Below are 70,828 nucleotides of genomic sequence, written 5' to 3'. Positions count from 1 at the left end.
TGCAGCATGAAATTTTCGTGAGTTGCGTCTTATTCAATGCATAGTGTAGACAAGAACTTTCGCATGAATTTTTAATTTCGCGAATTTTGACTCATGTGAAATTCACGAAATTAAACTGCACATGAACATTCCTCGTTTTACAGTATATGCTTTTGCAATACTTTTATTATCTGCCTATAAACATTAGAAAGGGTGTTCTACATAATTAAGCGCTGATAGCAGTAGATTTAGACTAGAGCTCTAGAGAGGCCTAGAAAATCTACCTGCATATTAAACACAGGACTCTCAATAATTTCCTTCCATACACAGTCTGCTTTACAAATGTCACGATGATGATCATGGTGATGATGATGATGATGATGATACAGTTTTGCGTCTAGATGTTGTGATTAGTTGTAGTGAAGTAGGCACCCTAGACTAGGTATAAGGTACACAATTGTAGTTGAGTGAAGCCAGTGCCTTAACCCTGAATAGGAGGGGGGGGGGAACCCCCTCTACGTTTCACGCTTCATAATTCTGTAACGCAAGAAAACCTTGTCATGGGGCTTCTTTACTTTCTTTGTTCAAGTCTTCCACATCTTTTGAGATCAAATTTGCAATGTCTGTGCATACTTTTATGAAGCCATACCTATTACATATCTGCATATCACCCCAATTTTGTGATTTTGTGTACATTTCTAATGGAAAACAGTGTTCTGTCATGAAACTCATAGAGCCCTGATTGTTTTTAATATTGATCACTTTGATTGATTAATTTTGTGCTAATTCTCATATGGTTGAAAAGTGGTCAGGGACAATTTCCAATAAAAAACAAAACAAAACAAAAGTCAAAAAGCAAGGAAGTACATAAGAAATTCCAAAAACAGTAAAATACATCAGAATTTAAATTGCTTTTGGAAGTTTTTATGATTTACAATAAATTATTATTGAATATGTTAAAACAGATGTATATAAACCAAAAAAGTAGACTCTGATTAGGGTTGATTTGAGCTTCGACGCCAAAAGTCAGATTAACGAAGAGATACCGATTACAATTATTGATCCCAACATTGGATGTTGGCATCAAACCACCACGAAGTCCACGGGAATTGCGCAACAAAACAAAAGTGATGGCACATACAACATTGTATGTATAGTTAAAGGTCAAATATTAAAAGATGTAGTCATGACTGTTTAAGTGTACATTTTATAATTGCAGTGTTTGCATCAGCTGGCCTGTAGTATTACATAACAAGTCTCAGTTATACTGATGTAACAGTATTGGTAGTCTTTTTATTTACACATACAGGTACATGATTTTACATGAATCTGCCATTCATTATTTAAAAAAAAACAACCTGTGAGTGTAGAGAAAATTTGCTTACTTAAGGAAATATGTTTAGAGTATTCATGTACATAAAGTGCTTCCTGTTTGATTCATCCAGGTAAGAGAATGGACCACAGCTCTTCGGAAAGAGGGTCGACAATTAGACAGGCAAATACGTTGTAAGTATGAAAACTACAAATAGTCATCAATATGCAAGTATTGCATTTGAAAATATGTATTTATTAAAGAAAATACCACATGCCAAGCATGGAAGAGTATAGGCATATGATATGATTTTTTTTGTCAATTATCATAATCATCAGTGTTTTTTGTGTGTGTGTGTGTGTGTGTGTGTAAAAAAGAAAAAAAAAATCTTAAAGATGAAGCGCACCAGGCATGCACCCCCTTTGATTTTTTTTTCTTTATTTGATAAAAGCATAAAATTTGCATGATAACAGGGGACATTGTACCTAATGCTTTTTTGGTGTGTCTTTTCTTTTCTTTCTTTCTTTTTTTGCCTGTCAGGTGATGAAACCCAGAAGTGGCGTGAAAGAATGTGAAAATTTGGCACTTAAGCTCTTTATTTATTTATTTTTTGTTTTTGTTTGTCAGCTACAAATAACCCTGGAAGTGGTACAAGAAAATTCCTATTAAAGGACAAGTTCACCTTTATAAACATAAGGATTGAGAGAATGTAGCAATATTAGTAGAACACATCATTGAAAGTTTGAGGAAAATCAGACAATCCATTCAAAAGTTATGAATTTTTAAAATTTTTGTGCAGCAACCGCTGGATGAGAAGACTACTGCAGTGTATGAATAACTTGCGTACAACAATATAAGGAAAATATAAAGAAAATTTCACAAAATTCCAACTTTTGAAAAAAGTACATGTACACATTCCCCTGACTCGTTACCGACAAATGTTATGGGCAATATTATTCCCCCTGCCTTTAGAAAGAGGCAAGTCAAGAGCTCTTTTATTATGCGAAAAAAGTGAAAATATGTTTAATTTTCTTTATACTGTTGTACGCATATGACTCACAAGCTGTAGTAGTCTCCTCATCCAGCGGTTCCAACACAAAAATTTTAAAAATTCATAACTTTTGCATCGATTGTCCAATTTTTCTCAAACTTTCACTGATCTGTTCTACTAATATTGTTGCATTCTCTCAATCCTTATGTTTATGAAGGTGAACTTGTCCTTTAAGGCCCCCCCTTTTTTTTTTTTTTGCTTGTCAGCTGATGAAACCCGGAAGTCACTCCCTTGTTTGTTTTGCGCCCCCCTTTTTAGAATTCCTGGATCCGCCCCTGATAGTGTGAATCTACCGAAATGTGTGTGTAATGTGTTGTTCATTGCATCATTCAATATTCGTGGCCTGTCAGTCTGTGGTCGGAAAAAGGCATGTTAACAGTTGTAAACGACATGTTTCTCTCCTGCTGTGTGTGACAAATATTGTGCAAACCTTTCTCCCTCATTTACTTCACCGTGCAAACCCTCAAACAACGAATATTATGCTTTTTGTCCTGCAGCTATTGAGACGGCTGAAATGAAAGTCAAGAGGTCGATCAAAGATGCAGCCAAAAAGAATCAAATGGATGTTTGCAAGATCCTGGCAAAGGAGCTCATTCAGTCCAAGAAGGCCAAGAACCGTATTTACAGCTCCAAAGCTCAGCTGAACTCAGTCGGCATGCAGATGAAGAACCAGTTGTGTAAGTCATGCATACAGTTGTAGACAACCAAGTCAGCTGAAATTTTCGCGCATTATGCGCAACCAGAAACTAGCACAAAAATAAAAGCATGCATATATTTTTGCTTGCCATATGTTCCATTAGATAATGTCTTGATTCCGCAGAATTAAAAGTGCGCGAAACTCTTCTCACCCCGCTGAGCACGAAAACTTAGTCCCATGAAAATATCCACTTTTACAGTAATCTGAACATATTTTAATCAGCCAACTTCCACCTCAAAGGCCACACTTCAAACCGCTACAACAGTGTATTGGGGTTTTAACTCACTGGCTGCAGAGGTGGACTATCTGAAGAGATGTTTGTATCTGCTGTTGCAATGTCTATGTACATGAAACATTGCACAGAAGCTAGCTAGCAGTGCTATGAGTATCAAACTGCATGTAGCTTCCAACTAATTTCCAACTAAAGTTGATAAATATTGTCTCCCAAACTAGCAATCCAAGTCTCGTGTGACAGTATTCTGTTATGTTCCAGACAATGAGATCAGTTTTCTGATTTCTTTTTTTTTTTTCTATTTGTATGTCACTTTGTTGTGTTAGTTTTTCTTTCTTTTTTAATTCATATTTTCATTTCCAGTTTCAAGGTTTATACTGGGCTGATTGAGTAGATTTTGACACAAGATTGTACCCATGCTATGCCTGAAAATATGCTCGCTCTCATTATCAAAATGTGTCATATGATATTTGATATATGATCATTCCGCAATCACATTACCCTCGGTCACACTGCGTGAAACTGTGCATAGTTTGCTTCCAGATATCTTCCAGAAGTTTTAGCATGCGGTCACATTACAGACAAAATTTTGCTAAACTGATGATTGCTCTGGTTCTATTATCACTTTTATTGAACTTTGAATCAAGGAACATGGCTAAATTTATATATTTCTGCCTACCACTCTCGAAGTGCATAATTCAAACTCTCAAATTTGTTTCTTTCCAGAATGCATAGCAGATGGATATTTAGAAGTCTTTGGTGGTCATGGGTTCATGGACAGGCACTATACTGAAAGAAAAATTTGGTGAAATTTTGATGATGATGATGATGATATGAAAAATTAATATAGTGCCTTTGAGAATACTGTTTTGATGCACTTTGCAGCTCAAGATATATGTTGATGAATGAAAACCCGAAGAACATTAAAGATCAACAAGAAAAATAAACATTAGTGAATGACCAGGTGAAGTCATCCATGACTTGTATTCATCAAAACTGTTCTTCAAATGGTTGTGTCTTGATTTTCTTTTTGAAAGTGGTGAATTTTGTGGTGGTTTCTTGTTTCAGCCTTACTGAGAGTGAGTGGGGCACTTGAGCGGAGTACGGTGGTAATGAAGGCAATGCAGGCACTAGTCAAGGTTCCAGAGATTCAGTCCACAATGATGGAGTTATCGAAAGAAATGACAAAGGTGAGATGTGGACAGTAACTCACATTGGTAATTGAAACCAAATCTGTCAAAGAATATTGATTCATTATATTTGCAAATACATAATACATGTATATATTGGACCAAAGAACCCAACATTGTGTTTAAGGATATGTATGGTGTGGTGTCCTGTCTATGTTTCAAGTTAGTGTCACAAAGAATATGTACATCTTTATGAGAAATTGTGAAATTATCATCATCGCACATGCAAATAATAAAAGGAATATAAAGTCAAAAATTCCTCTTACACTGGATTATTCAAAGTTGCTCAGAACACCATGCTGGCACATGACTAAACAGCGTATTGAAGTGGTGGTAAAGTCCAAATTATTTGTCCTATTTTGCTCAAATGTCGATAATCTATCATGTAAGTTTCATTGGCACCATGTAAGATAGATTTCATGTCGAGTTACAGGGAAACCTTGAAATGTCCTCATTGTATCAGGTATCTTGTTATATCAGGGATAAAATCAAAAGAATATTAGTCAAAATAGGAAATTTGAATTATATTTTTTTTATTATGTATTTTACATGTGCTGCAATCGGTAATGCTTTCTCGTACTATTAACACGTATATTTGTAGTCTCGTTCTATACCTCGTTTTGTTTTGTTTGTTTTGCTTCATGTGGTGTTATTTGTTTTGTCCTCTGTCTTAGAATGTTTTATTCTCTCCATGTTCCCTTGATGTTATCGGTAATTTTTGTAAATTTTAATTTTGTGCTTGTTTTAATATGTTTTATTCTCTCTGAGCTCCTTTTATCATTTGGTATTTCAATGTTTAAATTGCAACATGTGTATGATATGTTTTCAAGGGTACATTCTTTTTTAACAAGCCTCTGGCTTTCTCAGAATTGTACCTGCTTCATTTTGTAAACATTTTATATCCAAACGATTTTTATTACTGAATAAATGTATGAATTGAATTGAATTGAATATTAAAGGAACGGGACCTGCAGAATTATCTTATATAATGTCAGATATCTCACTATATCAGACCTTGTTTTAACAAGGTTCCACTGTACAATACAGTAGGACCTTGATTATCTGGCCATCGATTATCTGGATTCAATGTTATCCGGACATCTACTAGCTGACATGTGTTCATGTATTTTCAGTGTCAAATCTTACTCAAAACAAACACGTTCAACCATTATTGTCTGAATGCATGACAGGACATATTTCAATCGTCGCAGTGAATCGTAACTTTTCAGTCAGTTTGTCAGACGATATGTCGATGATTGGTGCCGCGCTTGTCACTGTCACTGAATGCACAGCAGTGGCCACAGTACATTACAGTGGCAGTATTCGACGAGTGGCGATATCGATCTCATTTTCAATGTCAATCAGACAAACAATACATGAATGGACATGAAGGGATGGTTTACTTATATTTTGTTTTATTTCCACATCATTATCATATGAAGTATGAAACATTACCATGCCATGCAGATAATCATGATATTGGTAATAACATGTGTATACCCCTAGCATGATAGGCTGGAAAGTGCTGTATGTGAGCATATCACTCTTATCCGGCCAAATTGATTATCCGGAGGCCCGCCGGTCCCAACGTGGCCGGATAATCGAGGTCCTACTGCATATTAATGTCATGTTCCCATCTCTTCAGGCTGGTATCATTGAGGAGATGATGGAGGATACATTCGAGTCGCTGGATGATGTGGAGGAAGAGGCTACCCAGGAGGAAATTGACAAGATTTTGTTTGAGGTGACTGCAGGTGAGTGAATCAATACAAAAAGGGGCTCTTCCCAAATGAGAAGCTAGTTTTCAGTTGTGTAACTATCATCAAACAGTTTGTTTGGTAGATTGGTATAACAATCAGTGTGTATTCATGTCTTTGGAGATTATAGTGAAGTGGTGTAGATTTGAGTTTTCAGCCTGAGTTTGAATGTATTCAACTTTGCTAGAGATGATATTTTATCTGTCGAGGGTGTTCTTTTTAGATCACTCTAGCTTACCTGTAGATAACATTCGCAGTGAATGAAGTAGCTTGTGTTGTGATTCAATCTTACAAAAAGGGGGGGGGGAGGGGTTTACATACTCCTTACAAGAACAAATGTGACCCGCCACAACAAAAGGATCCAAAAGTCGCTGATGGCTGAGCTGAGAAAATCAAGTTTGAAGTCAGATCATCAAAATCGGTCAAAACCATCAAATTTCTGTTGTTGGCATAATTTTGTAGTCTAATGTTTTGTCTATCATCTGCCAAAGTTTTGAAGTTAAATGATCAAAGGAAAGGCAAGAAAACAGCATTTTCCTGGGCCATGATTTTCTGACTTTCAACGGAACAGTAACGTGTCCGAAGAGATTTAGCGCCGCAGGTAGACTCCGCCCCTAGCAACGAGGGACTGATCTTATTGGTCAGTGCGTGGCATCCTGGTTACTGATTGGTTGTGCGTAGACCGCTGGTGCTAAGCTTGAATGAATATCATGGAGGTTGCTATGAGTGGACCTTCTATTGTTAAGAGGTGTGAAAACTGGAATACCTCCCATTGATCACGATTGCGTCGCAAGAAAACTTTGAAGGCGGTTTTCTCAAAACGCTGATTTCCTAGACCACTCAACATGGGCTCATAAAATCATCAATACGTGTATCTCTGTAACCAAATACTTCTATGAGTTGTGTTATGTATGAAATTGAGGCGGAAGAGTGAGGGAATAATGTCGTGTCATTTTCAGAAAATTGACCTCCCTCGACTTTCGGATCCTTTTGTTGTAGTGGGTCACAAATCTGAACATGATGTGCTGTAGGTAGTATTGTGTATATGTATGACAGGTTGCATGAAGTATGTTTCTAGCTTTTGTCCACAAGTGCACTCAAATCACAACGAAGATCGAAGGGGGATAGAATCTATTTTTTCTTGAAGTTACTGGAATGAATGAATTGGTGAAGATCAATGAGGGTGCCTCAAGGCAGATGCCCAAATGCATTATGTCAATAAGAGCAATAAAATCTGGTTTCCGCCAACAGAATGCAAAGAGAAAGAGGTGGCACACTGTTTTGATCATGTGAACAAGAAAAGATGAAGCAAACATGGTGTGAATGTAAACACATGAAGTTTCTTACAGAAAAGAGAAATTCAAGGTGTGATTATTATATGGGTTATGTAATGGAGGTGTGTTCAAGCAAGGAGGTTGAAGAGATGGAGTAACAACAGAGTTATTCCCTTTGATCTATGTTCGATGCTGCCGCTCAAAAATATTTGAAGCATGTGCCAAACAGGATCTGCCGCGCCGATACGAAGACAATTGACTCGTGTCTCATTGCATAATCACCAGCCACTTTCAAAGGAAGATATGACTTTGTGATGGTAATTACTTTTCGTTATCCCTTCTTATGAAAGCTAGGTGGTACAGACACGAGGATGCGCGAACAGAAATTGAGGAAAAAATGCTGAAATGAAAATGAAAATTACTCGACTGGGCATACGTGGGCACTAATCTGATATATCTATCAATAAAGAATTATACGTGAAGATTAGTACTTGTTAGTTTCATTTGGGGAAATTAAGTCAAAAAGTGATAACACCAGCTTTCCAGGATGGTACAGTTTTAAAAATTTTCATATAATACAGCTCTGATTTACACTTTTGCGCAAATTTCTGAACAGAATTGACTTTTGTTTTACATGCTTTCTTAAGTGAAATTTCATTTCATTTAATAGATAGATAAGCAAAATATGGCCAACATTATGATAACGTTCAAAATGAATCTTCAGATTGCTCAGCAAGACGGCGGCTTGGAACATCGATCATCGAAGGCACAAGTGCACCTGTGGAATTCTTTTGTACATCAATAGAAATCTGACAACTGTTTCAATAAATTACAGCCAGTTGGAACTCCATGTATAAAACCTCCTTGGTTCAAGTAGATAAGATGCTGCGTGTGAGAGTGTGTTCTTTTGTGGAGCGAGGACAGTAGAAGTTTATCTTCAAGATTCAAAGACCAGCTCTACGGCAGTGAGTCAGCCAACTTCAAGTTGCACATTGATGCCATGATAGTGACTTCAGTGACAAGTAATCACGAGACATGTCTTTCATTTTTCTCACCATAGGGAAACTCTCTGCAGCGCCCTCTGTCAGCGATGAGGTGCCAGGCGGAGCAGAAGCAGCAGCGGCTGGCCCCGAGAGTGAGGAGGAAGAGGAGGCGGAGGGAGACCTCCAGGAGATGCAGGCCAGACTGGAGGCTCTCAGGAGCTAGTGATAAGGAAGTCATCAAGCCTGGGTCAAAGACTAGCTTACAAAGCGCTTCTTTCTATCACAAGCCAGGGATGTACATCTGTGTCAGCTTGGGATGGAAGACTATCAGACAAAGAATTTAAACGAAAAAAAAGACCATGATGTTGATCTTAGTGTGCCTGGAGAAAAGACTAGCTACAAGTAGTAAAAACGAAAGAAACGGAAAAACCTCAAGAGCCATTGATGTCGATCTCCTTGAACCTAGGTGAGGACGAGCAGACAGAGATCCTTCAGAATATATGACATGTAAGTCTGGTTGTTGACTGAGTGTATCAGTCACTGGTCCTAACAACCTGGCATTTCATAGACACACACACACACACACACACACACACACACACACACACACACACACACACACACACACACACACAGAAATGCATCTCACCTGGTATTGAAAAAAAAAAAATGAGGATAAGATTATAGAGGTGCAAATATGTATTCTAAAACGAATGTCCTACACCTCAAGCATGGCATCTTGATGCAGTCGCTGTGCGATGCTATGATGTACATGCGTCATATGTAGGATGTTGCTTGACCCTCCTGATGCAATCTGTATGAAGGGAGAACAGATCATCAGGTATGTCGTAGAATGTCAATGAATTCTTTACATACTGCATCTCAATGTAATTGCTCTATTTTGTTACAGATGACTTGTGTTTCTTGATTCCAATGCATGACGAGACTTGAACTATAGTGTTCTTATGACATCATGCTCCTTAATTTTGAGAACATATTTCAGGTTCAAGACTGAGAAATGTAAGAATATGTGATATTGTACTCCATTATCCTCATGTAATTTAAACACAAAAGCTCTGTCAATATTATTTATGGATAAATAGATTTGATAGTAAGATTTTGATTTAGGCATCTCTATCATGCTGTATGTGGTCTGTGGCCATTCAAGCCAATTGCAAATGCCACCCTATTCTCATGCCTCAAATTTGAGCAGTGCAAAGGACATCTCAAGATCTGTACTCGGTTAACTGGGCAGTCCCATTTGCCATGGCAACACCAGTTGTAGAACATGTGCTGAAGCAAAGCCTACCACTAGACCAACTATCCTCTGGTAATGAGTCTAAAGGAGTGCCCCAGCAGTTTAGTTCCCAGCCCACATTTGTCTTTCATGCTTGATTTAGAGTGCTCTTGCAAATGCCACTTCACCATAGATCATCCGTTTCTTTTAGATGTGAATAGGTTGAAGACCCAGATTGTTCCTAGCTCAATTGTTGATAACAGTATAACAATGATTTGTATAACTTTATCATGTCCTTGCTATGATTGTTTCCTCAACTATCTTTCCCAATCCCCCCCCCCCCCAAAAAAAAAACACCACAAAACAAAACAAAACCAGGAAAACCTTTGAGTGGCATAAAGCCTCTGGTGATGTTAAAATAGGCTGTCATTGTACAGTACAGAATGAGGGTCTCGGTAGCTGTGAATGAAATATTGGGCTTCTAACACCAGCTTGTGAAGCAGGGACACAACCAGTGCAATGTATGTCATGTGAGTCCAGTGTTACATGTACTGATTCTTTGCGTCTTTTTTTTTTTTTTCAAATGGAGGGCATTCGTATAGAGATGAGATGGTAGTTGTAGTAATATACTCTAGACGTATGCAAAGTCAATGATTTTGACCGAAATTTTTAAGTCGTAGTAATGAATTACATCCTTTAAGAATCTTAAGATCATGACATGTGAAGGAAAAAGCATGTTTAGTGCTGGTTAAGCAAAAAAAAAAAAAAAAAATATATGGCAAAATTTTGCATGAGCTTTTCAGGTTGTGAATAGGCTATTGCTATATAGTTTGTAGATTTAAATTTTATTCAAGTGCCCATGAATTTTAATGATATGTTTCATTTAGAAAGTCACATTATCTTACTACGTGTATATTGTGGATAGGAGTTTGGAAGCCAATGGGCCTAAAAATGCATAAAACTAGCAATTGCTTATAAGCAATTGCTTCAAGCACAAGCACAAGCTCATCTAGTAAAAAGTCTAGCTCAAGCAATTGCTTAAATCCATATACATAACCTTTTGCTTGTGCTTACACCTTTTGCTTGTCCCGCACAAGCAATTGCTTGCGTTTTCAACAAAAGGGACATCACGCCTGTGTGAACACAAGAACAAAGGCGGGTTTGACAGCTTGTATTTGAAAGGGCGTGTGTACAAAATTGTATGCGAAAACATTTCCTGACTTAGCAAAAGAGCTATGAAATGACACTTATAATAATACACACACACGGACGCACACACATCTTTACACACACATGTACTGGCTGATTCCCATCACTGCTTATAGTAGCCCGGATCTGCCAGATCGCACGTGGAGAGAGGTCTCCCTGCTCTCCACAGATGTCAGACATCCTACCTGTTTTTCATCACATTTTGCGTGCTAACCACTGGACATTCCTGTTGTTGAAATGAAATAGTTTGTAACACTACTTAGGAGGACTTTCTTGTAGATTTCTACCACTCCTGCACAAGCAATTGCTAGTTTTTATGCATCTGCTCCAATGTTGTAACCCAAGTTTTAGGCCAATGTTAAATGATTAGTAAGACCAGGAATTTACTGAACATGCTTACTTCATGATTCAATACTCTGAGCTACAATGTACAATGGTTCAGTTTCGGTCAAGCTCAGTTCCCTCTTCCCCCCCCCCCCTAATTCCTTTCTGACCAATAAGAGCTACCCGCTACAGATGTCAGCCCTTGTATAGTACCAATAACCAGGGTGGGTGGCAGAAAATGAAATTAGCATATTATACCGCTTAATGTGGCCCCTTAGTAGATAAGTATAACGTTTGACTTACTGTCCCATTGTGATATACAGATAGTGGAAAAGGTACAGTTCAGATGCCTAGAAAATGTCAGACCACATTCAAAGAAAACAAAAGTAATTTAACAAATGCCCCTTCTCTACCAAGTCATTAGTTACTGGTTTTGCATGGAGACAAAATCTTAAGGGGAAAAAAGTCAGGGATTTTGTGAAACAAGGTTTCAATTTTTAATTGAGTATACATGTCCTGTTGCTAGAACAACTCCTTGCACATGGTGCACTAGGTGCAGGGTACCCTTGGCCATTGTTTCTGTGTGTGTGTGTGTGTGTGTGTGTGTGTGTGTGTGTGTGTGTGTGTGTGTGTGTGTGTGTGTGTGTGTGTGTGTGTGTGTGTGTGTGTGTGTGTGTGTGTGTGTGTGTGTGTGTGTTCTTTGTTGAGTTTGCTCTTGACCAAACACAAGCCCACAAAGTAACAGCAGATGTTAAAATTCTGTTCTTGATAAACCTTCACAACTTCTAGTAAGCTTTTAAAACTTTAAGAAAGCCCCATCAAATTTCGTGCAAAGTGTGTAAAAATTGGTCACCTCTGATATTAGAAGAGTCAGTAAATTTATTTTACAAAGCAATAGTTCTACCCATAAAGAGCAATGCAATGTCTGTCTTAAAGAACAATAGAATGCAGTCCTGTGATTACGATTTCGATTCTATTATATGTTATCATTGTTATGACTATTGTTTATCATTATTTCAAATATTATTGTTATTTCGTTTATCATTGTTTATTATCATCATTATTATTATTATTATTATTATTATTATTATTATTATTATTATCATCATCATCATCATCATCATCACTGGTTTTAATCATTGAAGTTTCTTGCTATGTAGACTAGCAGGGAAGGAGAACAAATGTGAAAGCTCACAGTTAAACCACTTGATTCCTTTAGGGATACCCTCCAATGTTGCATGTACATGTAGTTTGTTTTAGTGTATGAAATAAATTGCTATTTATAGTATACATTACTAGTATTGTAAAAGGTTCCATGCTGCGAAATGATACATGTCAGATTATGCTCCTTGTTTTAATCTGTAAGTCAGAATTGGGATATGTACATAAAAGCAACATGAGGCAAGGTAGAGCTACTGAATGATTTGACGTTGTTCCAGGATATTATTCTTTGAAAGAGCTTGTCATATCACTGCAGTGAATACTAACAGCTAGAGTTATTCCTAGATGATTATAGACTGTATGTTGATGTGACTCGGGAGAAATTGTCATTATGCCAGAATGCATGCTGAGAAATGACTTCTGTTAATGTATTGTTGTCCACTCCAAGAAATGGATGGAACTATGTGGGAACCATGAAGAAATTTAATTCGCTCTCATGAAAATACATGTAAAGTATATTTGTTTATCATAAAGACTTCTACATAATATTGATCAGGTACACATACCTTGCCACAAGTAGCTTTTACTGTGCAGTGGCCTGTACGAAACTGCAAACACAATTAGGAGCAGAGGATTCTTGCATCATGGAAGACACTTGTACTTATTTTCAGTGAAAATGAATAAGATTGGGGTATATTAAGGTTTAAGTTATAAGGCATACCATTTGGCTGTTTATGTGTAATCTCGGTAAGATATGAGCATGCACAAAACAGTGAGCAGCTCTATATGAAATATTAATTTTGTACATATACAGAGTTCTAGATGTGTATTGAATACAATGTATCTTGTAAATACTTCTTATCTTTCTATGTCGGAAAAGTAAACTTTGCAATTAAAATGTAAAAGAATTTCATAAGACAAATACTTGTGAGTCTTCTTGTGCTTTGTTAAAACTACTGAATGATGTCCAATGTCCACCACAGATTTCAGACCGAGTGTAGATGGCATTAAAATGTTCTTCACTACTTTGTAGCATGGGTGCCAAAGTCAGATATGGGCCTAACCATGTTTTGTCGGCCACCTGCTGTTTTTGAATGGTTTTAACCTACTTTGAGGGTCCTGAACCCCAATCTGGATGATGCAACTCCTGTGTTCTTTAGGATTTTAGGATGTACCCAAGATTGCTGCCAAATTCTGAAATTCCTATGTGTTTTCTTATAAATAATAACACATTTGAAAAAAAAAAAAGTTTTTTACACATGCATGTGACGCCAGACCATGATTCTCTTAGAAATTTTAAGTCATTGGGGGTCAAAGGTGAGGTTAAAATGCTAAAATTACACTATGTAGTTACTTTTTAAATTACTTGTACAAATGTACCTATATTCTCCATTTCTTGGAAATGACTAATTCTATTGTCGAGCCCACCGGAGGTGAGGGGAGACTAAGGGATCGCCTGCGGCTTCCGTCCGTCCGTCCGTCCGTCTGTCATCTGTCCGTATCGCTATAAAAACTTGAAATACTCTGTACTCTGGGCTTCAATTTGAATCAAACTTGGAGGGAAGAATGGTCATACAAAGTTTTACCTTTTACTAAGTATGAAGGTCACCTCAAGGTTAAAGGTCACTGGCAGGGGTCAATGAACTTTCGGGGCCCAATGTTAAGTTTTTAGGGTGCGTTTCGAATATGGGTCATAACTTTTGATCCATAAGTCCGTTTGTGACTAAACTTGGGTGGTAGATGTACCTTGGGGAGTTGATGGTCACCACAAGGTCAAAGGTCACAGGCAGGGGTCAATGAACTTTTAGGGCCCAATGTTAAGTTTTTAGGGTGCGTTTCGATTATGGGTCATAACTTTTGATCCATAAGTCCGTTTGTGACTAAACTTGGATTGTAGATGTCCCTTGGGGACTTGATGGTCACCACAAGGTCAAAGGTCACAGGCAGGGGTCAATGAACTTTTAGGGCCCAATGTTATGTTTTTAGGGCACGTTTTGATTATGGACCATAACTTTTGATCCGTAAGTCTATTTGTGACCAAACTTGGATGGTAGATGTCCCTTGGGGAGTTAATGGTCACCACAAGGTCAACGGTCACAGACAGGGGTCAATGAACTTTTAGGGTCCAATGTTAAGTTTTTAGGGCATGTTTTGATTATGGGTCATAACTTTTGATCCATATGTCCGTTTGTGACTAAACTTGGGTGGTAGATGTCCCTCGCGGAGATGATGGCCACCACAAGCTCAAAGGTCACGGGCAGGGGTCGATGAACTTTTAGGGCCCAATGTTAAGTTTTTAGGGCGCGTTTTGATTATGGGTCATAACTTTTTATCCGTAAGTCTGTTTGTGACCAAACTTGGATGGTAGATGTACCTTGGGGAGTTGATGGTCACCACAAAGTCAAAGGTCACAGGCAGGGGTCAATGAACTTTAAGGGCCCAATGTACTGTGCATTTAATTATGACTCCTAACTTTTGATCTATAGGTCCATTTGTGAACAAAAAAAAAAGGTGTTGTACGTTTGTGGGCGAGACATATTACAGCACTTGCCTTGTATTTCTAATCAAAGGTCAGAGATCAAAATGTCCAATCATGTAAAACTCCTTGTCACACATTGTCACCATGTTCTGTAAGCTACATTGGGAGAATGATATGATATAGCGGAGGCATGCCAGTCGCCGGACGACATTTTTTTCCTCTCTCTCTGTCTCTCGCTCTATCTCTCTCTATATATAAATTCGGTAAAACAGTTCTGAAGCAGCGGTTTGAATTCGTCCGCCGTCTGTACTGTATTGTTTAAAAAAAAAAAAGAAGAAGAAGAAGACAGTTGCATGTACAATGTACTTTCATTGGTGGTGGGTATACATGGAACAATATGAGTTTGGTTTGGTTTTTTTTTTCGGAAAACGTAGCAACTTTAGTTTGCAAAGAAGACTGGTATGAAGCTGATACCCGGAGCTGATAGTTGAGATTTTCATCTCAGAATTCTTCCAACCAGTACACAGGGCAGGGCAAACTGAGTGTAGAGATCGTCGCGTGGGCAGTACAGTAGTTTTGTCTTGATTCTCATCGTCGGAAGTCGGCATGAAGACTGAAACCACCATATCACGATGACATTTCACATCGACAGCGATGGGACACAAAAAAAAAAGTTCGTCATCACTTATCAGCCTACGAAATGAGAACGGAGATGAGAAGATATTTCTCACCGCTAATATTTCATATGACTGTGTAGCACGCGTGCATCTTTCTCCAAGTAGGAGTACGTGTCGTATTTTCTGTGAAATCCCATTGACCCGAATCCCACAAACTACGATTTGTCTTCAGTACGTTCTCTGTCTTCGTTGGCTACAGCATGACTGAAACGTACTACATTCCTCTGTAAAGCAGATCATGTGACTGTCTTTTGTTCTTATTTGTTCTAGTAAAGGAAGGGGAATGGCTCTTAAATGTCAAGATTCTGATAGTTATCGTGGTTTATGTCGATTTGGCGATTAGAAAACACGCATCCTCTTTCTCATGATCGTTGGTTGATAAACATCGCTTTCTAACTCCACATCTCTTTCTTTGTTTTTACTCGAAGAGCCGTCAGGAAATTTTTTATCAAAAATGATTGAATTGTGCCAACAACAACAATAAAAAAACCCAAACAAACACAAAACCGGAAATTTTATTCGTCACTTCTAAATTCTGAACAATGTAATTCCCCACCCCAACCCCCCCCCCAAAAAAAAAAAATAAATAAATAAATAAATACATAGACCTATATAAATACTACGCAGCTATTTCAAAGATTTTGGGGTGGTTTTTTTTTCCGTCATCTCACCTTTAAAGGAATGATTCATGGCGTGTTAGTTACACAAGTACCCAGTGTTCTTGGGATCAAAATATCGTTTGTCAAGATGACTAGAGCTATAAGACGTCGTTTTGAGTTCTGCGGAAGTTGACATATCAAACTGAAGCAACAACAACAACAACTCTTATATGCATTGTGCCGTCTCTTTCTTGTCGAGAAGAACTTGGTAACCAGGACGTCCGACCTCGGTCGAAGATGATGGTTTGGAGAAGGCGGAGGAGGAGGAGGAGGAGGAGGAGGAGGAGGAGGAGGAGGAGAGGAGGTTGATGGATGATGATGAGGAAGATGAGCATCCGAAATCCTGCTTGTGTCATCCGGGTGGCAAAGCTTTTTCGATAGCGCCTTCTCTGATGACACGTCTACCACGGTGTTGAGTTTAGCCGACCTGTATGTGCCTTGACTCTTTCCGATGATATCAACTCTGATTTTCTCTCCCTCTCTCTCTCTCTCTCTCTCTCTCTCTCTCTCTCTCTCTTACTCTCTCAGATGTCGAGTTTGATAATGCTAACGATGTCGCCATTGACGCACATGAAGTTCGTACTGGAGGTACATAAAACAACTGTAATGCCTCTGTATAATACACGTGTAGTAGCTGACATTTTCAGGTTGCTGATCGAAGAAGTTGTTTTGACGTTGGTACATGTATAGTTTGCTTGAAGAAGAATGCAACGAGTAAATTTGTGGGCAAGAATTATAAAATTCGTTTGGGTGTAGTTACGTTGATTTAAATTGATTAAATTGAATTGGAGAAAGTTTGAAATTGACCGGGAAGTCCCGTAATGACCTATTCCTCAGAAGACGAAACACTATCCACGTGATCGACATCTATTTCACTTCGAAGTAAAAATGGATGACATTCCGCTTAACGATCTGTGGCTTGCTGAAATATATTGTAAACCGGTTGTAAGAAGAGGTGGGTCGCGTTGACGTGAACACAACGATTTGTCCAATGCCCTCCCCTAACTTTTGCCGAAATGGTGTGTTGGGAGCCTGTCGGCTTTCAAATACTTTTTCTTGGTAGTATTGATAACAACAATATAACAATGCTTAATAACTGAACTTCTACGAGAAGAGGAGAAGATGAACGAGAAGAAAAGAAATAAAAAATGGTGAAGATGAGGAAGAAGAAAAAGAAAGAAAAGAAGAATGAAAAAGACGATGAACTTGAAGATAAAGGAGATGATAGAAAAGAAGAAATTTGCTTTCGTCGTAAATACTATTATTTATTATTTGAGAGTTACCTGAGGCTGCTCTAACTGTTTTTATTATTGAACATAAGGAATTTCTGTTTACTCTTAATTGTAAATTTCACACAAATTTACTACTGGCTATATAAATGAAGCGTGCAGAAAGTACAGGGATGTGGACACATACGCACACAGGCCAAAGAGGTAAGAAAGGAGCACATACACAAACATGCACACACACACACACACACACACACACACACACACACACACACACACAAGGTAACCACTCCTTTTTCTTTACTAACAATTTTCCATTTGCTCTAAATTAGCAACAATACGAGGTTAAAATTGAGATAACATCACAATGAGAGAGGTGTAATCGATCAAATCAGAGTTTTTTATTTATCTATTTACATGTATTTATTTATTTAAGAAACCTGTTTGTGTATGTGTATGAGCGTCTATCTACATCCTTATTATGTCAGTTTTATATTGAGCTCAGATACCTTAACCTGACTATGTATATTCCAAAACATCCTATGCAGGCCTAATTGCCACTAGAATAATTAATTACCCATCTGCCCTTATTTGATTATGGTTGTCGTAATTAAATCTTCCCCCTTCTCAATCATGGCCAAGGCCGATGAAAAATTAATGCATCAAGCAGTGTGTCAATCAGGATAAGCGCTGAAACCTCTTCCTTAAAACGGAGAAAGCAATGAATAAATGAATTTATACAAAATAAATAGAGGCATGCATTAATTCATTCACCGAGTTGACACGAATTGCAGATTTTACTGGACAACGCACAAATCATAATATGAAATCCAACACAGGAAATACTGCTCGCTAATGACTACCGGTACTTTCACACATGCAGACAGACACACGAGCGCACAAGCATAATTAAAGGGTGTGTACAGTTCTGGTCAAGGTGAGGATTTAGCTTTTACAATTTTGCGAGATATTCAGAAACACCTTCTATGAGATGTCAACGAGCATGCAGTTCTAAGGGGTATCAAAAGTTTATTTGATGAAATCAGTTTTGAAATGGCTGAGATATCCAAAAACAAGGTGAAACAAAGAGATCCTAATAAAAGGCGTGGCCTGTAGTCTTGTATTATTATCACTTTTTTGGATATCTCAGCCATTCGAAAACCAATTTTCATCAAAGAAACGTTGAATCCTTCTTAAAATTACATGCTCTTTCATATTTCTTAAGAAGTTTCTCATCATCTCACTTAGGAATGTAAAAAACATGAATCCCCACCTCAACCAGTACTGTACAGCCCCTTTAAGATACACACACGCGCGCGCGCGCACACACACACACACACACACACACACACACACATGCACCGATATATATGATGTCATTTTTCATTCTGCAGTATCGCTGAAATCCTTTTGAAATTCTGTTTGGTAATCGGCGATAACTTCTTGAAAAAAGAGGAGAAAAAAGAAGAATTGAGAAGTGTGTAGATTGCATCAGTTTTGCTTACAACATAATGTATAATATCAAAGATATCAAAAGTTAATCGAAGCCACAAATGGAAATGATCACATTTCAACGTTTGTTTGTTTTGGGGTTTTTTTTCAGGTAAACGGGATGAGGTTGTCAGTTTTGTTTGGGTAAAATATGACGTAATATAAAAGTGACGTTTCATGACTACCATATAGGTTTATCATGAATTCCTAACAGAAAGTACATTATACTGCCAGCACGTCATCACTTTGTACTTTTTTTGAGTCCATAGCGTGCGATTTTAAATAGAAATATATGTTTTTGATAGGTAGGGCATCGAAGCGAAGTGCAGAAGGAGGAAGACACTTGCTTTAACGCAAACGTGATAATTATTAAGTAGAAATGTCGCTATGGCGACTGGTATGACTCCGCCATATCGCATGGTTCTCCCAGTACTATAGGTCGACAGTACGTCTTGACAATGTGAGACGACAGTTTCACATAATTAGCAAAAACAAACAAACAAACAAACAAACAAACAAACAAACACGAAATGTTTGTCAGAAATGTGTTGATTGCTTATACTTTCCTTAAACTATATAGGTTTAATTTGGGTGGATGGCTGAATCGTTTAAGAGAGCAAGTATTCGGGAATTTGAGCATTTTCACCTGACCGTTGACCCTTGCCCTTTGACCCATGGCCCACGATTCTTCAAATAATCACTAGTAACTTCCAGATTCATGACAATACTTTGAGCTATTTCAAAATATGGGGAAAATTTGACATTGTAACATTTTCACGTAACCTTTGACCCCAATAGAATCATTGTGCAGTACAATTGCATGTATATATCTAGTTCGATTAAGTTTATGCATTGATTACTTGTAATCTCCAAGGTACGGAGAAAAAGTGTAATTTCAGCATCAGATAGTAGAATTATGGCATTTTTACCTGACGTTTGACCCCAATGACCCCGAATACTCAAAAGAATCATTGTCAGGCATACATACTAAGTTTAGCATTTTCATTTTCATTAGCATTTTCTCTATACATTTTACCTTTGACCCTCATATGGCCAAAAACTAGAGAATCTTTATCTGGTAAAGTATGCATACATTAAGTTTCAAGAAGGTACCTCTAGGCATTGCATAGATATGAGGGAAATAGGGAAATTTTAACAATTTGACCTTGACTTTTGATATTTTACCTTGAGCGTGTGCACCCAAATAAATGATAAGAGCAACTTCATCCTCTTATACATACATTGCGCCAGCTTTCATTAGATATACATTGTACTCCTGACATTTTTTTTTACGTTACGCTGTCCAAAAGAAAAAAGAAAGATAAAATTAAATTGAATTAGAATTTAAAAAAAAAAATTATTACGGGCGGAAAGAAGGACGGACGGACAGACCACCCAGAAAAAAAAATATTACTCCGGCGACAGCTCGTGGCGGATGCATAATTAAACATGTGAGATTCACCTAGCCTAGCATGGCTGTTGTGTCTCATTCTGTGATCGGCCTATTCGGTTGGTATTAACAAACTGACAAAAATGAACAAGATAATGACTCACCTCTTCGACATCATCATTATAATGATTTCTGTTATCTTCATAGGGTTATAGATTATCACTGCAAGAATTTTTTCACCAACAATAAAAAAAGAATTTATTATATTCACCCTAATTATGATCATGACTGTTGCAATCATAATGATGATAATAATAGTAGAGTTAACTATAATATTTTCCGTAGTAGTAAGATCAATGGCACTTCAGTCATAATAATCAATGGCGTGATCGAGGAGATATCTTCTGTCGTTAATAAACAAAATCCGCTTTAATGACGCCACTGTCACTTCGAGGACACAATGATATCTTAGAAAACAGCAGTGGTAGCTTTATTACGTAATCCATACAAACAATCATAATTATGTACAATTTCCACATTACAGTGATTCATGCCAGAGAGATCATGACGTCACCTACAATGCTGTTATTTTTACAGCTAAAAAAACAATAACAAAACTGTCGTCAAAAATCCAACTTACTAATGGACATTGCGTTCTTTAAAGGGATGGTACAGTAATGGTGGACATGAGAATTGGGCTGTTAACTTTTTGCGAGATACCAAGAAAACACTTATGAAATAGTACAGAGCATACCATTTTAAGAGGAATTCAAAGTTTATTTGATAAAAAATCGGGTTTGGAATGACTGAAACATCCAAAAACAAAGTAAAACAAAGCGATCGTAATAAAGTGTGGGTCCCACACTTATTAGAATTGCTCTGTTTTGGATATCTCAGCCATTTCAAAACAAATTTTCATCAAATAAACGTTGATATTGTTATTCTTCATGAAATTACATGCTCTTTCATATTTCATAAGAGGTTTCTCATTATCTTACCAAAAACGTTAGAAACCTGAAATTAGGTCTCAACCAAAACTATACAATCCCTTTAAAATTTGTCTTTAACGATGTCGCTTTTTGATGTCAAAGTAAATGAATGACATTCACTTAATTTGATTGATGATATACGTTCAGAATTTTATACCTTTCTTACCTCTCATTTTGTGTGACAGACAGCTATCGGCGTCTAACCACATATTTTACCAATAATACACGAGTATGAATATTACACATCCTTCGGACATGCAGCCGTCAGAAATGAGATTGTAATGGCTTGCTTCGATTCTGCGACATGTACGACCCGTCTGAATATCGGGGGACGAAAAGGCGGTCGCTCCACGATAACTGCAACGGGGACGAGTTTTTCTTTCAATTTCCTCTCAATTATTGAAATCAATTTTCCCTGTTCGCCTGGTACCTCGGCATTCATATCTTCATAAGTTCATACCTTCCGGTATACAATCAATGTGATTATGATACGCATATTGTATGAGAGTAGTATATTTAGGGCCTCGATTGCCTTAAAAGCGACTGCGCAAATCACAAATTAGAGTGGTTTCTAAATCCGTCTGGCAACAGGTCATGATACCGTACAAGGATGTCGCGTCCATTACTGCACGGGCATTGTTGCCTTTCATATCAATCACTGGCAAGACAAATTGAGTTCAGTGCCCCGTATAGCATTCGTCGAAAGGTAGCGTTCAATTTCTCGGCAAAGAAAGGTAAAAGTGAAAAAGTATGGCTAACAGCGTCGTGTGCAAATATCTTTCCTGAAGGTTTTCTCGTATTCATCTTTTACTCTGGCATAACTCTACACCGGGCATAGTCATATCCTTCGTGACATTATTAAGATCATGGAGCCGTCTTTATTACACTCGTAAAGAAAGCAATTTTATATTCATAGAACTAGCCAGAATCTTCAGACAGCCACTCTCCTAAACATACTCCTATCCTTCACCATTTTGCCACAAACACTGAACGTACTCTATACCCTCTAACCAAGCTTAGTTTGCACTCTTGTATGCTATTTTTTCTTTGTCAGCTTCTCTACGTTCACATTGTAGCGTGGCAGACACTAAGCCAACACAATTTTTGTGGGCTTCTGACTACCGCGTAGAATATACCGAAAAATGCTTGACAAGCGTATTGTGATGTGAGTAAAATGCCCTTTATAATTCTTCTGCTTCAAGATTATTTGTGACCTCCGTAAGAATGAACGGGATCGTTGCGTCACAGGCCAAATTATCCTACTTTCACGAAGCGCTCAAACTTTTGGCAGAAATCATCCGTAGATTTGTTACCTCTTTCTGATCCCAGTGCATTCCAAGAATTATTTCTTTACATTACTGAAATGTATTAAATACCTTACATATTTACATCTTTGTGCATTAGAAGTAAGGCAAGACTTTGGACACTGTCGTAGCCAACAGTTGGGGTTACAAAACGTGATAAGTTAATGTTTATAGGCTGTGTCTGGGTAATCAGATCGCAATCCGTTCCTGTCGCTTCGACAACGTCTTGATAGGAAATGCATCGGCAAAACCATTGTCGAGAAACTAAAGATGCGCGGGCACCAGCGCAAAAGTAATGAAATATTTCTCATGACAAAAACACAACAATTTTTGAAGATGGCGCAATGCAAATATGAGTTCTTTCATATGATGTGCGAATGCACGCCTCAGTGCAAGTTCTCTCATCATAATGACAATTGGTAAGGCAACTTGTCGTCCTTAATGGTATCATTTCATATTTTTCCGCAGAAGAGTATTTTCCGAAAAGCGTTCCTGAACTCGCGGTTAAAAGTGGTGTAGATGATAGGATTCAGTATTGAGTTACACCAGCCTAACCACGTGACCACTTGGAAGGCAACGGGTGACACGTAACACGTTGGACACACGCCCAGGAGGACGTTAATGATGAAGAAAGGCAACCAGCAACAGATGAAGACCCCGACTACGATGGCGAGGACGAAGGCAGCCCGACGTTCGCGCGATACGGAAATATGTCGACGTCGAATGAGTATCTGTTGGTGGTCACGAGTAACCGGAATTATTGGCGCTAGTGTAACTCGTTTCTTTGCTTTCGGGGTGTCACTCTGCATAGTGCTGCTGCCACTGCCGCTTGAGTCTATCTGATTGTGTCCGTTGCCATTCTCCTTTTCGTGCTGGTCGACCTGGTGTTTGCAGTCCACATTGGAGTCCAGATTGATGGTGCTGCCTTGCCCGTCGCTATGGCTCGTGCTCGCATTGTTATTCGCGTTGCTCAGTCCCCGTGAAGACGGGGTGCTGTTGCTACTGCTTGCGTTGTTGCCGCTGGGAGTCGGTGGCTTCTCGGTGGCTCCCTGGACCGTGGACACACTTACGATAGCCGGTCGGACTCTCCGCCGACTGTGATGTCGAGCGGCCACGAAAATGCGCTGGTATACGATCAAAACGACCACGCAGGGAATGTAGAATGACACCATGGACGATATGATGGCAAAGACTGGGCTGATGTTGAGGACGCATTCGTGGGCTGTGGTCTCGTCGTAGCCGCCGACGAAGAGGAGAGCGGGGATGCTGACGAGCACGGACAGGACCCAGGCCGACGTGATCGCCACTGCTGCCATGAGCGGGGTGCGACGGAGAGCGTACCACACCGGTCTGGTGATGGCCATGTATCTATCCAGAGCGATGACGCAAAGATTCCATATGGACGCCGTACTCATGAGGACATCCAGACACACCCATAGGTCGCACAGTATCACACCAAGACGCCAGTCACCCAACAGCTCCTGTCAATATCAAGATAACGAAAACATAATCATCTTATTTATTGCCTCAGTGTCGTCACTGCTTTATACCAGAAGGCCCTGCCATTGCTGTTACGCCAGCATTGTCAGATACTCATTTATGCACCTGTTTCAAAATGACAAAGCATCACAGTTAAAGGATGAATGCACCACATGCATGTGATTCGAACTCGAGACCTGCACAAAGTGCTGAGTCTTCTCCACAATATCACGGTTATTCATATTCATCCGAACTGTTTAAATGTTGGATGTAAAAAGTGCTCGATTTAATGATTTTACAGGTTTATCTTAATAGTTTACTCAGCGAGTTGAAATTCGTAACCTTCACCAAATGCATATCTGGCAGTAGCTCTATTCTTTTCACAGAATAACAGACACAGATTGTAAGATATGAAGAGGAGAAAGTATTTCACCTGCAATGCCTACGTCTATATTTGAATTTCAGTGTGCTTTGCTTAAGGGCAACCCGGCAATTACAAAATAATAAGCTGCTGGAAATGAATAATGGACGAATGCGATGCAATGCGAAGAAGGGGTTATTTGGGAGGATCATTATAATCATATTAAATTTCTACTCCCTCAACTTCACTCAAAATAGATACACAAGACATCTCTTTTCATATCGAATTCATTTAACTGTTACCCTGCGGCAAAATAGTATCCTCTCACAGTCATGTATGCCATAACAAAATGCTCAGACATATTCCGAAAAAGGATGTGATAACAGTGGAGTAATCATTGAAGATAAGCAAGGAAATAATGATACGCGTATATAACAAAATCCTTCGCACAGGAACCGTGGCAGAAGAAGTGATAGAATGCTTCCTTAATGAGGTGATCGCACTTTCATTTTTAGATGTCAACATTTCCCCCAACATCCCACATGGGCCCAAGGGTTACAATGCGTGACAAATTACCAATTATTCCCACCATATTTCGCAAGAGTTGAAATCCTTTGCCATGTTTTCCGCCGTTGGAATTGCAACCCGTCTTATTTCATGCACAAGTCTTTTTTGTTTTTGTTTTTACAGAGTCGTCTATAAAGACCAACTGTATAGTAGAAAAAACACAACAGCAACAACTTTTACAGACGCAATGCGAATGATGAAGTCAAAAGCTCTTCTGATTCAATTTCCATCTGAGCCAAACCAACTGAACTTGAGAGTTCGGACAAAGAACAAAACTATTCCACCAGATTGAGTGAGTGAATGCCCTCACCTCTGACATTTTACTTCTTTGGTATACATTATCTATCTCGTTGGTAGACGTACTCTTCAGAAAGCGTAATCTCTTCCATGCTGCGAAAGGTTATTCTCAACCAGCGTATATATCCTCAAGCACTTTGTGCTCGATTTAAATTTTTCATGTGAACTATTACCATAAGCCTTTCACATCGATTATTAACCGGTAGAGAGTCATCTCAGTGAAATGATATTCAAGCCACGGAGTGTCCAATATCTGTGTTGTTTTGTGTTCATGGCATGCACGCATGACCTAAGGAAAGCGCTTCCACATCTGTTACTAATCCCACCCGAGACAGATGTTCTTGGTGCGTAACGCAGAACGCTTTACACGTTACGGTGCAGTGAACGCCTTATTGATTAAAGAATTCATCAAGTTTTTCTGCATTTTGTTTTTTGCGTTAGGTAATCCAGACACGAGTGCAGATTTGCAGTCTGTCGGTGTGCATGAAGCAGGAAATGTCATCTGTAACAGTGGGGTTTTTGAAGAAAAAAAAAGTTGTATCTGAGTCATTTGTCCTTGATAATCATCCATACGCGTGCGACGTTTTTGATAATATAAGAGAGAACCTCCGTTGACAAGACAACAAAACAAACAATCAAACAGACAATTATTAGAAATTGTGTTTTACTCAGACCATGGCGTGTAAAAAATTTGATAAATAGGCCTATATAATTTACATAGATATATTTCCTACCTCGACCCCATTCACCCCCTCATTTCCTGTCAATTTAGACAACCTTCTTTCTGGCCTATCTTCATACTTACTTGAAACGCTGCCATCGGCATCACAATTCCACACACCGCCATATCGGCCACTGCCAGCGACACGATGAAGTAGTTGGCGACGATACGGAGTGGGGCGAATCGGAAGACGGCGATGCACACCAAGGCGTTGCCAACGAGACCACAGACCTGATCATCACGAATGGTGAAAAATAAGATTATTGGAAAATAAAAATGATGACGTTGCATATAAGATTACATGGCCGGGACTCGACACTGAATTTCTTCCCCTTTTGGCCCGTTCGGGCCGCTCGAGCCACTAAAATCTTTGAATTTGAAACATGAGGGGGTGATTTTTGTGGCGCAAAAAAGAAATGTAAAGATTTATTTTGATTCTTAGCTGTCCTTTGGGCCACCAATGATATACGTGATACTGGTGTCTGAGTGATGAAACAACTCATGTCAGCAATATCAAACAGAGAGTTTAAACTTACGGCACACTGAATAAAAGTGACTGTGAAAAAAAAGCGATGGTTATAGTCCTTCATTAACGTAGATCGCTAAAATGTTAAGGGTTCCAAAGGAGGAGTAATACTCGGACTATCCAATTTTGAATAGAGTTCTACTGTAAGTTGAAAAATATTAATATCCGGAAGAAGAAAGCATTTTCAAATACAGTACTGTATTGTAATTATATTATGAAGGCGTCAATGATTGCATTGTAGGTCCTTCAATTTTATATATTTTCAATGCCGTTAGACCTCTTGAAATCGAGAGCGTAAGACGTTTTGTTAAAGTTTCGACAGATGGTGCGGTATGATTAACAACGCAATACTTTGTTGTTGCAATGAGATATGTTTTAAACACTTGTTGACATGAGAAAAAAAACTACTATATCTTACATAGATATCTGACGCATTGGTCATAGATAGTGTTTGATTATTTTTGTAGAAAGGAATCTAATTCTAGTGGGAAGTGCATGGTTTTGCAGTGACAGAGGAACAGCTAGAAATAATATTGTTTATATGATTTAATCTGCTCTTATATTTTTTTTTTTGTGTGTGTGTCGAAAAATAAATGAAATTTAGGCGCGATGGGCATCTGGAAGTTATCTGATGCGGATTTTTTTTTCGCATATCTTCTAGGGTTGACATCATTTGCCTCTGTCATTCAAAGAGATGAAAGACCCAAAATTCCGTGGGACAAAATCAAAACATAAAGAGTGGTAAGTTCTCATAGAGAAAAAAAAAGGTCCTATTCTGCTGAATTGATAATGGACAGTGATGGATCTGTCCGTTCCTTTCAGTGTTTTGCTTGATCGAATGCTAACCTATTTTAGATAATTTTTGATCACCATGAGGAACATTTCACGTATAAATCGAAAGAATTAGGAAAAAAATGACAGCGATCAACCTAAAACCATGCCAATCGATGCAAACTGTTAACAAGAAAAAAGGGTGCAGCCTGACTGGGCTGCACATCCCGAAGATCTGGAGGAAATCCACCGTTGTTGCCCTTCTAAAACCCAACAAGCCTGCAGACAATCCCAAGAGCTACAGACCAATCTCACTCCTGAGCGTGCCTTTCAAGCTTCTCGAAAGGCTCCTGTTGGCCCAACTCAACCCAGTTGTCGATCCTCAGCTCCCGGATGAGCAAGCTGGCTTCCGGCATGGTCGCTGTACTGTACATCAGATCGTCAAGCTGACTGATGACATAGAGGAGAGTTTCGAAGAAGACAACAAGGCAGGTGCTGTTTCTGGTGGACTTGACTGCAGCCTATGACACAGTGTGGCTTCATGGCTTAACACTAAAGCTTCTTCGCACCATTCCTGACCGCCACCTAGTCCGCTTTCTTGCAACAATCATCGCAAACCGTAGTTTCATAACCAAAACTAGCGATGGACAAACTAGTCGACTACGCCGCTTGCGGAATGGGGTCCCTCAGGGCTCAGTTTTGTTTCCTATGCTCTTTAAAAATCTACATAAGTTGACCTACCACGCACAACTTCGCGACAGTATGGCTATGCAGATGATCTGGACATTGCTGCATTACAGACCGGAATTGGAGCAAGGTAGAGAGTGTGCTTACTGCTGACATGGAGCTCATTGCAAACTTCCTCGAGAAGTGGAGACTGAAGCTTAGTGTCACAAAAACTACTGTAACTGCCTTCCATCTCAACACCAAAGAAAGCCAACCGTCAGCTGACTATTGTGCATAATGGGACACTCCCTACCAAACAACCCCCATCCAACATACCTTGGTGTGAAAACTGGACAGACAGCTGACGTACAAACGGCACCTAGAAGCGCTACGTGGGAAAGTCTCAGCTCGAAACAACCTGTTACGTCGTCTGGCCGGGACATCATGGGGTGCATCAACATCCACCCTTCGCAAAGGAGCATTGGCCCTGGTCTTCAGCACTGCTGAATATTCTGCACAACCATGGTGCAGGAGCACCCACACCAAAAAGCTGGACTGTTGCTTTGAATGACACCCTACGTCTCATCACCGGATGTCTCCGCCCCACACCGACAGATCTCCTCCCGGTCCTTGCAGGGATTGCGCCACCAAGGCTACGTCGTGAGAATCTCACTAACAAGCCCGTAAACAAATCCCTTGCTGATGATGGTCACCCCCTACACAGGATAACGACAAGATCGCAAGATCTCGGTCGTCAACGCCTTCGATCACGTCGACCTTTCTCCCGACATGCAGCCATCCTAAGCAGCTCAAACTTCAACCTAATTCAGGAGTGGGAAAAGAGCTGGGAAGGGACAGCCCGCCTACATCAATTCACCATTCCTCCCGACACCAAAGTTCCGGCTGGCTCTGAACTACCCCGGAGGGATTGGGTAACACTCAACCGCTGCGAACTGGGGTAGGCAGATTTAATGCCAAACATGCATCGTTGGGGACTTCGACAGTCACCGGCGTGCATTTGCGGAGCAGACGAGCAGACAGCAGACCACGTCATCTACAACTGCCCTGTTCTTCAACCCCCTGATGGGATGACCGACCTGACAAGTCCAAACGATGCCCAAGCCAACTGGCTCGCCCGGCTTCAAGAAATAGCCTGATACTACTGTCTCATACGAAAGAAGAACAAGAAAAAGAGAGTATCGTAAGATTTTCCTTGAAGACATACTCAAATTGATACTAACTAATTGTCTTCGACACTATTTATTTGATCTCTTTCTGTTATAGACCAGGTAGTATAGACTTAATACTAACTATATTAATTATCATCAATTATACTAATTATAGACTTAATACAACAACAGCAAATCAGGAAACTGGATTGCCATCTCTCCAGCAAAAGTTGCTATCATAGCAACTTTTCTTTTATGAATCGGGGTCCCTGGTTTCGAAAGCAAATGCATGGGTTAAGTGCCGTAATGCCTTACCAAGACCAGTGGTAGAAGTACCAGTGCCACAGTGCTAAGATGTTGTTCCTTCGATCCAATATCCGAAGGAGTTGTCGACGCGTTCGGTGTTGACTGCAATTCCGGATTGTCGGTCAGTAGAAGTAGGTTATCCGTCAACGCCATCGCAAACGAGGAATCGGAGGATATCCAGTCTGAGCCGGGTAATGTCGGTATGGCGGTCATCTTCTAGTCCTACAGAGAGCAAGAAGAGAAGAGAAAAGAATACAATATCATTACGTTACTATGGCTTATTATTTTGTGGGATGCATTCTCACCGATTTTTCATTATCATAATTCTTGGTGGATTAACTGAGTTGATATTGTCACCATGACGGCGTTTACTCCATCAGAAGTACGCTTGTTTGCATACTGAAACCATGTTGATAAAAACCTCTTCTTTTGCTTGTTTCTTTGTGGCATGATAACTATACACAATGAGCATTCTTGTACTTTGTTACATCAAGAATGTCGGATGGCGGTACAGAACATTACATTACTAACGTAAATGAATAAAAAGTCTGATCAAGTTTCTGAGAGAATATATATATATATATATATTTCTCCGACTACCTCAAAACGCGACAAGAATATACTTTTCTTTTCCCCCTCTCATATACAGTAAACGGTAAAGTAATGGGTATATCTGATATTTTAAGTATCATATTGATGGCTCAAACTGATTAGGTGCTAAATCCCTTATCTCCTTTTAATCACAGAAATACAAAATAAAAAGGATGCAGCCACATGTTCAGACATTTTTGCATTATCATAAAACGATTGCACCACACATAACTTATCATTACCATCTTAATGGGCACTATCACTTTTAACTGTGGAAATTCTGTACATCAAAGCTATTGCCGTGTCATGGAATTCGCTTTCTTTCCGATAAAAAAAAACCAAGCAAACCAAACAATCGAAAAGAGGAAGACACAGCCCTTTAAAATTGTGTGAATATTCTTCGGGAACACAAAGGTCAATTGCATAATTAGTGCGGAACTTCGACCTAGCTCTGTCCATCGCATACTTCACGCCATGTCGGGAAGTATAAGTCTCACGAAGGTCATAGCTAAGTCCTCTGAGTCCACATGGGTTTTAGAGATAGACCAGTGACCTTGACGGACCGGATGATGGACCTAAGCCCCAATCACCAGTGAGCAACCCTGGATTAGGCCATCAGTCTCCGGCTACATCGTCTGGAATCTCCGACCAGGGAGAGACAAGGGTTTTGATGACAGTTATGTCTATGGAACAATCACGCCTGGTTTATAGGATTCGCTGGGTTATCATTTATTTTGTCCATATCAGATAATATTATGCACATCTTTACGGTGCTTTAGACGCCCCATGTAACAGTTATGATTTTGAAAAGGAACATTGAGTGAGAGATATTTCTAATTTTTATGCGAACTGCAATGCGTTAGCGATTCACATTTTATGTAACGTGAAGATCACAGCGTCATGATAAATACTAGCCACGCCATATGACAAGGATTTGCAGCGCTTGAACTTAAAATCAAAGAGAGGTTGTTTTTGAGGGGACGTTTTACAGGTTCACAGCAATTAGGTGATTGCCTTAGCCTATCTTAGATACCTGTGGAAACTAAAAGTTGGTTTGACATCGTTACTATTCATCAATCATACGCATGATTATCACATTGTTACATTGTACAGAAAATACACGTCCATGTCACAAGCAACTGTGATTCATTTTACCTCCGCGCGCTGACCTTTGTTAAAACATTACTTTAGTTCTTTTCTCGACAGTTCGCTCTAATCACTAGCAATATTTAGTTTGTTTTGAAACCTACCACATACTTTTTTTTTCAAAAATCCACGGCACTCTCCTATTCTCCTCTTTCTCTTCTGCCAATTTCTATCTTAAGATGTGCTCGTTGTTTGCTTGCTTGTCTCTGTTTATCAGACTTGTGGACGGGCCATTTCACTTGTGCTATAGCACGTATGAAATGAAAAAGGCGCGATGGAACGAACATGTAGCCGAATGTGGCGTCGGCCGGCCGGGGATGCACCGAAGACTTGGTACAAAACGAGGAGCGGAGGAAGGCATCACCTCTGATCTTGGCGGGACTCCATCTTCCTATTACTTTCGGTTCAAGGTTGCTGATTATGTCAACACGCTCGCAGCAAGCCCGTAGCTTCTGGACCCTCACGCCTCTTGTTTAGTTTTTAGTTCTCTGCACGGGTTTTGGGAGCTTTTTCAAACAAATCCGTTGGTCTGTCTGCGAACATCGCCACACATGCACCTGTTTGCTGATTGCTCAACATTGCTCGTGTCACATTCATTTAAAAAACACAACAACATTATATACATTCTCAATGTATGAGCATCCGGACGATCTCTTCACGTGATCAGTGTGGGGAGTTGTAAAGACTGCACAGTGAAACCTCAGTCAGACTTTGTCCAATACAATGCATTCACTCGAAATCAGTTTTTAATCATAGGATAATTACATGTCATTTTTTCTTAAATCAACGAATCACAAATACGGCAATTTATGTGTACTTTTGACCCCTCGTGCATCTCCATAAATTGTTATGACCCCATTGATGTAAACTAGTATACATTGCTAGAGAATTCATAAACAGCTATTTAAAGTGGTATGAATACAATAATCCAAGGTAGCGACACCCAGTGAACATAGCACTGAAATGTTGTGAGATGAGCACTGTATTAAGAGTTGAATGAAACCTTTAAGATCACAAGAGTAAGCTATCAAATTCTAATTCACATTCAAATTCATTCTGTTCGGAGTTTTGTGCGTTGAACATTTCACAAAAGAATACAGTCATTCAGTCCCATTTTTTTTTTTGGGGGGGGGGGGGGGTGGGGCGGCGGGAACAGTGAAATCGGGATCGGTATATTCAAACCTAAGTAAATTGCATGTTAGTCGAATAACAGCGTTTAAGTATTTTCAGCTATTCAGGATACAACGCGAATAACGGTAATCTGCCAGAAATAGCAGAATTTATTTTGTAGGATTGGAATGCAGAAGGCTGTCTATTAAGCAATTAACCTGAAGAGACGATAGGTTAAAGAAAAAGATATAAAATAAGGTTCTATGCACACAAATAATGACAACGGTTGCATTTTTAGTATTGAATGTGCTGCGCTAGGAAAAAACAAACAAAACAACAACAACAACAACAACAACAGCGAAGTATAGCAGCTATATTATTTGCATTCTTGTACATGCAGCGTCACTCACAGGTCTCTGCACTAGCGAGATGATGAGAATACTTCTTTGTAATCATATAATCGGTATAGCCATCCCTTACACATTTTTTTTTTTATAGAACACTACCATCTTTAGCGCCCTAAGCCACGTACTCTATTTCCGCCAGAGCACTTAATTGGCTCTCTCCCTGCTCATCATTTCGTTGGATCACCAATCCTGGCACGTCTCATGACGTCGATTCCCTTCTGCATCTAGCTGTCTTCCTGGTTCTTTTTGCCGCTTTTCTCTCGCTCGGAGAAAAGGGCGCTGATTTATTCGATTATATAGCATTAAGATGTCATCTACAGATGCATACAAGCATAATTTCTTTGACCGTTTTAACGATACGATTGATTGTGATACGATAATTGGACTCCACGTATAATTTGGACTCGATCATCCCCTATACATACTATCACAGCAAGGAAGAGGGTGCAAAAAAAAAAGGCACGACTATAGTGAAAGCGTGATGGTAATGAGGCAGAGTTCCACAGTTACAGAGAATACGCGTACCCGTCTGATCTATAAAAGAGAAGGGCAGCAGGCCGCATAAATGACCCTTTGCATTACATAAAGGTACAAAAATTATATTTGCAATGAACGAAATGTATCATTGCGAATGACATTTTTTTTTTCACAATTCCAATACGTACCAACTGTGCTTCAGTTCAGCTATTACGACGTCGTCCCCCCCCCCCCCCCCCCCACCAAAAAAAAAAAAAAAAAATCAGTGAGTGGTTACAAGATTACCCACATTATATTTTGTTCGTATTGTATTGTATAGGCCTATTTCTATTGCCATTATCCTCGTCAAGCATCTGCTTATATGATAATGGTCTCCTGCATTTGTGTTACACTTATACATTAACTTGCTTAATTTGTCTCTTGACGAAGTACGTGAAACCTTAAGGTTTTGATATGCATAAAATGATTCCTCTCATCTTCATTTTGTATTATCAAGAAATACGATGATGTACATTTAAGTCAATCATTTACCTGTTTCGAGTACTGACACTGTTGATTCAAATGTCGTTTTGTTCAATTGACTTTGCATAATACAATTATCGTATGAAAAAAAGGGATGCAGATATAAACAAATCAAGTTAAATAAAATCAAACTTTGACTGAGCATAATTGGTCTAATCATAAACAGTTATCCGATATATGAATTTATCTGATATAAGAACCGGTAAACAGTCATGTAAATACAATTTTCATGATTGTCCGCACAGATCGGTTGAAGTACATGATCATGCAGACGGACTACCTCCTATAGACAATGTCCCATTCAAGCTAGATACTTGCCAGAAAATGTATTTTTTCCGTGCCTCGTCCATGTTACTCCAACTGCATTCCCCGCTGAATATTCCGTGCCTCTCTATAGGAACTAAGTAGTGCGCAAGAGCAGGAAAAGATCCATTTATGGCAGCAGAAGCGCCAAGCTATTTCTGCAATCAACGAGTTTCGAATGAGTCGTGTACTTGAATTCGATTTGATTGTTACCCGTGCAAGAGAAGGTACCTCATTGCACTCGCACAGAAGCATTCTTCTTTTTTTTTCTAAAAATAGGCACAAAAGCAAGCTGCCTTAAATCTGAACTTCAGCACAGTGAGTTTGAGAGAGTAAAATTGTGACTAAGACAAATCAGCGTGTATCTTTCGGATGCCTGGTTTGAATGAACGCTCTTCCTAAACTTAGCCTGTTTGCATAATGCTAGTTTCAGCTCGCTTTATAGTGCTATAATGCAGGCTATGAGAGGAAATGCGCCGCCAGCTAAACTATTCCCAAATTACCGACAATTCAGAGCCTGCGGAAGAAGAAAGAAGTGGATGTAAAGTACCTCTATTAACATATCATTACCCTTTTCACAGGCACAGTGCTTCGAGAGAATCTTTTTTTTTTAAACGTATAAACCTGAAGCGTTATCATTCTTCGAATTCGTTACATGCTGTGAGAGATGTATGATGTTACAATTTCTTTATAATAACATATATCAAACAGAGTTTGAATCGAAGTGATTCTGTAACTTACAAATTTAAAGTTTTGTTGGTATGTCTCTCTATGAATAACAACAAACAAACTATGATCTTCTTTGATTTACAGTGCAAGGCATATGGAGAGTAACTGGTTTCTGGGATATCAGTGTCGTTCCACGCATACCATCGAGATGGTCAGCATTAACACACCTGTAAAAGTATGACATAAACTCGGCACAGTAGAGGTTAAGACAGTCATCTGGGGAAAAAGGACAAATGGTGAATGGGTAAAAAATGAATTAATTGACTGCACTAAAATGCGAAAATTACTACGGAAGAAGAATATTGAGAATACTGTTTTCCGATGTGATACTGCGGTAGGTGTAATCTTCATATCAACGACATGCAGAACTCTTCTGAATTTCTTTCATTAGTACTGTTTGCAGACGACTCATATGTTTTCCTTTCACACTTAGACGAACATTTCGGTTCATACATTAGCCTCTGACCAACATTTTGGTTCATACATTAAGCTCTGAACTCGAAAATTTTCTTTCTTGGATCAGAGCAAATAAAGTGCCATCGAACCTTCAAAAAAACAAACACAATGAATGATTTTCAGCAACTCATTAGATAGTCTATACCAACGGATATTACCTTAGATGGCACAATGCTAGAAATTGTGCCCGCTACGACATTTTTTTAAAGGATTAACCACAGACAATAAACTTTTTTCGAAACCTCATATTAATAGTGTTTGTTGTACCAAGTCCGAAACTTAGGAGTCATCAATAAAAGAAAATCTTATTTTCCATCTTCCACCCTTTTAACGTGGAATTTTACTTTGATTTTACTCTACTTACATTAAATTATGGTATTCTGGTGGCATGGGGTCAAACACATTCAAATTCAACATATTATCTTGACAAATCTAGACTGAAATTGTTTCTGTTATAGTTTTTGTACCGGGTCTTCAGAGAACCATTATCAGCCTTGAAAGTTTAAGTCCTCAAAACCTTTGTACTTTATTTCTTTCATTTATACAATTCCTTATTACAAGCTCTACTTTTTTAGCTTCCCTCCATTTTCAGCATTATTAAGTAGAGCCTATTTATCACGCATATAGGCTTCTCAATATCTATTATGTTTATATTACATTTCTACATTGATTTTAGAATATGTAGAATGTTTGAGTGTGGTTTTTTTTTCATATGTTTGTATGCATATTATTTATTGGAAACGAAAAAAAGCTTACATGAAATAATATTGTATGATTTAAACGCGCTACGTTGATACATTGAATACAGTGATTGCGATAAAACCTCAATGATTTTGGGATTGAGGAGAGTTTTGACTATCTACACATAATTTCGAAATATTTATTGCACAAGGGAAAATGGCGTAAGGCTCATCACTACCTTTTAGTCACTTTGTCACTAAATCATCACAGGTGTTGTGACGTCAGCCTCGGTAAAAAGCGAAGGTCGGCCCATAAAAGGAGATACTGTGATATTATACTCTCGGTGGCGGCTCACGTTTATAGATCGCCGCATTGAAAGAAAATAGCTCAACCGCTACTTGTAATGCTCCGGCACAGACATTAAGGATACATATCTTCACTTCTCTTTTATCTTTCTTTCTCTTTCTATTTCTCTCTCTCCCCCTCAGTCATTTGTCGCGTGCCTACGAAAGTGCATCATGGTGCACCCATAGGAAGACGAGCTGACGTCACACCGTTCGCTAAATTCGCCGCCCTGAATTCAGGTCAGACCTAATGGAAGACAAAGTATACGTATATTGGCAAAAATAGCGGCAGTTAATCGGAGATGACAGGGCAAGCGCTATTATAATGTGCGGATCCCAGGGTTAACCGCAGTAATTGGGCGAAACATTATACAAGTAAATATACAACTAGCATAGACGAAATAAATGGAGGATTAACCCTCGCGACAGTATGATCAAAAGGTAACCTGTAGTGATCAACGTTGTAATTAAATCAATGATTGCAGATTGTTGCGGAAAATCAACAAACGAGTATACTATGGCAGGGAAACTTAACATGACTCGGACTCCGAGCATTCGTTCCGTCACTATATCTAAAAGTCTACATGACGTATGTAATATTTTTGTTGATTTCGTGAATATATAGTCTACAGTTTATTACTTGATGAGAAACTCAGTGATTATCCCAGAAAGCTGAAAAAGAAAGTCGGTACAGATTAAACCTTACATGCGGGAAAGTGCTGTGGTCTATTATTAATTTGCACCGTAGACTCTGACAAGTAGGTCCCGGTTCCATCGAGACCATCGCCTGTCGAACCTATACCCGCGCCGCATTCCTCTAAACAGAGGTGCATACATGATTCATTTTTTTCTATACAACTGCATATGGTAGCGTTATAAACATATTATGTATATATATATATATAATATATATATATATATATATACTATATATATATTGTATTGAGTAAGTTGTCCACGTGTTGGCGTGATAATATCATCAAAAACAAAACTGAAATAAAGTTCATGCTGTATTCACCAACAGTTTATTTCGGCACAGTCTAATTCTCAAGTGTTGACACTGAGAGAGAACAATAACATTTATTGTTTTCTCAGTATCAACACTTGAGAAAGAGCGAATCGCTCGAAAATTTGTGTGCGGAAATAAACTGTTGGTAAATACTGCATGAACTTTGGTTCAGTTTAATTGTTTTTGATTACATTAATTATGTATATATATTACGTGTTATGTATGTAATTATATATATAATATATATATAGATGGTATATATATCTATATATATATATATATATATATATAATATATAATATATATATACATATTTACGTACATACATAGAGGGGGATTGATCCTTTTAAGTTGCTAAAAGAAACAGTGCATATTTTGTTTACCGCACTGAAGAAAATGATAAAGAAAATGACATGCATTTAGGACTACAAAGTCATAAACGCTTTGTTTCTATCGAACACCACTAATACAGGTCATAATGCCGTACATTATTTTGACTACGATTTCATTGTATTGTACACACTCACATACGCAAACCATGCACTCACCGAGCCATAATACACACTTCGATTCTTCCGGCCTGCGTATCATAATGCTGTCAGGTAATCATTGTATAACCCGAATTATGCATGTCCCGTGACAGTCTACTTCAGCAAACTAGCTTGTGCTTTTTCATCAGAAACTTTAAGAGTGCAGGATATTAACGTGATATATTGGTCCTGTGTTTTAAGACGGGTCAGGACGCACGTATTATCTGAACGTCGCTGAACTTCAGATTTGACGAAGATTTGAGTTAATATATAGATGATGATAATAATAATAATAATGATAATAATAATACATAATGATAATTACCATTTTTACCGCGCTCAATACACAGTTTCTAAGGCGCCTTACTTGTATCATAACTATACCAAAACCTAAATCTATGAGAAGGTTTAGAAGCAACAGCTGCGGTATGTAATTAAATGCATCGATATAGAAATGAAATGAACTGACGTAATACATTTTATTTCCCACACACAAACTTTCCCATGCACCTGAGACCACTGTACATTTCTCGGCGTCATCTAATAAGCAGTATATTTCTCGGGCTCTTGCTCTTGATGACCTGTACTCAGGAATTGACCGAAGGGTTCCGGTAAAGACCAAGTTGCCTTTAATGTGATTACACAGTCATCAATCAATAATTTTATTTTGGCCGAATCATATTTTGGCCGTTTATGCAATGTGAATGCCGTCTGAAGAAGCAACACCTCTATTAGATCTTTATCGGTTGTGTTCATAAGGCAACAACTCAACGCAACTTCTTCATTATCAAATTTTTACTATCTTTATGGGGTTTTTTATCTTTTCGAGTGATAGGATTAATGTCATATTCAAAATTTAATACCATACATCTGGTAGGTAGCTCGTTGCCTCCCTTCCCCTTCCTCCGCGATTGTTCATGACTTGTGTCGATTGTGAAGAATATGCCACGAACTTGATGACAATATTCTAGACCAACGCTTTCTCAACCTTTTTTGAACCCGAGGCCCACTTTGGTCCCTATAAGTTGTGTTTTGTCTTGTTTCGTTTTGTGTGTGTGTGTGGTTCTTTTTTTTATGCCCAGTTAGATGAAATGCAAAAATCTTTTATTAATATTTTGGCCGACATCTCGGCCAACCTCAGAGAGTTGTCGCTGCCGCACCGGTTGAGAAACGGGATTCTCATAGATGATACGAAAACAGGAGAAAGCAAACGCAGCTAACGAATATCATCCACGTTACCTGACGTGTCTGCTGAATTTAAAAAAGCTATAGTCAATAGGAGACTGTACATACTGAATCAAATTATCCATTGCCACCTGTGAATATACGACTGCGACTAATATGAAAAAAAAAAATGACAAATGGAAAGTTTTGCACGCTCCTTGGAATCGATTTCCAATATCTGATATCCATTCACATCGTTGGTTTTCTCAGCTTCCTTCTCGTCAGAACTCGTAGTCCTCAAATTATGAATATGATTGCAATTCACACTCTGTCGAAATAAAACGTAATCCTCTGCGGAAGAGAGTGGACTCTGCGGAGCTTGCTATTTCTCTACTCTAGCTGCCCCAGTTTTGATAACCAACCAAATTATCATCAACACGTAAATTTGAAATTATTGTATAGTGTTATATTCTACAAATGAAAGGAAATTGATGAATGATTAGTTTGAAGACGTTATAAATTTCGAGGTGAACACGGTGAGAAATGCATTCACTCTTACAACTAATCTTTATGGGCAATTTGAGTTTGAGTTGTTAAGGTGAAATTGTGATTTGCATGTCATGTTATAGTGAGGTTGGAAATACGAAGGATGCCAGAAAAATGGTTATTAGTAATCCATCCGTCATTGGTAAGAATGATGAGAGGAAAGAAGTCACATGGAATAATTTTCCTGGAATGGAAAAACAGACAGTACTCTGAATCATCGTCGCCTATGGAAACTGAGGGGTGTATCCATGGTTACGACGATGTATGAAGTAGATGGGTCCATCTCCCATAGCTATAGGAGCCGTTGCCGAAATGGGAGCCCTCTGCTCATTATCAGTCGCTTCAAACTTAAATGCTGGCAAGTCTCGGCTGAACACGCACAGTACACGGCTGTGACACAGTGGTCGGACCAGGGAGGTGAGACCTCCCTGGTCGGACAGAGAAGTAGTGTTTTAGCGCATCTCTGTATGGAATGAAAAACTTCGACTTGCATGTTGGATGAGTATATTCTTGAGAGTATAAGCCAAACAGGTTCTGAACTTTGGTTGTATTCACTTCCTCTTGATATACTCATCAGATGACATGGAAAGAGGGGTCCAAAGAAAGTGAAAAGAACCAATATGTTTTCAGAGTGATGGGTCGTCATATTATGAATCTTTTCCCAAGTCAATATTTGAGTCATGGACAGACGGAGTGCCTGAGCAGGTGCCACAAATACATCAAATGCATCTCACATCCTCCAGTTGTCATCTACGGATGAAATTCCATCACCATAGTGATGTTCCTGTAGAAGGGAACGTGACTTCAATGGCCATTAAGGTTACCGATTTGCTTTTTGGCGCGGAAGGCGAGATTCTAATGCACCTCAAGCCACCGCTGTGAAAAGCTACTGAAAATGACGACAGAGTGAAATCAAATCGGGTACCTTGTGGCACATCCAAGTGCAGGTGAGAGTTCCAGGGCAACATGTGAAATGTATGCATTTTTAATGCTGAAGGGTAAGACGGTAATCGCTCTGTTTGCTAAGGGCCGAATTGCGAATTCAGAAGAACACACACTCACACACACACACACACACACCCGTACACACACACACACACACACGCATACACACAACACACACGAATACATACAAGAAGAAGGAAAACGGGCTATTTCATTTCTAAGTATCCATTGGGATGTCTGCTTTATCATTCTCCCAAATTCGAATTTGATAGTGGTATCATCAGCGTGGGCAAGCAAAATCTTGACCCTTCATATCGCTTGCTCTTTCGTCACCGATTTCTTTCGAGAGAAATCGTAGCCTAGGTGTTTATGTTATGGTCTTGCCTGTAAATTTCTCATCTATACACGCTTGCAATGTTTATCAGCCGATGTATGAACTTGCCCATACGGAGTAATGAGAATCTTTTCCCCCATTTTTCGCACGCGGTACTATCGAAACGCGTCGACAATTATCCAGAGTGAGACCCGAAGGAGACTCCAATTATGAACGACACATCCGTGCCAGCATCTTTGAAGAGCTGGCGGTGTGACTACACAGCGAAGTGTCCCACCACTCACTGTAATGAAGAGAAACGTCACGAGAAGGCACACTCTTACCTGTGTCACATCGACGGTTGAGAAGGGGAAAAGAATTCTCCCGCAATGTGAACCGTCGAGGGGGAAAAAAACTTTCCGAAATTGAAGAAAGTCCGACATATTATTGCTGAGGGGGAATCTTCTCACTCCTCCGATGCATCTGCCATCTTACAGCTATCATATTACCTCGTTTCACTCGCTCACACTCTTCACTGTCAAGCCGGGAGGCACGGTCGGTGAGCGGACAGGAAAGGAAGGTGGAGAATTAGATGTTTCTACTTTGTACAAAGCAGTGTATCAAATATATACCTCCCTTTGGAGCTTCTATCACCTGTAATGCAGTCTGCAGAACAGTTCCGAGAAGAAAAAAAGAATAAGTGTTTGTATTCCTGATCTATAAGAGTCTTTATACAAACCTTATAATCTTCATACATGTACTTAGAAATCTCGAGTATATAAAAAATTCGATGCGAGTTGCATCTCTACATAGTGATAATCTCATCTACGGATTAATGTGTTGGTATTTTTCCTTTAAAGAGTTGGGTCAGGTGTCAAGGAGGTGAGCAGAAAATGAAACGTAATTAAACCTGTTAGAATCGACCTGATAGCAATAAATGCAACATTTGCCCTGAATCATTGCAATGTACATTAAAAGATCAAGTTTCAGTGCGAGCTCATGTTTCCAGCCATGCCAGCGGAATGCAGAGAATGACAACTTTCACATAATGATGTAAATAAAGCGCAGAAGAAAGTTCTGTAATTGGGGAGTTATTCGTCTCCTACGCGAATGTATCTATATGCGGATTATAAACATGATGGGAGATATCGCAGGCATGGTTCACATTGTCCTGGTTCAGACTAAGACTAAGATTGTGACGAGAATAAATCTTAGTCAAATAAAAAAACACGACAAGTATTTTGATGTCGCTCTTCCGTGTCACTATTGATGAATCTTGAAAGGCCAATTTTGAATTGAAAGATTACCGTAGCTATTATCTTGGATTCTTCTGGTCGGGAGCTGGGGAAAACGTATCTGAATTAAACGTAAAGGGGACGTGACCAGGAAATATCAACAATAATGAAGATCACGCTCTTCAAGAAATGCATGATGATGGAAACTTCGTCCAGAAAGAGCTAACAGAACAAAATTGAACTGAGAGAAAGAATTACGTATATACACGTGTACGTACCTTAAACGTTCGGTACTTGACAGGGTTATTTTACAAATAATGAACCCCTACCCAAACAAAGCAAACAAACAAACAAACAATGAAACATCTTGAAACACGATGCCGCAAAGTATTGAAACGCACATTAGGAATCGCCCAATGAAATCACTGATTTCAAAAAGGAAATACAAGCAAACGCACAACACGTTACCGCGGCGTCGTCATTCAGAAAAATAAATTGGCGCCATCAAGTAGTCCAGGCCAATTACGACAATTTGCGTCGATTGGACTTTAGAATCGGAGATGTGTCCATACCGGAAGACGTTCGTGACTGGATGACTCTTACGACAGTAAAGACTTGAAGTTGAAGGACGATTCTATTATCCACCAATTATATGCATGGGTGTGTTATGGTGTGGATGGCAATGTAGTAATGAAGATGGTGATGATGATGATGATGATGATGATGATGATGATGATGATGACACTGAAAACAATACGAACATTGTGACGAAATCTGGAATTCAATTCGAGCCGTGTCCTTGTCGACGCGTCCTCAGGTGCTTATCCCCGACGTTTCCCGCTACCCACTGAGAGAGTAAAATTGGGTATAAATGGCAGTGCTGGGTTAGTGATAATGGCTAAGCCCTGTGGAGGATCAGACGCTATGTCATTTAATGCAGAAGTATTCTTGCAAAGAAGTCATGGCAAATGGTGACTTGCAGCTTCGGCAGTTGCATCCTGACTCTCAGATTGTTGTAACAATGCGCGCGCAAACACACACACACACACACACTACACAAAAATCACACAAAGCAATACCACGACACAAAACGACATGCCGATAATCTTGTGGTATCCGATGTCGATTCCCCCGAGCAATCTAGATCGAAAACAGAAAGAACTGCGAGGCAACACTTTCTTTAAAGTTGATGGATGATAAAATGATATCACCTCTCCGTTGCTATATTTCTTAGGAATCAAGTTGAAAATCGGAAGAGTCGAACGCAATGTATATGAGTGAAATGTTAAAAAGACTTGTGTGTGATATTAATCCATAACATGTAGTTGCGTCTTGATTAATTATTGATAATGGTTTCGCAAACATTAGGAAGGGACTGTACTCTCAGTTTATTTGTCGGAGTTCGTCTGCTCCGTTTGCCCGCCAATTTTACAAATAATATGTGGGAAGGTATGTGTCCTGTTAATCTTGCTGTAAGAGGGATGACTTATTGGAGCTTAAATTCGCCGCCATCCACAATCAGCCGGAGCGGCATTTACCGTGTTTACCGTGGTGCGCTCCACCCAACTCTCAATTTCCTAATGGGATTGCTCCCATACATCAGTCCACATCAACCTTTTCCAAGGATGCTTGGAGCTTAGAGCGATCTTTCTTTCCTTCCGAGGTCGTTGACTTCGGCCTTTAATAGAAATGGGCAAGTCTTTTAGCGTGGTTAAATATTCTATTATTCGTCTTACTAACTCTCATGCTACAACACTGCACACAAAAACATCCTGTCTGTAACTGTATCCATAAAGGCTGCTGGTTCTTTATTATCTGACTGCGAGTTTTTTTTTTCACTTTGTTTGTTCATCACTGCTATCAGTTTAGTCTTTTATCTCTCTGCGAGCTATTTCTCATAGCTTGTCTGATGTTTGGCATACATAATGTATGCTCTTCCTCTCATAAATCTAATCCTCGTTACGGTCGACTTCGGCCTCTTGATACAAATGGGCTTTAGATTTTTTTTTTTTAATTAAAGTTTGATATTCTATCTTTGTCTGGCTCTCATGCTAAAACACACTATTATGCACAAACACAGACTTTGTCTGTAACTAAACTGTATCATCATTGAGGTTGGTGTTTCATTATTATCTGACTGCGAGTCTATTCACTTTGTTTGTTCATATTATCTGCTATCATTTATTGGTTTTTTTTTTTCTCTCTGCAAGCTATTCCTCCTAGCTTGTCTGATGTAACTCATAATATATTATGATCTCACCCTCATACAAATGAGGTTTCGAGTCTTTTACCACACTTAAATATTGTAGCATTTATTGTCTTAGTCTCATATTATATACACTACACACAAAGGCCCATCCTGTCTTCAGCTAATAAAACTGTATTCAGTAAGTCCGGTTGATCTTTGTTATCTGACTGCGAGTATATTCACTTTGTTGTTATTCTCTGCTATCATTTTTGTCTTTTATAATAACATTTTTTTCTGCAGGCTATATTCTCTCAGCTTGTCTAATGTAACTCATATGATCTTACCCTCATCTCATCCTGGCGGTCGTTGACTTCGGTCCCTTGATACAAATGAGGTTTCGCGTCTTTTACCACACTTAAATATTGTAGCATTTATTGTCTTGTTATATTATACAATACACAAAAAGGCACATCCTGTTTTCAACTAATAAAACTGTATTCAGGTAGCCTGGTACTTCTTTATTATCTGACTGCGAGTTTATTCCCTTTGTTTGTTCATTTTTGCCATCATTTTGATCTTTTATCTCTCTGCAAGCTATTCTTCATAGCTTGTCTGATGTTACGCATGTATAATATATTCATGATCTTACCCTCATATATCTCACCCTCTACCTCCTTCCCAAGGGTATATCTCTCATACTCTGCACAAGTTATCTAGGATTCTCTCTCTCTACCTGTCTCTCCCTCTCTTTCTCTCTCTTTCTTTCTCTGTATGTCTTATCTGTCTACCTTCTTCTTTCTTTCTTTCTTCTTGTCTGTCTACCCCTATCTTTCTCTCCATTTTATGTCGGATTCTCTCTCTCTCTCTCAATATGTTTCTTTCTCTCTCTCTCTGTCTACTAGTCTATCTCTCCCCTCTCTCTCTGTATGTCTTTCTATGTCTTTATTTTTTTCTTTCTTTCTCTGTTATATCTCTTTAAATATCTTTGTATGTCAGACTGTTTACGTTTTTATTTATTTTTTTAATTTATTTCTTATTCTATCTTTCTACCCCTGTCTTTCTCTGTTTTCTCTCTTTGTATGTCAGTCAGTCTGTCTGCGTCTTTCTTTCTGTTTACTTCTGTTTGTCTGTCTGCCTGTCTGTCTTGGATGTCGCTTTCTTTTTATTGCTCTTTCTGTCTCTTTCTTTCTCTTTGTATTCCCTTCATTTCCCTTTTCTGTCTATTAGTATACTAGTAGTCTCTCTCTCTTTCTTCTCATTTTCTCTCTCTCTCCATCCTTATTTCTCTCTTTCTCTCTTTCTATGTAAGCGATTATGTCCAATCTCGAAGTAACATCCTCTCCTCTATGCGTTTCGTTCGTTTAGAATATCTCCTTCTTTCCTTCTACCTCTATCTCCGATTCTTCAGATTAGTAGGCCATTACGTCCTGTCATCACTCTGTTTTGTGTTAAATTCACTAAACTTTCTGTGCATTTCGTTCTGTTTGTTGCAGTTTTCATGGAATTCATCGCAGAGCTGCGTCGTAAAACATTTCCATCTTCTCACGTCAAGACTTTTCCGGGAAAATGGTAGTCAGTTTCAATTTACATCGATACATTGACTTCAAGCCCGCTGCAGTTTACTTCTGATCATGGAGCTAGTTGTATCTCCATGGTCTGATCATCAAATCACTGAAGCACGTACTGCTTATCGTTGCAGCTGAATTTCTCATTTCAGAAATGATTCGTTTAGAGCAGTCGGTTGGAAAGCACAATATAGGGTTGAATTGCCGAATTGGCTGAATTTAGCAGTATCTCGTTTCGATTCAATTGACTTTTATTCACAATTACATTTGCAGGTCGTTTTACATCGCTGCATTTCTCTCTGTGATAATCAATTTGAAATGATGTTTGACGAGGCGGGACGATCAAGGGCTCATGTTGTTCACTCCACCTTTAGAATCGCTTATAGCACTTGTACTCCTTTTCGTCCAATCAGCAAAGACAAGGGTTGCAGATGCATCGGTAATTGGTCGATTGTATAGTCCCTCCTAAAATAGCTCTGCGCCTATATTTCCGGGAATAATGCTTGAACTTTATGATTCTATTTGATACAAGACTGAAGCGCGTCTTGAGGAATAACTCCATAACCAATAAGGAAAAACATTGAAAGACCGTACAAACTTTGCATGAGGTCGTTTCCAGTTCATATATAAGGCTGTTAGTTAGTACTGCATAGGCATAATGATGATAACATTCGGCGAGTGAAATGATAAATAAATATTGTTGAAAGTTGCATAGCATAGCGCACGAAGTCTTTTGAGTGTTCCCGCCTTTTACATTAAATCAAAAGAAGGTTTGTATATGCTCGGAATGTAGGTTACGTGAACTTTGGAATTTAGGATACGTGAACCTCGTTGGAATATCATTATGAAGACGAGAAGGTAGCACGCGGTCCATAACTCTGTACTCGCTCCTCTTTCTCTGCTGTTTGTCAGAGATCAGAGCCACGCTTCACCCCCTGACGATTCTCTGGAGCCCTCTCCATAATGACATATTCATTCGAAATCTAATCGTTCACCTCATGTCATTTGGACTGAGCAAACTGGAGAGATGACTCTGGATGGTACGAGGGAATTGAGACCTCACGAACACCTCGCGTGTCCAGGGTCTACGCAGCGCGTTTGCTCCACTTCGCGCAGTAATATCTCCCCCGTCGTCAGTCATTACCATGAATAAATCAGGGGAGCATAACGACGCGCGCGCGAGAGAGGATGTGGATTCACTATAACTTGCTTCCTATACTGTCATCATGGTCAAGGGCAAATGTGATCGTATGGAACGCTACACGTAATAATACGAGAAGGGGAAGAGCGGCCATCTGTATCTAATTGAATTACAAATCCAGAGCGAATCATGAAAACGGAAACGGATATATTACACATTTCCTACATTCATATTATATACATATTCTGTTGATATTAAACAACATAATGATAATGATATCAATAAGAACAATAACCAAAAAATAGTAATAATGATAATCATGACGTAATAATGATGGGTACTTGTGTAGCGGACAGGTCCGTCTTTCGACGCTCATGGCACTTTGACATTATCAGAGACAATTACCTACACATAAAAGGCACAGGAACATATACTGAGGGGCAATTGAACAACAATTAGAAATACACGTTTAGAATCAAAGGTTGGAAAAGTACATTTCAAGCTTTGTCTGTTGCAGAAATTTGGCGAAGAGTGTTGGGAGACTTGGAGACTTTGGTTTCCTTTTGGTGAAGAGCGAAGATTTCGAGCACAATTTGTGCAATGTGACTGATTTTTCCACATAATCAGAACACCTGGTGAAGACGTATAAATGTCATGATGTATCATCACAAGGGTTTTAAAGGATCATTGTTGAAATAGTCGCACGTCCTCTTCCTCACGTCCACTTCCTCAGTAGTATAGATGGGGCAATCGATTGATCAATTGTTTAATCAACCTCTTTTAGTCTTCTGACTTAAATTCATTAAAGAAAATATAGACAAAGAAATCTATTGCGTGAAGACCATTTCTCATTTTGTTGTTGCTATAAATTCAACACGATAGCCCACTTTTTGTTTCGCTCTCCGTTAATTTGAATTTAAGTCAAGGTGCATGTGCAATGTAAACAGTGTGTTCAACGCAAGTCGCTGTGACTGTCGCGGGTTGTATTCAGTCAAAACTACAAACGTACACTACCCCTCCACCCCCCTCCCGTCATTTTGACAGATAGTTATCATCGATCACTCCATAAGTGACGATTGCCAGTAGGCATCGTGACACCTATATTGATCAGGAATCGGTGAGGGAGCAGGTGTCCTCCGCGTTTCCTGAAAATAAACAATGTCAAATAATAATAGCGCCAGTCTTGCAACCACCACACAAGGTGGCTTCCAGTTCCTCCAGGAATAGAATCTGGGTATTCGCTGACAGTCTTCCTTCATCAGATGTAGGTCAGGAAACGAGCGGTTGTAATATCATGAACCCGAGCTTGACGGGCTCGTGACGGGACAGAACGCAACATGTATTGCCACTCACCAAGAGACCTGGACAGTTGCAAACCCTTAAGGGTCAGTGAGTTTCATACTGCATCTAGGTCGTGTAGGCCGATGTGATTGGATTTCCCGTACTCCGGGGAAACTAAAGACATTACACTCTTCCTTTTATCTTATATCGGATATACCGACCTCCGACTGCCTGCAGAATAAGATGTTATCAGGACTTTGTTTCTTCTTTTGTTGGTTTGTTTGCTTACTTATATATGTTTTGTTTTGTTTGGTCCAATTTTAGTTTATTCCTTATATAGTCAATAGTAATGAATAGACATCATGAACGTACATAATGAGCATGATGAGTGAAGTGTTAAAGAGAGTGTGAGCCTAATTCTCTTGACATGAAATCAAACATGTTGCAGTTGGCAGTGAAATAGTTGAGTCATCCAATTTGGGATCCTGGGTTGCTGAAGGTGGGGTAGATGCCTTGAGAACGCCGGTGGTGAGGATGACTTTGGAAGATATTGATATCAGTAATAACCATCATTGATAATGCATGTCATGCCTGACGTTTTCCGCAAGGATCTAATACTACTACCCAGTCGATCAACAACAACAACAAAAATAGGTGATGCAACAAGATCAAGAAGAAAATCGAGGAACACGCTAAATAGAAGTCAAATGTAGGGAAACCAGAAGAATAATAAGTAGAAGAAAAGAAGAAGAAGGAGGAGGAGGAGGAGGAGGAGGAAGAGGAGAAGAAGAAGAAGACATTGACATTGGTGATGGAACTATTGTAGTGATGCTAAACATCATGCATATCTTATGATATTACTAGTATTACATGTTATTTCATGTCATCAAAAGACATGCTCATCATCATTAAACGTTTCTTTCGACAAGGGCTTGTTGGTCAACGTGGTTCCGTTGCCTCCCTTGACAAGGTTCCAGGAATGACGTATTTGCAGTTGTACATACGTTCACTCTCAGTGACGCTACGCCCTTTTCCTTCTCTGTCCTCTGCTAAATCACATAACCTCCATAAGAACTCAAAATAACTGACTAATCTCTTCATAACAGCTAACTTTACAGCTGAATTCAAATGCCAAATGCTGTTGCATAATAGAATAAGTTTGTTCCCCGCATCATGTGTCTACGTCAGTTGCTGCTGAAAACCAAAGATGCTGATCTCCTTACAGTACATATTATATACGCAAAACGTCTAATGACTCCTTCTGGAAGAAAGAAAAAAGTCAACAAGAAAAAAAGTACTTACAGCTGTGGATATGCTTCCTCACTCCGCTTACCTCAATGGATTCCACTTTCAGACTGACTGACAGCACTTCTTCAAACGATTAAGTTCTTTTTTTTTTTCATTGATTCGTCAACATTCCAAAAGTTCATTCCCTCTTCGAGGTCTTATCTTTTTCTTTGGTTGTCGCTGAGTCTCTCACACATCAAATTGTATACACGAAAATTCGCACACACACACACACACAAACACACACATGCCAAGTGTTTTGCCCTTCTCTCTTCTGAACGCCATTCATTTCTTCACATCAATTTATCCCATTCATCGAATCTATCTTACTGTTTATGCGCCTATGATATTGACCAAGTCATTCCCTCGTTCCCCCCCCCCTTTCTCGCTCCTTCTACTTTCTCTCAACCCCAACTTCTTCCCAGCACCGTTCATCCGACGCAATCCTCTTTCCTATTCCACTCCTAAACGAACGGTTTAGCCAGTTCCTCTCCGTTATCATGGTTTCCATGACAACATATGCTCCTCTATCCGTTGTTTGATCAAGCTACTTAAAATCTATTCCATCCACTCTCTGGCAATTTCGTTTCTGCGATGGCAAACCCCAATCCTGCAGGTCTCATGTCTACCAGGAGCGCCGTTGCTATGATGCCTTTCAGACCTTAATAATAGGAGGCTAGTGGAATGAAGAGAAGTTAGGTAAGTCTCGTTTTTTTTTTTTTAATCGTGGTCAACAGAAATGTCAAACCTTTCTCCCACTGCGCTGTGTTGTGAGGGGAACGTTTGCTGTCTTTTTTTTTAAAGAGACATGGCGATTGATTCACCATGTGAATGGCGACAATTTACTGTTGTCATTTATGATGTACATTATGATACCTGGAGCCATCTTTATTCCTAGGCCAGCTTTGCTTATGAAGATGGTCCCTGCATTTCGAATTTTGTACGTATAGATTTTCTCTCTAAAAACTTAATCCGAAATGTCCCCTCTCGTATAGTTACCTTCAATTTGATATTGCTCTCTATTTTTCCTCTTTATATGTTTTCCTTTCTAAACTTACAATTGTACTCCATAATGTTTATCAATTTATGAAATTTTGTTAAATTATGTTATATAATTGTATTGAAAACGGAATGCAAGAATAAACTGAACTGAACTGAGAGCGAGGAAGAAAACAAAAATAAAAAATGTCCACAGTTAAAATTTATATCTTTTGATATCTCGCCGCAATATACACCAGGTATATGTCATATCGACATTGTCACTTTGTTCCTGATCATTAAAATCTTGACGAATGTGATATGACAATGGGCTTCTCCAATTAATATCCAGATCCCTGACTCTGTATTCATGCAACCAGGCTGCAAACAACTGAATATGAATCAATGAATCCATGCGCGTGTTGAGTTGGCTGAAATCCAGTTCTCTGAGATTCTCACGCATGCATCAGTAATATCGTATTCCCCTTCCCCAAGTGCACCATCAGTCTTTCACGCTATATCCTTGAGACGAGCACAAAGGTATTTTAGAATACAAGTTAAAACTGTGATTACGTTCGGATATCATTATACACACTTGACAATCATAATTACCCAAACATATGGCATCAGGGCCCCGTTTTATCAAAAGATACAATCGATTATAAATTTCCTTACCACACAGGCTGCACCACTTATGATAAAAAATCAACTATATAATCAATTATAACTCTTCATGAAATAGGGCCAAGGGCAATGAGGATACATTCGATGATACGCAATGCATCGAGGATAAGACCACTTTCATTAATTCATTTGACTTCTGACTAGCTGAAGGACTATTCCTATCACCATCAGGATCAAGTTCAATTCATTATATTCACCGTCAAAGACCACTGACAATAATATTGACGATTACTCATCTTTATGCAACACCCTACAAAAAGATAGTTCAGATAGATAGATAGAAGATGGGATTTCTGTGTGATTTTGTTTTAATGAAATTCAGTGTATATTCTGCATTTAAGCATAATATCTGTTTATAGCCTGTTGCGCTCACTTGTCACGTAATCGACTTCCAATACTTCAAAGGCGGCTCTTTTTTTCCTTTTCTTGTCAAGGCAAATTTCCCTGCCAGCTTTTTTTTCCTATTCATTAAGTGTCCTACAGTCTCAAGTGCCTGACTTTCACTTTAAAAACCCCGTATGAAATGATTCTCAGAGTGACATGCAACTAATTTTTAATGCAGCGGTAAAGACACAATACACCTGCTATACCTCAAGGTTGGGTCAGGGCAGAAATCCTTCATCCCTAGTATAATCCCTATACTATCTCTCCCTCTTCCCCTCCGCCTCTCTCTCCCCCTCTGTCTTCTCTTCCGAGTTCCCTCTCTCTATTGCTTTGCATGTTAAGAAATGGACTGGTCAGTCCAAGGACATGGAAAGCTCTGATAGATTTGACTTTGAATTATTATAGTCAATAAATGCGTCCAAAGGAAGTGAAGCTGGTGCACATTACAATATATATATATATATATATATATATATATATATATATATATACATACATACATATATTCATATACATATATATATATATTTATTTATCTATATATATAATTACATACACACTATATCTCAGTTTACAGTTTTGTGCGTTTTCTGTTACATTGCTGTACTAATTCCGTGTCATTTTATGTGTATTCAAACGTTTCATTGTAAATACATTTTGTTGGAGATGGAAAATGAACAACTTGACCTTGAACTTGAACTTGAACAGTACGACACTTACCAGCAAAATGCCCCCTCTGGCCATAGGGCAAGATGTATTGCCGTGAGAAAATGACAGGATGCTATAGTATCTCATTTACATGAACGGTAAGTAAATGTGATGGGTAATGAACGTACGTGACAGTTAGAGACTCCTATACAAGGGTGTTACGGTATATGGACTGCCAAGTTGATAATCCACGTGTTTAGCCATGAAGGCTATATGAAGGGGACATAAATTGACCGATGAAAGACGCCGACGTAATGAAATATGTGCACAGGAAAAAATCCTTTATTAGTTTTTTTGAGGATGGATTGGATAGATTCTCCTGAGAGATGCCACGAAAGAGCCGAAAACTTGGCGTGGTACACCGTCAAAGTGTCTTGCGGCTATCTATAGTATAAGCAATATCCCGACACGCCTAATATCATCACGAAATTGCTCTTTCACACACACTCCAGGGGAAGCGCCAGAGAGCTGAGCTCCCAAGAATGGACAGCCGACATCATATTCTTAAAGGACACCACGTTACACCATCATCGGAGTATTGATGGATCACCCCTTCGAGAGACTCTTCAGACCATTAGATCTCTGTTGTAAATAGGTCTCATCGTTAGCACAACAAATACTTCGGTCAGTATTTTCAATCAGTCTTTCTTTAGTTCTTTCCCCCTCCGTCTAACGTTTGCATGTCGCCTGCCCGTAAATGGAAACACTCCTTCAGAAAGAACACGTACATGCCCTGCTTTCGAGTGTGATGAGTGCATGTGATGAGACACATGCGGACAAATCCGTTACTAAAACGTGCTTACAGATCTTGTCATTGACTCACCATTCATGATCACAGTACTTCAGCAGTCTGCGTCGATATCAGGTTTAGTTCTAGGTTAGCACAATGTTGAGAATTATTGTTCAACGAAAGCGTTGCCCTCGATAAATCGTTCGTTTGAATGAAAGCAAGTGAACGTTTGCACAAGATCGATAAATTTTGAGCGCAATCAAATGATAAAGACGAGTTCTCTGCAATACTCACTGAGCGAATAAAGTCAGTTAAACCCGATTGGCTTAGATAGAATCCAGGACATCATGTCGACGAATTAACCAAGGGCTCACAGAAGAAGTGAATTCTTCTTTCTAGATAGACTTTCTTCACCATGGAAAGGAAAGGTCGCCATCGTATCGGCGTCAAGAGAAAAATCTTCATTTCTATTGACTCACAGTGTACATCAAAGACCGATTTCACTGATAGAGTTCTTTGCAAGAAAAAAAAAAAATTCGGAGACAGTTGTCTATCGTCATTTTATTGTCCAATGTGGGTCATCAGTTAGATTTGAATCATTCCGGTGCTGAGGTAGGTCGCTGTACATTTCTCAATCATTCGCTCTCCGCCCCAAAACCTTGGTGTTCATCGTCTCGACTGACTTCAGTCATGCTTTCGTCCGGATTCCCAGCTGAGTTTGAAATGTGGGAAAAAATGCTGAAACTGCTCTTTCATTTCATAATGTTTGTCTGGACTAAAACAGTTCCGATATCCTCCAATGAAAACGATAGTTTTATGAGACCTCTTCTAGAATCTACTTATAATGTCTGACATGCAATATGCACTTGGTAAAAGGGATGGTATAGTATTGGTGGTGGAGATGAGGATTGAGCTTTTAACTTTTGCGAGCTACTAGGAAACCACTTATGAAATGTTACAGAGCATACTATTCTAAGAGGAATTCAAAGGTTGGTTTTTTTTGGATGAAAATCGCTTTTGAAATGGCTGCGATATCCAAAAACAAAGTAAAACAAAGCGATCCAAATAAGATTGGGTCCCACCTTTTATTTGGATCTCTTTGTTTGGATATCTATATTATTTCACAACCAATTTTCATCACATAAACGTTTGAATTCGTCTCGGAATTGCATGCTCTTTCATGTTTCATGAGAGGTTTCTCATTATCTCATCAAAAAAGTTGGAAACCTGAAGCCAGGTCTCAACCAAAACTTTACCATCCCTTTAATTATCATCCACTGAGAACACCTGGATGAATGTCTTTTCCTCACCTCCTCTTACAGTGTTTCTCTCGAGCGCTGAGATCCAAGATTTTTGGTCTAGATTCTAAATTCTGCTCTTTCTTCGCCAAAACATTGACTTAACCAGTTCAGTTGGCTCAATAATCAAAAATCATGTAGACGTACTAAATCGAACAATTTGAACAATCTCTTGTATCATTTATGTACACCTCTCCCTGTCCAGTCATTCATTTACTAATCAGATACCAAAATTTTCCATCGATTTCGTTTTACGTTTGCATTCTTCAGGTTCCACGTTCTGTGTATTACATGAGCAATTATAATCTTGTGTGAGTGTTTGGGCAAGATTTAAGAGAATTACAATGCCATATTGCCAGGGAGTTTATCAGTGCGTTACAGACAGGGTTTACTCTCGACGGCTAGAGGAGAAACCGATACGTGATTATATCACGTGGTCACAGTCATGTACGCTTTCCGTCGTGCTGCAATCAACACTGTTCTCCATGACGGAACTGGTGGAAAGAAACCCAGCACAGAGGAAGTAGATCACGCGCCAGAGTCCCACGAGTATTCTCTACAGTGACTAAACGACTTCATATAAATTCTTCGACTGAATGACGCGTAATGAGTTGTTGTTGGCAACAATCGTCAACCGGGTTTCAGGCATGAAACCAACACAGCGGTGCCATCTCTTCATCGTTTCATCTCACACCTTCCGCACTTTCTTTCACGTGTGACGCTCTTCAGAGGACGTCAGAGAAATCTTCAAGTTCATGTTGGTTTCTATACAGGCAGTCCTTGCCACCTTTTGATTGTGGGGTCACACTGGAGGACAACCATCACGGGGTAGAGTCACCAGACTGTCACCTCATGAGTACGCGGTCTGATGGCGGAGGGGGAAAATTGTTTCTTCAAATAAACCTCGTAGTGGAAATCCAATCAATCGTTACAAGCCATTCCTGTCCCTGACAGAAAGTTGTATGAATTTGTGACCAGAGCAACGGGCGGACACCCAATATGGCAACGAGTTGTTCAAGTCACATGAAACTAGAGTGAATCATATACTGATATGTGGGAAAAGATGTAATTGGGCTAGAAAGGTCGAGTCGGAAATCTGCTGGTGTGTCAAAGACGAAAAAAAAGGTTATATATTAGCAATAGGCCATATGCATGTAACGCCCCCAAAACTTATCGATACACAACACCAAATTAAAAGGGTATTTCAAGAAAAACTGAGCAATAATCACATACAGATATTGCGAAAGTGTTTGACTTTTTTTCACCGTGAAATCTAATACATCGTGCGTATAATGATTGAAGAAAATTCGTATTTCATTAACATTCATTTTCACAATAGTCAGAGAAAGGCACCTTCTGCAAAAGCGAAATCATCATTACAGTCTCTTCGTTGTAAATGTTTTGTCTCTTATTTTCTCGCAAAATATAATTTACACGTCTTGTCTCATGCTGTTTCTTGCGACGGTGTGATTGCCCACCTTAAACTTGGTGCTTCAGACGGGAGACATATCCTTGTGCGTATAGCTATACCTCCATCTAGGTTAGATGTAATCAAGCTTCCACGAAGGACACTGAACTATATTGCGATGTTTCCAGGGTTTCGCACATTAATATCCTCTCTTTGAATTCCTCTTGAGACGGGTTTTACGTTGAAGTCTTTCAACTATCCATTTCCCGTCATCCCTGTGCGGTATTTTACAGGTCGAGGGGAAGGTGTGGGTTCGCGAAGGAGAAGGAACAAGCCGTCTCACAGGGGAGAGGAAGCAGGGGACGCAGTAAGTGGAGAGAATAGCAACAGCTATAGTCGGTGGCTTGGGAGAGGGGGGAGGTGGTTGGGGATAAAAGTTATTTGAGGAAATTGGTGCACTGCGCATGGGGATGGGAGAGTGTGCTTTGTGAATACGTGGCGGGGAACTACAGACATCCCCTCTGGAATATAAGGCGGGAAATATGCATTATTGAGTTACACACGTATTTCCATTGGCGCTTCCAACACAATGCCAGCGAGAACTGCGGCTGCGCTCCTCAAATTGCAAATATTATTGGTCACCATCTGACGTCATTTTTTTTCCTTCTGATGGTGAAGCTCTCTCACTTGTGGCATCTTTAATTGAACTTCAAGGAAAGAAATCCACACGAAATAAGAAGAATAAGACTTCTTTAAGATATTTCCGGAGTTTGGTATCGGCATTGTTAGCGATGCCTGCTGTATAGTTATAAGCGCTGAAGAATCTCCCTCGATTGTGATTGCAGGCAATGTTGAGTGTGCTGAACATCAGGTAAGATAATCCACCATTCGGGATTAGGCTCTTTCACCACGTTCAGCGAGGATTTAGCGAAAGTAAATTAGATTGTTGGCTTCTGAGGGACGTGGTCGTGTCGTTCGGAACCCTTAAATCGCTACTCGCGGTGGACAGGTCGACGCGGGCCGTGCCGTCTCGCAGATTGCCTCTAATGGGATTTCGTGAGTGCCGGCGCGAGTTTAAAAGAAAAAAAGAACTTGAATGTCACACGATCTTACGTTAAATGTCAAGGAAACATGCACTAATATTGTTGTTTTATCCCTGCCCCAAGGGGGAGGGGGCGGAAGGAAAGCTAACTTCCCGAAAATGCTAATGATGTTTGCAGGGAAGAAAACTGGGTTAATTTGCATACATAATATAATGAAAACGGAATAAATTGATAGCATTCATTACAATAGTCGCATATCTAGTTGTCTTTTCTCTTTATTTTTATTAATGACCATGGACAGCATTACCAATCTATTTTGTCCTGTACATACGAAAAATAAAAGCTGGTATCTTGGCTGTTTCAGATTAAATTTGGAGTTTGAAGCAGAGCCGGGATATGCCGTGTCTGCTTTGGTTGGGCGACATCAAGTCCACATGGCTTTACTCTTCGGTCGTAATCTCCAATCGGGTCCTGATCTGTAGCACTTTCTTAGAGCACTTGAAATGGAGATCGTGCACATGAATTATTCTGTGAGTGGGATCAAGTGGTTTCAGTGACGAGTGTTTCAACACTCTGCCATGTGCAGATACATATTATGAAGAAGTATTATTATTTAACACTATTTATTTGACCAAGAAAACTTAAATAGGAGGAATATTTCAAATCTCTCGTGTCCCAAGTCTCTTTGGATATTATGTACCTCTTGGTAAAATGAATACCATCCTTTAAGAAAAATGCATTTTTATTGTTAATTTGCTTACTTTTCTTGTCGAGTAGTCCTTCACTTCTTGCATCATCTTTCTGTCACAAATCATTATGACATGCGAAATGTATATAAATGACAGGCCATGCTTTCTGTTCTCGAGCATTTTAACACTATATAGGATCCAAAGAGATATAAGGAGTATTTTCACTTTGGTGAGACACGTTTGTTTGTTTGCTTGCTTGCTTGCTTGCTTGCTCGCTTGCTTGCTTGTATTTTAAGGATGAATTCCAGGTATACTGGACAGGATTCGAACAGAGTTCCAAGCAGTATATCTCACTGCTCCCACACGTCATGAGAATTCAAGAGGCAGAAGATGATATTATGAGCATTATACACATTCTCACCACCTACAGTCTATCTGTCATAATCCTTCATGATTTCAGTCAAAGCAGAATGATGTTCTCCCCACTGACATGGACTGTGCTATCTCGATAAGATGTTAAATTGAGCAGAAAGTGATGGGTGTGTATCTAGATCGTCAGATAATTTTCTTTTTTTTTAATCCAAGTGATGTTTTATTTGGTTCTCATCATATAACATTCTTGAAGTAATCACAGCTGAGAGATACATGACAAAGAATAAATTTTGTTCGGCTTCTTAATCATACATGCACATATTTCTCTCGAGGTATGTTGTCTGTGTGGGTTTATAATGGAAAGGAATGTTAATAGCTGACATGGTCGGAAGGTTGCCAACGACATACAGAGTGGTAAGCACATATACGCAATCTAAAATTATTGAAATCTATGCCATATTGACAGAGAGAGAGAGAGAGAGAGAGAGAGAGAGAGAGAGAAACTACAACATGAAAATGTCATGGCGAAAACATTCAGTAAAAAAAAAAAATAACCAAAGTTCAATTACACCGCTGAGTGGTTCCCATTTCCGGTTATGCACATTAATCTTTCCTTGTCTCTTTGCAATGTAACACTCCTCACGATATGATTTTGATAACATAGCCTTAAAAAAGGACAAACAGGGAATAGTGTTGTTACTTCTGCTTGCATAAATACATCTTTTTCCTATAAGTAAAATATGGTTTACCAGTATTTTGTTTATATCAATCTCTATAACTCCAGTTAATACCGTCTTCACATTAAGGAATGACAAATCTATAATCGTAAGAAAAGATGTTATTTCCCTCCAAAATGTTTGTGACACCTTACAGTTCCACACAATGTGTTCAATCGTTTCATTCTCAATTCATCCAAATGAACACAAAGGAGAATAAAGGGGGATCGTCAGATAATTGACCGGTCGTCTCTATGAATACTCCGGGTTTCCTCATCTGATCTCCTTTCTTTATTTGCACCCATTTGATTGCCTCTAATGTCGCTACTCAGAATTTTATTTACTCAGTACGAAGACATCTTTCTGCTGACTGCACTCAATCTTGGAAAATGTGGCACCAGTACATAAGAGCTCTCTACAATACTATTACTGTGCTACATACTCCTGTTCTTCGCCTTTCAACTAACATTACGTAACTATATAGTGGATACAGCCTCTTGAAAGTAGTACTGCTACCAGTATATATATACGTGTACATACACCTTGTGATTTGTGCAACGTTCATTCTACGAGACTGGTACGATTTCCTATGTACGCTGACTGTCGAAGTATATGATATAATGATTATAACGCGGGGTATGTGCAACATAACAAGCCTATTCTGGCTTTCTACGCGCATACCATTTTCCGATCAACCACACACACGATGATAAGGAGTTTCTTTTCGTTATGTACCAATGCCATCAGTTTCCCCCATGTTTTTTGTGTCTTTTTCATAATCTCACCTTGTTTTGTCGATGTTTCCATTGTTTTTAAACCACACTTTTTGTACAATTTGCTCATATTCACATGTATTTTTATATCATATTGAATCGGAAATAAAGATTGAATTGAATTGAACTGAATATGACATACAGAATACTCGATGTCTCTGGTAAGATATAGTGGGTATCATCATCCATCATTTTGAGATGACCCGCCCTTCATGTCTTAATGACCTCCTGCATCGCTTGATCTGTTCCCGACACGTGATGAAATCTAGCGCCTCTTCAGCGGTCCTTTTAAGCCACAATGTACGATTATCATATTAGATTATTAAACGACAGACATGACTAGTATGATATCAATATCGTCTGTTCGAACACGCCATGACTGGCATTTTTATACAAAGAGAAAAAAGAATGCAGGGCTTGTATGAATCATAATCATTGTAATTCTGCAGGAAAAGTGCGTAATGAATGAGCAAATTTAGATGAGTTTACTGCTCATCCATATTATTATGCACTTTATTTGTGTTTTTCTCGTTGCCTTCTGTACGTTAAGTGCATGGCATTATTATCACAACATCCTAATACGCGCATTTGTGCATTTCTCGGGATTAATCGGTGCAAATTAGCGCTCTCGCTCAATTACAACTGCGGAGAACTACAAAATAATGCTCAAGTTCAACTGTAAGTAAAAAATTTACATCAGGATGCCATGATATGGGAACTCGCCATAAAAGACCCTCGAGGGGCTTATTCATAAGATTACAATCACCAGAATACATCGAGCTAAAAAAAAAGGCGAAAAAGTGCCATCAGAGAAAAAAATAATAATTAAGCTAAAGCCTCGTGCGAATATGTCAGGTGCAAAATCTATCACATTATTTTATCTCGAAGGCACAAGAAAGAAGGGCAAGGTTGTTAGATCTCCATACATTTATTATTATTATTATTTCTTGTTTCACTCTTTTGGCTTGATGCATCTTTTCTAAAAACCTTTTATTTGTTTCTTTCCTTTCAGACATTATGTCATACTTTGAAGTTTGGGTTTCAAGTTTATATAGATCAGGCAAACTGGGGGATTATTATAAATAACATGCATGCTCCACAAATGGTTAATTCCTGCAATGAAAATTTTAAGCCAAGCTCTTGATGTACTCCAAGTACATTCATGCTCCTATAACTACACGTGTAGACGTGGCGCGGTCGGATTGATTGAATTATATCTAATTAGTTTAATCGTAAAGCTCGGCAGCTTTTCTGGCCTGCAAGAGAAGAAACTATATACGGCTTTCCTTGAAGGCAGTTGGTATTCTATTATTTCCTCGACACACTTTTCTCTTCTCACCCCATGCCAGGCGTTGAACCAGATTCTGAGAATGTCCTCCGCATTATCCCGACCTACCTCCCGATCACTTCCCCTTTTGTTCTCTTTCTCTGAAACTTCGAGCGTCTTCGCTGCTCTGAATATTCTCCCTTTGTTTTCCTTCCGTTCCATTTTTGGGGACCTCGTTATCATTACTGCACTCTCTTCTTTCTCCCATTTCTAATTTCATACATTTCCACGATTTACTTCTGTTCATTGTCTCTTCTCATACTCTCTTAGGGCGATTAAGTTTCTAGCTATTTCGATCTGCTTTGCCTTTCTTCATGCTTTTATAGCAGGGAGACAATGTAGGGTGAATCTCCAAGGGCTTGCCTGAATATTGTGCCCCATCCGACGCCCCGCACACCGGTGAAAATGCCAGCAAACCTTCCACGCGCATGACTTCACATCCCCAGTACCTCCACCTGTTTTCTGACGACCGCGGGGCGCTGCTTCCACGGTCGAAAAGAAGAAGACATTGCTGGGAGGAATGTGGAGCGTCAGTACAAGTCAGAAGAAAATCGAATCATTCTGCTCATATTGACGCAAGAAGCCTGAAATGTAATCTCCCCCCCCCCCAAAAAAAAAAGTTTCAGCATGAAAAGACGAGTGTTATTTAAATCGATGAGGTAAAATCTTCATGAGATGATGACAGCTATCAGTGGCTTGGATATCTCAGAAATTACTAATCATTTGCAGTTTGATATAGAGAGAGGAGGAGTATTAGAATGCGTCGTGTGGAATTAGCGGAAAGAATGAACTTGCCGACTATACGTTGTTGATAAAGTCTTCAGTTTCCAATAATAGACTATGTGGATTCAATGTCAAAAAAAGGCAAAGAAAAGAAAAATAGGTTGAGATTGAGAACTTGGCCTGAGATTTATTGAAGGGCCTGGTTTAAAGCTGTTGGGCGATACGTTATACGCAAGAAAATTCATTTTGGCGAAACCACATCTCATGATAACAATGAATAATTCGATAGTCCCACACCTTGTCATAACTCGTTCAGTGGACAGTAGGGCTCTTGAGTACTTCAATGTGAATATACAGAGTTGAGAAAGGACACTCAATATTATTTTCCACGCAGATGATGCGAGGCACCGGGGCAATTATACAACAAAAACACTCATCACAATGCACCAGGCCACCCTAAATCTAGGCCAATTATCCCCTCGACCAAACGGTCAACGTTTACGGAGCTGCAAGGCGGTGCCGAATCGCCGCTTTTACCTCAGCGAGACATGAATTTGCGATCCATCGCACCTCCGTAGTGGAGATATTCGATCAAGAAAGATTTATATGAGCACCTGTTTGCTTTGGAAAGGACGGCGTGAATGCCATCGTTGACGACAGCCTTGAGCGATCTCGATGATGGCACCGTGATCTAGACTTCATTATCGCAGTGAACGAGCGATTATCATTCGGCGTGAGAGTCTGGGGGCGCTATAGCAAGGCCTAAAATGATAAAGGTAAACAAAAAGGACTATCATAAGATGCACTGTCTAACTTAATATCTCGACGCATGGTAATTGTCGAATACCCACAATCAATTGTCTCTTTCTGTTTCTTCTTTCAAAATAATTTCCTCTTTTCCTCTTTTTCCTTTACTGTATTTTGTTTTTCTCTCTCTATCTTTCTCTTTACAAGAGAGATTGCTTGTGTTTGTTTGTCCGTCTGTTTGTTTATTTGTTTATATGTATAGGTCTGTATATGTTGTACACCTTTTATATTATGTCTAGCTAATTGCTTTTTGATGTTATTTAGTCTTTTTGTGCACGAAGAGACTGCAAAATACAAGCTTAGCTTTTTAGCATGACTCCTCCATTTCCTGCAACTTTAGTTTCAATTCAATTTTCATTGTTTACTTTGCTTTTGTGATGCGTAGTATTGTCAACTTCACGTATTTTTCTTTGTTACTACATTGCATTGATGTTGTGTTATTTTGTGTATGAAAATGTTGTTGGAAATGAAATAAATGAAATGAAATGAAAATGAAATGAAATGGAGTGGAATTTTACCTGTGTTATTGTACCTGACTATATCCACATGGGCGTGAACTCGTTAGTTTGTTTGCAGTGGGCGTAATGTGTGAGAATGAGAGCTTTCAAGTAAATTGTTACCAAAGAGAATACAAGTGTATTTAGTTTTATGGAGCATGATAACAAAACAAAACATTCATATACAATGTTCAACATGGGACAATTAAGATTAATATGCGTCATTATTGAATATATACGCACTACTTTTCCACTGGCTCGTTTATGTCTGATTTTGGGAAACTGATTATCATTTTTCTCATGCAAGAGCTGAAGATATTCTGACATAGTTATATAAGGTTTACCACCAGCAGAAGAGACTGCATGGACAATTACTGAACGTGCCCTAAACGACAATAAACTTGACAGCTTTACTGTGCAGGGGCACATACCTTACCAACGTGGTGTTATTGAATGTTTGAATCTCTGCGTCACATCTTTCCAAATTGGGTATCGGGTTCCCCGTCTCAAGCCCGTCGCACAGATCGCCACGAACGTGCCCGGATGCAATAATTAGGCTAAACCGGTTCGTTGCGATACACTATACACCCCTCTTTTTTCTGACCTGTTGGCACTAGCATTTTGGACGCGATGATCATCGCTAAAAAGGCAGGTAATCATATCAGGTTACCAAGGAACGATTGGGTCTTTTTGAAATTTTCACGGATAGAAGAAGTTTTCCATCCCTCTCAGGTAAACTGTCAAAAAATTCCATTAATCTTGTTTGTACAAAAAGGCTGCCAATAGCAAATTCGACTAAATTGACTTTGGCTTAATTTTACCGAAGATTTGAAACATTTTGTTATGTCTCGATGTTTTCCTTTGCGATTGAATTGCAATAGAGGAGAGAGGACTTAATACTTAAGAATTAGAAAGTAGGGCCAGAATGACCAAAAAATCATCATAGATAGAGGTATATGTAAAATGGCATCCCTGTTCTGTTTATTGACATTATGGACTTTACAGCGTTTAAAATATGATTTATTCAATGTCACGATGATAAAACCCTTCTTGAACCTTCTTCATCCCAAAGATACGTCAAGAAATTTGTCATTTGAAGAATGTACATGTGAAAAGGAAAAAAAAATGTTGTTTTTTCCATCGAAACAATATACTCTCTGTGAGCCTTTTTGAGACTTTTTTTTCTTTCTGGTCAAAAGTGTTGCCTTTATCTTTGCTTATCACAAATTGAAACGTCCTCGTAAGGGAAAGTACCCATTTCAGTACATTTAGAGAAAATAATGAGGCACCACAGTCTTCTGATTTCAGTCGTCACTGACAAGAGCTTTAGGGTACGAACGAGGATAGTTGTGAAGATATAAGGTAGGGCCTATATCAAATGTCGCTGAAATTGGTCATGTTTGAAAGGCCATCTTGTGATATTTTTTTCTCTCTCTCTCTATACCTGAAATGACGTAGATCGAAGTGACGATGAACTTTTCAAAATAACGTTTCGATCACGAGAATCATTATGTTTCTGTTCTATTACTAAAATCTCCAATACCTACTTCGCCTTTCTTATCATCTTCACTTTTCTATAGTACACCCCCTCCCCAGAGCCAGACAACAAATAACAAAGACGTGATTATGCTGTATTCAAACAGTTACCTGTTGGACAATTGATGGAGAGGGATGGGGTCTTTATAGCTAGAAGCCGTGGCGTTTGAAAGAAGCATTACAAACAACCACAAACGCACAGCGATATTATGAATATTATTTCCCAGCGCACACGATGAACTGTGATATAACTCCGCTTTAAGTGCGCGAGCAAAGAGTTTCCTTTTATAGGTACGGTAGACGGAATTTCTGAGTATAGACATGTCACACTGTAGTGCTATATTACCTAAACATTCAGAGAACATTGTATTCCTCCTCACAACGACAGATTTTTTTCCCCTTACGGTGAAGTAAGTACACGGGACTAACATCCCATTTTCGATTATAGGGATGTCTTTTGCATCATAATTGTTATGAGGTAGCTCGTGGAGCCTGAAGTGACGGACACCTCATGCTGTAGAAAAAAAATACTAATTGATCGATGCGGAACATTATGAGCTGGTTGTGGTATTATAAACGCGCTGACATCCCTATATGCAACATGTAACCCAACATGGCAATATATACTCATATCACGGTTAATGCGACGAAAGCTTAACTAGAATATGGATTATCATGAATAATGGATGTTGTCCTATCCTTGTCAACTCCATTTCGGTGGCAGCTGCGAGGAAGAGAGAAGGGAAATGAAAACAGGGTAGCTGCATCCAAAGCTTTCCTATTTCAAATATGAAAGGAAATTGATGAAGACAGTATTTTCCCCACTTCTAAATTAGTTTGCAAATTGACACATCCAATTCTAATCCGTGACGTGATAATTGAAAGATTTTTTAAAATTCATTTATAGAATGGATGCCTTGTCAAGAAGGGTGCCCTCCAATATGCTTTCTCCATACACAGGAAAAAAAAAACACCAAAAAAAAAAAAAAAACTTGGATAGAAGGGTCTGACCAGCACCGCTTTGATGGGAGTCAAATCACTGGCCAACCTAGATTAATTCGAGGCAATATCACTACAGCAAACAGCAAAATAATGCTCAATAATTTGTTTGTTTTTATTCTAAAAAAAATTGTGTGAAGCACTGGAGTCATGACTGGTGTATTGTTTGTTTTTAATTGTTATCTATTTATACACCCGAGAACAAGGTAGAATTTAACTCGAGATTCATTAAAAGCCAGAGGCATTTAATTGTCTCGAAGAATATTAGCTATATCAAAAGCCATGGTGGCGTTTTGTCTTCCGTCACAAAGGGAAGAATTTACACAGGCTGAATTCATTTAGGCCGAATTCCGTGTCAATAACAGGTTCATTGCTTTTATAGTACCGCAGCTTTACACTTGCCGTCAGTAGCTTTAATAGATTGTGAAGGACAGCTGGTATAACTTACAGGTCGGCAAATGATTCAATGATAAATGAACTATGACACTTTTTGATGGTTACCGCTGACACAAGTTCTTATTGATTTGCTAATGAGAAAGATGCAATGGATTTTTGCGGCGCAGATTGCTAAATTGAACAATTTAATTGCCGACAAATTGAACGGGCAATGGCATTCGGAATGCGAGCGCGTGACTGTGAGTGTGTGTGTGAGCGTGTGTGTGTGTATTTTCATTTGTCTCCCTGTGTCTGTCTCTCTGTCTAATACGATTCATGCCTATTGTCTACGCCTGCGTTTGTGTTTGACTCTTGATTAGTTTTTACGTGAACACCACTAGGAAAGCGATTAGTGCTTTTTATAGATAATATTACGCAACTACTTTTTTGTTTACCTAATCAATATGATCCATCAGAAGAAGACATAAAGACGATGAAGATAAACAAATTTTGGTGTTTTTGTTTGTTTGTTTTTATTTTTGTTTTGTATTGTATTGTTTTGTTTTGCCTGCATGGAGCATATACTGCTGTTGCTGCTAATTCCAACGACCTCGACTAAAGGGTCCTCAAGATTGAAAGTCCATGATCTAGACCACTAAGTGCAATACATCCTCCCACATTATTTTTTATAATGTGAATGATAATGAGTAAATTTGACAGTGTGTTTGTATTTCCTTTAAATCTTTTGTTGAACTTTATGTTGATATGTTATAGGGACATAACTTTTACTATAACTGTATAATGATTATAGAGACAATTCCAAACAAATGACATTGACAATATCTATTGTTACTGTCTCCTTCTGGTACAATCAAAATTTCCATCAATGATTATACATTAGTGCAATGTGCGTTATTTATACATCTACCAATATCTCTTTTATTATTTTTCCCCTCTCAGCATCCTTCTCATGTCAGATGTATAACATCAGGCGCGTGCTCTAGACCCAACGCCGGACATCAACATTATGCCAAGACGCGAGTTACAGCACACCACAGAGACCACACTTAAATATATCGACCTGTAAGAAAGTGATCAAAATGATGTTCACTCGAAGGATGAAGATTTCATAACAAAAGCAAAGTATTCATGCATTCCGGGGAGACGGTCTACGTTACCCCTATTTCACGACTTCATTACTCTAGGAAGAGATCGGTGTCTCTTTATACTTCACTTTTATTACTTCACTCGTCACACCCTGACAAGCTTGTAAAGTAACGCGATTTGTACCTGAAACTGAAATTCTGCTTTAGCTTTTCATCAACAGCCTCGTGAGTGAGGTTTCATTATGGTCATCGGTCGTATCATTAACACTGATCTGCAGAATGACTATGTGTTCCATTAGCATTATACTTATCTATCATGATTATTGTACGGTATAACACCATCATTATAATCATTTCCATTTTCACCATTATAGCATCACCATTGCTTATCAATGACATCATCATTTTCAAACGCGGACTGCAGTAGGAGCAGAGCTTCGTACAGAGGATGGAGAAGGTTCGGTATACAGGTTTGAACAAAAGATACTTCAGGCACAGAGTCAAAGCCTGCCTTTGGCCTATATATATACAGTAGATATCACATCTATATACCTAGATAATCTCTTTCCCTTTTCTCTGCTTGAAGTGCTGACCAAAACAAGTCTTTACTGCTTTGATTTTTGGGATTCTGCAGTTGGCCTCATTTTTCTGAGGGTAGATTTTGTCCAGCACTATAACTGTCTTCGAGGTGGATTTAATCAAGCTTTGTGTTATTCGCGTCCTGGAAAAAAAAAAGAAACGTTGCACGTCATTATTTCAAGATGCCTGCGAACTCTCCTGGAAAATCAATGTCCATCCTCTATCATAGTGACTGACCATGCTATTGATGTTGTAATGATTATAGTAAGCGTTGTCAGCATCACGATAATTCTCAGTCCACATCGTGATTATGATGATGATGATTATCGTGTTATCATTATAATAGTTATCATCGATTTTATTATCGCTATCATCGACATTCATAATCAATATTTATAATGGCGATGATCACCTCGGAGGTTTTGCAGAGGCAGGAAAAGTAGAAGAGAGCAATACGAAGAGAGCGAATATAGTCCCGTCTGTGCAATTATCATGCAAGATACGTATATCCATGATATACTCCTCCTTTGTCCCATCTTTAAAAGTCACTCCGATGTTGTGGTTACTACATATATCGCATGTAGGACGAGCAGGCTCTCCTTGCTCCGCCGTTAAAAAACCAAGGCTCTTGTTGTTCTTTAATGATGAGAATCTCCTCGACATCTTTTTACATGATTTATGGGAAGTTACCATGTCGACAGCACTGATAACCTAAAAAACAAACATGTTTACCCTTCACGATTATTCCGATTCACTTGCTCATCAGCTCTTCAAACAAGTTACAACGGGAAGCAGCATTTCAATTCCAATTCACTTTATTTCGCTCGACCTCGATCCAGTTGAACTTTGTTTTCAATCTGGAGTTTACCCATGTGCCTGAATAACAGAGAATGGAAATGGTGTGATTTTACGATTGGCGTTTGATGACTATCAACATTCATGCCCAGTGATGTTCATCTGATGTTCACGCCATTCAGTGATAAGTCTTTAAGGAATGATCGTGACAATATGTAAGGCCTACTATTGAGATTGATGTGACTTTAAGCTAACACCTCTGCAGACAGGGTGTCTCAAGTCGCTGAATTCGCGAAGTTTGTCTGGTTATTATGCAATCGTATCAATACCAGGCCCTGCCTGTCGTCACTTCCGAAGTAGCACTGATTTTACGGTGTTGATATAAGGTCAACGATTAACCAGTTACTAATCATAAACCGCATCATCGCTCACTGTTTTGAGATCTAGTCCAATAGAACCAGTAAACTAATCAAGGCAACCATGGTCATCAAGGGATAAACAAAAAGGGAGCAATTTTAGTTTGAAGCTGCGAGTATTAGCATTTTTTCTGGATGGGACACGGGTTGACGGCAAAAGGTCAAAACTATGGTCTTCAACGACCAAAATGATAATAGCGAGTTGAATGACACGGTTAACAAAATAGCAAAGTGTTTGAAGAAATACCTTGACAAGTCCTTTCTTGACAATGTCGTCTCTGCCTCAGAGTCATGCTGAGTTCTCTATACCACACGTAATTGACTTGCGAAAAGCGGATCGTTTTACTGAAAATTTTACTTTAAAAATTGTCACAGGGATAAGAGTTAATGGGGTCGTGGTCATCAAAATTTAATCACGCTATCAAAGGCATGTCATATGTGGACGGAGCATTTGCACTATTCATAGAATAACATGGTAGTTGTCAATGATCTCATAGGGCGCCTTATACGCAATGATAAAAAGTATAGGTATTTAGCCTCATACTGAATCATTAAAAACTGTAACCAACGTGATGTGCTATGAGGCCCATCGTATTAAAAAATGCTTGTACAACGGATATTCTGAGTTACAATAACTGCAGCCACCACACAACCACATCATTATCTTGAAGTCAATAATATAGTCATTACTCAAGCTGTTAACTGTGATTTACATTGCGACTTTGTCCTACAGTGCAATAATTGTAAAGTTCTTTACGAAACTGGACCCTTAGAAATTTAACCAAGGCATTGTCACTTAACATGATGTTGTGACACGTTACTTGAATAAGAATTCCAGATATGACTATCTGTTGACAAAATCGAAAGAATGACTATATGTATGAACAAGAGAGACAAGAAAAAAAAAATCAAAATAGCTCACCGAGGTATTCCAATCCAACAAAACAAACACAAACTGCAGAGTTGACTGGACGTGATCGGGTAGCTCACAGCTGCTTTTCTCGCGATCTGTCTCTCAACATCCCGCAGTGAAAATCGAATAAACCCTCGAAATGGTAATCGATGAACGCTGCATTCCGTTTTAGATCAAGCCCGAGCCTTAACGAATGCAAACAAGGAAAGAGTACGACATCGTCAGTTGGAGATAAATTGACTCATGGGGACCGGGTGACACAGCCGTCTAACTCCGCCGATGCAGCCCAGAGCTCCCCTCACCACTGACAATCAAAATTTGTCTGAACCTCCGACGAACGCGAGACTTCGCGCCACAGAACCCTGGTCGTCCGCTCCGTTGTGTGAGTTGAGCTGCAGTGCGCGCGTGTCAAAATTTCCCGTTTGAACACAGGTCGTCTGCGCTGCGCGTCACAGGTCCGACGACGTAATCTTACGGAGAGTGTCAGGTCAACTTTGAATTTCATAAAATTCCATAGATTTTTTTTTTCCGTATGCGTACTTGACGTTCATCATTTGGTAAACTATCATGTTAATCTTAATACCGTTGTTTCGTTTGTTTCATTCATTCATTCTTTCTTTCTTTCTTTCTTTTTCGGGTAGGGATTTTCATCGTAGTACCTAATGCATGCTCCCCCCCCCCCCCTCCCCGTGTCGTGATAACGAGCAAGCTAAAATCAATATAGCGCGCGTTCTAATGTATATGCAGACTCTGTGTTTTGTTTTGTCTTATCCCGTTGGCGTTGATGTGTGAATCATTTTAACATTCATTTTGTCTGCCCTTATGTAGAAAACTGCTACATCGTCGCTCTTTGTCTGGAATCTGGATGCAAATAATGGCTGCCAGTCATGTCGACTTACCTTCATCGCTTGGGTAATATGTATTTAATCCCACCCCCTTCTCGTTGCATTATTTACGTTTTACTGAAAGAGGAAAATATACATATTTATTCTTAAGTTTATCAACGTTTTGAATGTCCCCAGTCACGTTGAATGTTACATTCAAGTTTAGTATAACTGACAGTACAAAAGAGTAGATCTTACGTAAAGCGTAGAACATGCAGATCCAGGAACAGATTAGTTCCACTATACGCTTCAGTATAATAATATGAATTCACATAACGTATAAAGGAAACCAAAACCCAAAGAAAAATGTGGATTGAGTGAAAGTAGCACAGTAGTAGAGCAAATCAGTGAGAGTTTGAGGAAAATCGGACAATCGATGCAAAAGTTATGAATTATAAATGTTTTGGTGTTAGAACCACTGGATAAGGAGACTACTTGAGTTTATGACATCATGTGTGGGCAACAACTTAAAGAAAATATACAGAAAATTCAATTCTTTCACTTTTCTAGCGTAATGAAAGAGAACTTCACTAACTGCTTTCAGAAAGCAGGGGTAACGTGTTATACTGCCCTTAACATTTATGTCAGTATCAAGTTGATGGAATGTGTAATTTTCATGAAAAATTATTTT

General features: G+C 39.1%; 2 protein-coding genes across 2 annotated transcripts in view; one reads left to right on the top strand and one right to left on the bottom strand.

The window, feature by feature from the left end:
- LOC139744438 (charged multivesicular body protein 3-like) overlaps positions 1 to 9,037 on the top strand; it is a 10,737-nt gene extending 1,700 nt beyond the window's left edge. The window contains exons 2-6 of the mRNA XM_071654874.1: positions 1,425 to 1,485; positions 2,840 to 3,019; positions 4,340 to 4,461; positions 6,107 to 6,215; positions 8,553 to 9,037. Of these exons, the coding sequence (XP_071510975.1) occupies positions 1,425 to 1,485; positions 2,840 to 3,019; positions 4,340 to 4,461; positions 6,107 to 6,215; positions 8,553 to 8,698 (618 nt within the window). The 3' untranslated portion in view covers positions 8,699 to 9,037. The remainder of the gene's footprint in view (positions 1 to 1,424; positions 1,486 to 2,839; positions 3,020 to 4,339; positions 4,462 to 6,106; positions 6,216 to 8,552) is intronic.
- A 14,039-nt stretch (positions 9,038 to 23,076) lies between these two features.
- LOC139744445 (probable G-protein coupled receptor No18) lies at positions 23,077 to 69,614 on the bottom strand. The gene is made up of 4 exons (XM_071654882.1): positions 69,323 to 69,614; positions 29,497 to 29,709; positions 26,134 to 26,280; positions 23,077 to 24,105 (listed from the first exon to the last, which is right to left on the bottom strand). The coding sequence occupies exons 2-4, from the start codon at positions 29,698 to 29,700 to the stop codon at positions 23,077 to 23,079; spliced, it is 1,380 nt and encodes a 459-aa protein (XP_071510983.1). The 5' UTR covers positions 29,701 to 29,709; positions 69,323 to 69,614.
- Positions 69,615 to 70,828: the final 1,214 nt, after the last annotated feature.

This window comes from Diadema antillarum, unplaced genomic scaffold (assembly GCF_040938485.1).
Source record: "Diadema antillarum isolate AM-2024a unplaced genomic scaffold, OU_Dant_1.0 seq00001176_RagTag, whole genome shotgun sequence".
Classification (NCBI taxonomy): domain Eukaryota; kingdom Metazoa; phylum Echinodermata; class Echinoidea; order Diadematoida; family Diadematidae; genus Diadema; species Diadema antillarum.
Note: the sequence above shows the minus strand (reverse complement) of the source record. Positions and strands in the feature narration are given on the sequence as shown.

Excerpts from the sequence above, each read along its gene's own strand:
- LOC139744445 (XM_071654882.1), bottom strand. The coding sequence starts at position 29,700 with ATGACCGCCATACCGACATTACCCGGCTCAGACTGGATATCCTCCGAT. Across the intron at positions 26,281-29,496 it reads TACTTCTACCACTGGTCTTG|GTCTGTGGTCTCGTTGGCAA; the intron begins GTAAGGCATTAC and ends CGTGATGATCAG. Across the intron at positions 24,106-26,133 it reads TGCCGATGGCAGCGTTTCAA|GAGCTGTTGGGTGACTGGCG; the intron begins GTAAGTATGAAG and ends TGATATTGACAG.